Consider the following 72089-nt stretch of genomic DNA (forward strand, 5'->3'; position numbering starts at 1 on the left):
ACATAATTGATCAATTTATGATAAAAACGATGGATTAATGTTAATCAATGAGTAATTGATGTGTTTGTCATAATAGGATGTGCAATTCTTGTATTTTGAATGTCATAATGAGGGTTTGGATGAGGTATGAGAGATATGATATGAAGAAGACGAAGTACGTGTGAGAAAACTGAATTTTTTTCATTATGGGCTTGTGTCATTCGATTGACACCATAATGCAATCGATTACATGCTTGTTATTTTAGAAAAATCTACATATTTTAACTATGACAATTGATTAATACAAGGAAATAATCGAATGCATGCAAGCAAAAAGTGGAAAATTGAAAAAACAATAGTGGAATTCGATTGGTTACTTCTGCTTAGGGGTGGTAGGAACTGCTAAAAGCCAATGTGGTACCCTGTAAACGAAATAATTCCCGCCAAAATCTGCTCATAAAAACCTTGTTTGTGTCACTCACAATAGTCTTTGACATACCATGAAGTTTGTATACTTCAGCTAAAAACACAACAGCAATCATATATACGGAGAATGCTCTAGGTAGCGCTATGAAGTGAGCGTACTTGGATAAACAATCAACCACGACCCACAATATGGTCTTTCCTTGAACCGATGGTAAATGAGTTGTAAAATCAATGCTAATGTCTTTCCAAATCTGATCAGAATGGGTAACAGATTCAACATTTCGCCTTGTTTATGTGAATATGTCGTGTACTATTGACATGTGTAGCGGTAAATTCATGACCATTAAGCTATGGATAAACTTAACGTCAATAAAACTAGAGTCGCCACCGCGCTTTTATTGTTTCCAAAGGAAAAGAAAAAAGTACGAACAAAATCCAAAGATAAGAAGTTTTCAAATCAAAACTAATAAAATGTCAGAGATTTCAGGTAAGAGGTTGGTTACACAGAGGGAAGGTGTTAGCACCCAAAGTGTCCTAGGTACTCATAGGGAGCCCTTTTTTATGTATGTCTGTATGTATTTTGGTATAAAAGATATTTGAAACAAATAGAGTGTGAGGATGAGAAAAGAATTCATTAATTATATTTTTGTGTTTGACAAGACCTTCGGACTTGTGCCTACGTACCAACATAAAAATGAGGGATCAAAATCTCGTAGTTCGTGGTATCAATTTCAAAATGAGTGGATTATTTTTAGTCAAAATTTAAGTTTAAAAGAGGCACAAAGGACCTAAAAGTTTGAATGGGTGTTAGTTATTTTTGTCTTTTGAAATTTTAAGTCAATGTGATTAGATTTATTTACAAGTTTGATTTAAGAAAAGAGTTTAAAAATTCATTGGCGTAAGGCCAAAGTTTCTATTTTGAAATAAAGTCAAAGTTTTGAAATCACAAGAAAAAAATATTTTAAAAAGGGGGGAATGATTTTGAAATTTAAGAAATGGGAGGAGATGAAGAGACTAATCCTAAGCATAAAATTAAAAGTTAAGAGTTAAAAAGATCTGACCAATGGGATATAATCCAACAAACAAGAATGTCATATAGGAAACCCACTTTCCCTTTGGAATTTGAATCAAGCAATTAGCAATATCAGACATCATGAAGATCAAGGCATCAAATAAAGATGGCCACATCCAAGCAAGCAAATTCCATATCTAGAAGTCTTCTTTGTCTTCTCATGTATCAGATGACATACTCCTTGATTAACAGTCCACACTTTTTAGGGTTTTTGCTGTTTATTAAGTATTTTAAGGTCCTAAGACCACAAACACAAACAAAAATACACAAACAAATATATACAATCACAATATATGGCTCAAATGAGCAAAGTGAAAATGACTAAACATAAACAAATTAAATGCTATGTAAATGACAAATGAATGGTAAATGACTTGAAATTAAATTGCATAAAGTAAATGACTTGAAAGTAAAGCAATATTAATACAAGTTAGTCAAATGTTAGTGGATTAGATGTTAGTGATGTTTTGCTTTTCGATTGATTAAATCATTCTTTGGAGAACACTCAACCATCTATTCACAAGCATGGATCCTTGAACCAAGACATCTTCCAAAGGAAGGAAAAAGGGTCAAGTTTCCACACAATACCATGAAAGATGGGAGACTTACAATCCCACTTACTAAAATGCTATGCCTTTTAGGGTCAAATTTAGCTCTATGTTAAGCAATCGTGATTGGACTTATATAGAAGTCACAACTATCTGAGGTCGGACAATAAAAATTTAGGTGTTAATGCATGTTAGAGATTTGGTATAATGAACCAAACTCATAAAACATACCACACACTAAAAAGAAAATATCAAAGGATGGACCTATCTCATCCATACTTGTATTGGTTCATCTAACACAAAGTTATTGATGAACCAATTAGCCTTAGGATCTTGAGATTTCATTGGTCAATCAAAAGGGATGGGAAAGAATTGGATTGAAGATGAAGAGGGAGGGGAGATGAGAGAAACACAAATTGGTCATGGGAGGAATTTTATCAGATTAAAATCATTCATTCATTTTGGGAGATGAAATGTACATTTCATCAATCCCCTAAATCCAATGATTTTAACTTAACAAAAGTCAAGTCAACCTTGACCAAGGCCCAAACACATAGTCAATAAAAATGGCTCAAAATAATTTCTATACTATTAATCAATTAAAAATCAAATTAAAAATGCATTTAAATTTAGTTTGGTCAAAACCTAAAACCTCTTCAAAACACCAAATAAATAGCCAAGAGATTTATCCTAGGTCAAACAAGGTCAAATAACCTTATACAACAAATTTCATGATTTTTGAAAAGTCATAAGTATTTTTAAATAATTAAAAATATGCACAAAAACAATTAATTCATGAAAAATATCAAAATTAATCCCAAAAATAATTTTAATTCGGAAAATGAAAGAGGAAAATATTTAAAGATTTTTTGTGAAAGTCCCATACTTTTTGGATTAAAAATTAAATTAATATGAATTAATCAAAATAAAAGGATTAAATGAAAAATCAGAAATTAAAATAAAATTCAAAAAAACAAGGGTCATCAAATCTCCCTCATTAATTGAGGTGGCAGATCTGATGACCACACACGCGCGTTACACCATGCACCAAGTCAAATGCGTTGCAACAATGGTAATCAGAACCAAGGGATAAGATTAAAACATTTTAAATGGATCTGGTGGTTGAGAGGTGTGACAACACACCACCGGAGCTAGGGCTCCGATCTTCTTCTCTGGTGGACCTCACCGGACTGGTCCACCATCAACCATCACCAAAATGAAAAACAAGGACATGGATTTAAAGAAAAAATGCTCAGGAGCTCGAATCTGACCTCAATTTTCTCCAATTCAAAGTATATAAAAAGATATAGGGATTTGAATTTTGAGGATCATGAACTGAGTTGCTTCGATTTGACCTCAAAGCAACTTAATATTCTTGCCTACATTGGTAGGACTTCAGCCAACCAAAAATCACAAAGAATAATGAAGAATTGAGGGAGAATCGAAAAGATGAAAATTCTGGAAAATTACCTTCGAGTGAGCTTCAAACTTGTTTGATCTTGATTCCAATTGTGCTTGGCTTTGTTTCAGAAGCTTGTAAGAAGTGATTAAGATAAGAAAATGGCCTGGACTCTTGGAGTTTCAATCTCAAAATATAATGAGATTTGAAGCTCGATTTTCAAATGAAAACCTTCAAGATCATCCTTTAATGGTGAGGGTTTGGTTTGCAGGTTCAAAGCTTGGGCATGGGGTCCTTAATTTTGAGCAATGAGGGTCATAATTATAGGCCATGAGATTCATTTTCACACACTTCCAAAAATTGCCAATTTTAGCAATTCACATTGCATGCTTGCATGGGCGTGTGATGTAACACCCTTCTACCCAAACGACATATTTAAAGAATTTATCAGAGTACAACATGTAGAAGAGTTTACATTTCATTCAACTTAACACTCATCACTTTACAACATAAAAATATTTCATTTATTTTAATAAAACTTCGCAGCGGACAACAACACAATTAACGATTTATAAAAATGTTTCAACAAAACATATCAATAATTTAGTCTTCATACACAACTTAAATAATAATATAATCTCTATTGAATCCCATAACCCCGGTGTCACATGACCAGAGCATTGACTCGACTCTGTAGAATAACTCTACACTTATTCTTCACCTCAACAAAAGCTACTCCTCATTATCTGCACATTGCTCATCATAGATGAACATAAACACATGCAGAAGGGGTGAGAATTACATTATTAAACAATAATATAACGACAGAATATAATATGAATAATTTGCACATATGTCAACACGGATCATCACAATCATCATTATAATCAACAAACTCATGAATATCAACAAAACAACACATCAATTGCAATGCACACACCCATGCATGACTCAACACGACTCGGTATACCCATTTTGTGACCACTACAGGATCACTACTCCCAGATTCACCACCATAGAATCCGAGTTCCCCATAAGGAACCAAGCCTCTCAACAAGCCCGGAGTCAACAACATCATTGGAACTCAGTCCGTTCATCACTAGGCATCGGCCTTTCATGAATGCATGCACATCAAACATGCATCATAATCAACATAGCAACAACAACATCATATAGTCATGTTATCATCATCATTAATAGCATGACATACAACTCAACAAAACAACAACAACATTACAACGATATCACATCTGGGAGTTTAAAACGCGAAATCTGTCCGTCAAACTGATATGGCGAACGCCGTTAGGCTAATGGTGAACGCCATTTAGCGTTAAACGCTCTTATTCTGAAAACTGTCTGTCAAACTGATATGGCGAACGCCGTTAGGCTAATGGTGAACGCCATTTAGCGTTAAACGCTCTTATTCTGAAAACTGTCTGTCAAACTGATATGGCGAACGCCGTTAGGCTAATGGTGAACGCCATTTAGCGTTAAACGCTCTTATTCTGAAAACTGTCTGTCAAACTGATATGGCGAACGCCGTTAGGCTAATGGTGAACGCCATTTAGCGTTAAACGCTCTTATTCTGGAAAAAGGCCCAAATGGCGAGCGCCAAAGGCATAATGGCGAACGTCATTTGGCTGTTATGTGCATAAACAAGATTTTAAGCGCAGAAACAGTGGACGCGCGACTTCTAAGCCTACAACCCAATATCAACATTTAACAATCATACATACACCACATACTTCGATTACAATGTATATAACGCCACCATACTCACAGATCGGACAATTTCCCTCAAAAACCACAACTTTCCCAATCTCCCTAAATTCCCCAAATTTATCAACAACCCAATCCTATATCATGTAATTGCTCGCATATTATCGTTTAATAAGGTTCAGACCCCTTACCTCTTTGGATTGAAGGAAGCTCTGAGCAATCTTTGGTCTTTTCCTCTTCCTTCTCTTTCTCTTCAGCGCTTCTCCCTTTTCTGACTCTGAGGCAAAATACGTGAAAATGAAAACCTTCAGTTATCTCCTTTGGCCTCTTTTACCCAATTCCACTTTTACCCTTCCACTCTTCATATTCCAATTATATTATTTATTTAATTATTATTAAAATAAATAATATCTATAATAATAATAATAATAATAATAATCCAATAATTCAACTTTATTTAATTAAATTAATAAAATACTATTAACTCAATTAAATAATTCTCTTATTTTAATCGGGGTGTTACAACTCTCCCCCACTTTAGGAGTTTTCGTCCTCGAAAACATACCTCAAGCAAATAGAGCCGGATACGACTCCTTCATCTGATCTTCACGCTCCCAAGTCAAGCTCTCACCAGCTGGACCTCCCCAAACAACTTTCACTAGAGCAATTTTCTTACCTCTCAGGGTCTTCTCTTCTCGGTCATCTATCCGAATTGGCAACACCTCAACGGTCAAATTATCCCTCACCTGGATATCATCCAACTGAACAACATGCGACGGATCCGCAATATACTTTCTTAACTGAGATACATGAAACACGTCATGCAGATTAGAAAGCGACGGCGGTAAAGCTATCCGATACGCCACTTCCCCAACCCTCTTCAAAATCTGATACGGACCCACAAACCTCGGAGTAAGCTTTTTAGACTTTAAAGCTCTACCCACACCTGTCGTCGGAGTAACTCTCAAGAACACATGATCTCCCTCTTGGAACTCAAGTGCTTTTCTCCTCTTATCATGATAACTCTTCTGACGACTCTGAGAAATCTTCATCTTCTCCTGAATCATCTTAACCTTTTCAGTCGTCTGCTGCACAATCTCAGGTCCGAGTACAACACTCTCACCTGACTCATACCAACACAATGGAGTTCTACACCTCCTACCATACAATGCTTCATATGGAGCCATACCGATACTAGCATGAAAACTATTATTATAAGTAAACTCCACCAACGGCAAATAACTATCCCAAGAACCACTCTGCTCCAACACACAAGCTCTCAACAAATCCTCCAAGGATTGGATAGTTCTTTCAGTCTGACCGTCAGTCTGAGGATGATAAGCTGAACTCAACCTCAACTTAGTCCCCAACGCTTTCTGCAAACTTTCCCAAAATCTAGAAGTAAATCTGGGATCTCTATCAGACACAATACTGGATGGAATACCATGCAGCCTCACTATCTCCTCAATATACAACTCTGCCAACTTCTCTAAAGAGTGATTAATCTTCATCGGCAAGAAATGCGCCGACTTAGTCAATCGATCCACAATCACCCAAATAGAATCATTACCTTTCACCGTCCTCGGCAGTCCCGTCACAAAATCCATGGAAATGCTATCCCACTTCCATTCAGGAATCTTCAAAGGTTGCATCATACCTGTCGGTTTCTGATGTTCAATCTTTGACTTCTGACAAGTCAAACAGGCATACACAAACTTAGCAACATCTCTTTTCATACCCGCCCACCAAAACAACTTCTTCAAATCTTGATACATTTTAGTTGCACCTGGATGGATACTCAATCCACTCCTATGGCCCTCTTCAAGAATACTCTTTTTCAATTCAGACACCTCAGGAACACAAACTCTACCTTTAAATCGCAGGATGCCATTCCCATCAATCTCAAAATTACCACCATTACCCTGGTTAACCATAGTAATATGATCAACTAGAGCGACATCAACTTGCTGACCATTCCGAATATCTTCCAGAATTCCACTAGTCGACTTCAGCATACCCAACTTTACACTATCAGCGGAAACTTCACAACCCAAACTCATATCACGGAACTGTTCAATTAACTCAAGCTCCCGAACCATCATCATAGACATATGTAGAGACTTTCTACTCAGCGCATCTGCAACTACATTAGCCTTACCGGGATGATAACTCAATTCGAAGTCAAAATCCTTCAGTAATTCTAACCACCTTCTCTGCCTCATATTTAACTCTTTCTGATCAAACAGATACTTCAGACTCTTGTGATCACTGAACACTTCGAATCTGGAACCATACAGATAATGCCTCCACATTTTCAACACAAATACAACAGCTGCAAGCTCTAGATCATGCGTAGGATAATTCCTCTCATGAACTCTCAACTGTCTAGAAGCATAAGCTACAACTTTACCATTCTGCATCAAAACACCACCAAGACCCATCAAAGAAGCATCACAATAAACAACGAAGGACTCACCAGGATTAGGCAAGATCAACACTGGAGCACTGGTCAACCGCCTCTTCAACTCAACAAAACTCGCTTCACAAGCTGCATCCCACACATACACTTGACCCTTCTTAGTCAACTGCGTCAACGGCAATGCCAACTTAGAGAAGCCCTCAATAAATCTGCGATAATAACCAGCTAACCCCAGAAAACTGCGTATCTCAGTAGCAGACTTCGGAGTCTCCCACTGTAATACAGCATCAACTTTAGCAGGATCAACAGAAATCCCACCACTCGAAATCACATGGCCAAGGAAACTCACTTCCTTCAACCAGAACTCACATTTAGATAACTTTGCATATAATTTCTTTTCTCTTAACACCTGCAAAACAATTCTCAGATGTCCTGCATGCTCTTCTTCCGTCTTAGAATATATCAATATATCATCTATGAACACCACAACAAAATCATCAAGGTACGGATGGAATATACGATTCATATATTCCATAAACACACCTGGAGCATTAGACACACCGAACGGCATCACAGTGTATTCATAATGACCATACCTCGTACGGAAAGCAGTCTTCGCAATATCATCTGACTTCACTCGGATCTGATGATAACCCGATCGCAAATCAATCTTACTGAAAACATGAGCTCCAACCAACTGGTCCATCAAATCATCAATCCTCGGCAATGGATACCGATTCTTGATAGTCACCTTATTCAACTGCCGATAATCGACACACAACCTCATCGTACCTTCTTTCTTCTTCACTAACAATACTGGTGCACCCCAAGGAGAAACACTTGGACGCACAAACTTCTTCTCAAGCAATTCTTCAAGTTGCTTCTTCAGTTCAACTAATTCAGTTGCCGACATTCTATAAGGAGACATCGACACTGGACTCGTACCTGGTACTAAGTCAATGGCAAATTCGACTTCACGTTCTGGAGGTAAATCACTTACATCCTCCGGAAACACATCCTGAAATTCACAGACAACAGGCAAATCTACACTCACTACTTTCTTATCCGCTTGCAGAGACGCAAATAAAGCGAATATCTGAGCTTCATCTTTCACAAAATCCCCTATCTGCCTAGCAGATAGAAATCTTGCCTCATCATTCTCACCAACTTCAGAGAACCGCACCGTCTTCCTATAGCAGTCGATGAACACGCCATAGAATTCTAGCCAATTCATTCCCAGAATAATATCAATTTGGTGCAAGGGTAAGCACACCAAATCAACCACGAACTCTCTCTCGAAGATCGTCAGATGACAACCTCGACAAACAACAGAAGTCTTCACAGAACCATTAGCAGGAGTATCTATCACCATACTTCCGCCTAGGGACGACATAATCACACCAATCCTGGTCGCACACTCATACGAAATAAACGAATGAGTAGCACCAGTGTCATTTACACTAATCGACCAACAGGGAAAACATCACATTATGACTCGACTGGACTGACCATGCTCTGATACCACTAATGTAACACCCTTCTACCCAAACGACATATTTAAAGAATTTATCAGAGTACAACATGTAGAAGAGTTTACATTTCATTCAACTTAACACTCATCACTTTACAACATAAAAATATTTCATTTATTTTAATAAAACTTCGCAGCGGACAACAACACAATTAACGATTTATAAAAATGTTTCAACAAAACATATCAATAATTTAGTCTTCATACACAACTTAAATAATAATATAATCTCTATTGAATCCCATAACCCCGGTGTCACATGACCAGAGCATTGACTCGACTCTGTAGAATAACTCTACACTTATTCTTCACCTCAACAAAAGCTACTCCTCATTATCTGCACATTGCTCATCATAGATGAACATAAACACATGCAGAAGGGGTGAGAATTACATTATTAAACAATAATATAACGACAGAATATAATATGAATAATTTGCACATATGTCAACACGGATCATCACAATCATCATTATAATCAACAAACTCATGAATATCAACAAAACAACACATCAATTGCAATGCACACACCCATGCATGACTCAACACGACTCGGTATACCCATTTTGTGACCACTACAGGATCACTACTCCCAGATTCACCACCATAGAATCCGAGTTCCCCATAAGGAACCAAGCCTCTCAACAAGCCCGGAGTCAACAACATCATTGGAACTCAGTCCGTTCATCACTAGGCATCGGCCTTTCATGAATGCATGCACATCAAACATGCATCATAATCAACATAGCAACAACAACATCATATAGTCATGTTATCATCATCATTAATAGCATGACATACAACTCAACAAAACAACAACAACATTACAACGATATCACATCTGGGAGTTTAAAACGCGAAATCTGTCCGTCAAACTGATATGGCGAACGCCGTTAGGCTAATGGTGAACGCCATTTAGCGTTAAACGCTCTTATTCTGAAAACTGTCTGTCAAACTGATATGGCGAACGCCGTTAGGCTAATGGTGAACGCCATTTAGCGTTAAACGCTCTTATTCTGAAAACTGTCTGTCAAACTGATATGGCGAACGCCGTTAGGCTAATGGTGAACGCCATTTAGCGTTAAACGCTCTTATTCTGAAAACTGTCTGTCAAACTGATATGGCGAACGCCGTTAGGCTAATGGTGAACGCCATTTAGCGTTAAACGCTCTTATTCTGGAAAAAGGCCCAAATGGCGAGCGCCAAAGGCATAATGGCGAACGTCATTTGGCTGTTATGTGCATAAACAAGATTTTAAGCGCAGAAACAGTGGACGCGCGACTTCTAAGCCTACAACCCAATATCAACATTTAACAATCATACATACACCACATACTTCGATTACAATGTATATAACGCCACCATACTCACAGATCGGACAATTTCCCTCAAAAACCACAACTTTCCCAATCTCCCTAAATTCCCCAAATTTATCAACAACCCAATCCTATATCATGTAATTGCTCGCATATTATCGTTTAATAAGGTTCAGACCCCTTACCTCTTTGGATTGAAGGAAGCTCTGAGCAATCTTTGGTCTTTTCCTCTTCCTTCTCTTTCTCTTCAGCGCTTCTCCCTTTTCTGACTCTGAGGCAAAATACGTGAAAATGAAAACCTTCAGTTATCTCCTTTGGCCTCTTTTACCCAATTCCACTTTTACCCTTCCACTCTTCATATTCCAATTATATTATTTATTTAATTATTATTAAAATAAATAATATCTATAATAATAATAATAATAATAATAATCCAATAATTCAACTTTATTTAATTAAATTAATAAAATACTATTAACTCAATTAAATAATTCTCTTATTTTAATCGGGGTGTTACATGTGATATGCCCATCAAGTGATGTATTCAGGTCCAAAAATGAGTGAGAATCATGCTGAAATCATGTCATGCGGCCATGCATTTGTGTTTGAAATGTGGAAGTGAAAATTATCCAAATGATGTCTCATATTGCACCCATGCGCAAGTCCTTCATTCTTTAGACAAATGAGATGATCTTAGATTTTTTGGAAAGGTAAGATCAAGGGGAACAACTTTCATGTTGAGCATATTTTCATTTGAAGCTTGGATCATGGTGAAGTTTGAGGTGGAAGTTTGGGAAATCAAACATATTTGAAAATTTTCTAAGTACCAAGTCAAATGTTCATTTCTTCCACCTTGAATAACTTTTTCTATGGGCTTCAAATGAAAAAAGTTCCTTCATCAAAGTTGTAGATTTTTCAAACTTATTCAATTTGGTCATAAATGCAACCTCATTTGGATTTGGCATGAATGTGTTATGTATTTTAGAAGTTGAGGAAAATCACTTATTCAATGATAATGGCCCAAAATAACCTATAATGTTTCCTCTTGGCACATGAGCTTGCAGGTTGAATTTGAACTTCCTCCAAACATAAAAGTTGAATTAGAAATCTTGAGTTTGATCATGGAATTTGAATGACATTTATCTCATAAAAAGTGAGCAAGTTATGGTCTTGGGAAGCTGTCCTCCAATATAGGGTTTAGACAAAATGACCTATAATCTTTCACCATAAAAAATGACTTTCCAAGCAAAACTAGATCTTGAGCTCAAAATGAAAGTTGTTTGGAATGTCAGTTTGAGTAACTTTGCTCTCAGAATAGTTTTCATATGACAAAAATTGTAGGAGATAGGGTTTAGGGAACCCCAGTTTTGACCAGTTGACTTTCTCCGGTCAACCACCATGAACCATCTTGCTAGCTTGATATTCTATTGACTTTTGGGACTCATGGAGGATCATACATGCATAAGATGATGTAATATGAAGTATCCCTTGAAATATTTGACCAATTGATGAAGAAACTTGTTGAAGAAGTCACACAAGATACCCAGATGAATTAGGATTTCCAAGGAAAACAAGCTTCAAACTCATGATATGTGAAGATCATGGGGATCCATATATGATGCATAGAACCAATATGGATCATTTCTTGATTGAACTCCTTACATTGAGGGTCTCAAACCCTAGATGTGAGCTTGATATAGCATGGGTGAGCACACACACTACCTACAAAAGTAACAAACTATACATTGACATATTTTTGGTATTTTGGTTAGTAAATAATGAAAAACAAAGTATGACACAATAAAAAATGTGCTTGGTGATCTCTCTCAATGCAAACCAAATGAATGAGAGGTAAAGAGGATGCCAAGGTGTGATCCCAAAGCTAATGCATATGATGAGATAACATGAGGGATTTTAGGGTCAAAATTGGGGTCTTACAACATGTTGCATAGTTCTGGACATAACCATTGACATCTTTAATCATATGAGGCCAACCATAAATGGCTTCCAAACACGCCATACTCGTTTTGACCCCGGAATGACCCCCTACAGCAAAATCATGGGCCTTGTGTAGCAATTGAGAGCGTAAATTTTTTTTTGAACGAAATGAATAAATGACCCTTGAAATAAAGAAGACCATGTTGACTTGTAAACAGATTTGGTGTGCTACTGGGGCTACTCAACTTAGACATTAATTAAATCCCAATTAAAGTATTTGCAGCAAAAAAACCAATTGTGTCAATATCAATGGTTGACTTGTTGTTAGGATCATGAACACTGACACTGTAGGTTCTTGAATTCGGGACAACGCATCTGCCATTACATTACTGCGCCCCGGAGTATAAAGGATTTCATAATCAAAACCCCAAAACTTGGTGATCCATTTATGTTGCATCGACTTTTGAATTATTTGTAAGCACATGATCCTTAAACTCCATTGAATCTGTTAATCAATTGCATGCAGGCAAAAAGTGAAAATTTAAAAAGACAATGTGTATAAGGATTTGATGTCAATCCATTGATGACAATGTGTAAAAGGGTCTCCTAGGGAAAAATCATTGCCCCCCAATCAATGGTGGACAATTGAATCCATATTTCAAAGGAGGAGGTGAGTCAGTTATTGACTATGACTTCTCTATGTCCCACAAACGTCTTATCTCACGTTTCCCACAAATGGGCGATATGGAAGTTTGTCGGGGGCGAGGTGGTACCCTATTAAGGGCGACATATGATCGCCATCTCACTTGGGCAACCTATAATCATCGCCTTAAACAGATCCTTCACAAATATAACACTACAAATTTTCACGTTGGGTGACTTATCCTAGAGGAGGACGAGTTATCTAATGAAGGTTGATACATTTGATAAAGGGCGCGATCAACATGATAAACATGTGACTAAAGGTCTCCATGTCGCCTCTTAAGATCTCCTCACAAATATACTGATGCAAAACACATGGTTTTGGCCTAAGAAGAAGTAAGATGAAGTCTATGGAATATAAATTCAATAAAATGAAAAATATCGTAATAAAATATTTATTTATTATTTTATACAAAATAATTTTTTTTATTTAAAGATTTCTTAATTTTTTCTTCAAATTTGCTTCTCTAAAAATTCAATTTTCTTTTCTTCTTTTTTTAAACTATCTATCCATTAAAATAAACTACCATCAAATTTTATAATATATATATATTTTTTATAAATAAATTGTACTAGCAAAAGAGCATATTTGTAATTAACAAATGCTAAAAAAATTAAAACTACCTCATTTTACCACCTCATTCATTTTCCATTTTTTACTTTTAACTTTCTCACTCTTTTTTTCTTCTTCAAATTTCAAAATTTTCCCATATTTATTTTTCTCACACTTTCTCACTTTCATTTGAATTTTTTTCTCTCTATTTTCTTTTTTCTATTTTCTTTTTTAAATATAAATAACAAAATTTGAACCTCTTTTTAATTTTATGAAGAAGAACAAAGAAAAATATTGAACTTTTAAAATAGAAAATTTATCTAAAATAAAAATATAATTATTTTATAATTATTATATATATATATATATATATATATATATATATATATATATATATATATATATATATATATATATATATATATATATATATATATATATATATATATATATATATATATATATTATATATATATATATATATATATATATATATATATATATATATATATATATATATATATAAAATAATAATTATTATTCGTTTTATAATTAAGCAACTCATTTGAAATTGACATTTGTATTTAAATGCATTTTATACTATATCAAATTGGACAACACTCAATAACAATGTACAATAAATTTTTCATTTCATTGATCACTTTAAGGATAATATCTAATTTTATTTTAGATGCAAATATTTTATTTTCAAATGTGAATTTTTTTGTCCATCTCACATATCTCTTTTTTTTATATGATTATTTAATACAATTGGATTTATATGATGATGATTCATTTTGCAATTAAGTAATATATTATAAATTAACATATATATTTTAAAATATTTTATATTATATAAAATTAAATATCATTCAATAATGATGCACCCCATTAATTTTTTATTTTACAGGTCACTATCAAGATAATATTTATTTTATTTTAACAATAGTTACCTTTAATTGAGAGGTGAAATCTTTATGTTTAAATGTAAAAATTTTCTTTTTTCTCTAGGCTAGTATATTTAAATATATTTTATATCTTATTAAATAAATTTAAATAATAACTTTGTATGTTGTTTAAAAATGCTATTCAATGTCGGTAAGTTGTTTATGTCAATGGCGGTATCAAAACAGCACATGGTTTAGTGCAATATTTAAGTGTAAATGATTAGAATATAGTGGGAAAATTTTGAACTGGTTAGAGATACTCAAATACATGTGCATGCATCTCTGTAGACAAAGAATAATAATAATAATAAAAAAGAATAAAAGTGAAAGAAGACAATAATGAAAGAGACACTTTGTATGACTTTGTAACTAAAAAACCTAAGCCAAATATTTTCACTTTGAAACGTTGAAATTTCCAATGGGAATTCCTTCAGAACTAAGAGACATGTGGGTGGCCAATAAAAACAGAAGTTTGTTGATTGCTTCTCCTGCAGAAGAACAGAAGAGGTTAAGGACTAATCAATGTACATCTGGTAAATTATACTATTATTTCTCTGCAATGGATCTAATCTAACAAGAATGTTCATGAATGGAACTTTACTTTTATGAGTATATTCTGTGATATGCTGCAGAAGGTGTGCGCGCTGGATTCAAGGCAGCTGGTATAGGATGTGTGGCCAGTACTGTGCCTACAGTAAGTAGTAGTAAATTTCTTAGATCCTTCAGAATTTTGAAACTTATCTGTAATATTTTTCTGATGTTACAAAATTCACAGATGGTCGCAGTTCGTTTGATTCCATGGGCAAAGGCAAATCTAAACTATACTGCTCAGGCACTTATCATATCTGCTGGTATATATATTATGTGATCTCCGCTTTAAACTTGTGTTATCATTTTGATTACCAGTTTGATAAGATGATGGTTTTTTTGTTGCAGTATCATGTGCATCATTCTTTATTGTTGCTGACAAAACTATATTGGCGTGCGCAAGAAAACAGTCCCTTCTGCTAGAAAAGTCTCTCAAACAAGAAAGATGATGCTTCCGCACCTGTTTTTATATTGATAATCAATTTATAGTGTTGTTTTCTTTATATTTGGTTTCTCAAAAACTTTTCATTATTCTCTTCTCAGTGGGAGGTTTTATAGTTCCAATCTAATCAAACGCCTTATCAAAATCAACTTTGAACATTATAGTTTCAATTTTCTTTCTTTTTGCTTCCATTAACTTCTATGCATCTTATTTCATTTACCCTCCTTCCCTTATCCACTTCAACATGGATTTTTGATACAAAATGCTAAGATAAAATCTTTAAGAAATGAAAAATGAATGAACTCTTTAAACGAACATACCTGAAGTTTTATCAGCCAAACCATAATCCGAAACAGAAAAACCAGTGAGCTTGAGATTTGAAGCAACATGAAAAAATAAAGCATTTACTGGTGAATTCTTCAATCGAACAATCTTGAATGCTGCCTGTAGATGCATATTGGTTGGTGTGGCAAGAAACTGACTCAACCTACAAACCAAATCAGAAAGCAAGTTGTCACGTTCAAAATGCAAATTATATATGGGATCCATAGACGTAGAGACCAGTTTTGATGCCAACAGATTGGTATCTTGTGATAGATCCACGCAGTACTTTCGTTGGCATAAAGAAATGCCCTTGGAAGAACGATCTATCTCCAAACCGAGAAAAAACTTAAGATTTCCCATGTCTTTCATTTTGAACTTGTTGTCCAAAATGAGTTTCACACGTTGTATATCAGCTAATAAGTACCTGCGACAATTAAATCATCAACGTACACCAGAATAGCAGTGAAAGATTTATTAAAAATGAGAACTTTTCTCAATTTCGTCCTATCACTTTTATGATTTCGGTTTAAAAATTATTTTCTGACGTTTACACCTACCCTTCAATATAAGACGGATGCCTAAAAACACCTCGAGTTAAAAATTTATATTTTTAAAATAAAAAGGATGAACAAATATTAAGTATACCAAATATTAGTCCATATTCCTACACAATTGAATAAATATTACTATATTTAATTGTTTAAATAATTTATTATTATCATAAGTCAAAGGATACGAGACAAAATAAAACACAATTGAATAAATATTACTATACTTAATTGTTTAAATAATTTATTATCATCATAAGGCAAAGGATAGGAGACAAAATCAATTTTATTGCAATATGTAGTCTATAATGTATCATATTTCTCAAACTTATATTAATGCATTGCAAAACCGCACACTAAAATCAATTTTAGTTATTTATTTTCTCCCATTAATCTATCATCATGTTCGTGACTCTTAATAAAATATTCATAATAAAAATTTATTTAATCCCTAAATTTCTTGAGATATAAATTATAACCCTTAAGAAGACTATTAGTATATATTCTTTAATTCTCTATCGTAAATACAACACAATAATTTTTTATTTTTAAATATAATCTTAGTTTTTAAAAAAAGTAGCGGGTATTTATTTGAAAGAAATTCTAGTTGAAAACAAGACAAAATTATAATTTCTTGGGCAAATTTACCGAGATAACCCACTTTTTCGAAGAAATTCCCAAAATAATCCAGTTTTCAAAAAATTTCCCAATCTACCCCACTTTTAAGAGGAGGCGCCAATTGGATTGGCGACCCCTCTTAAAAATTACAAGGAGGCGCCAATTGGATTGGCTAGGGCACCTGCCCTAGCCAATCCAATTGGCGCCTATGCGTATTTTTTAAGAGGGGTCGCCAATCCAATTGGTGCCTCCCTTAAAAAAGCCTCAAATGAAAAAACTTCCAACATGAAAGTTATAGATCTTTTCAAGACAATGAATTTGGATATAAATTTTGCATCATTTGGATTTTTTATGAGAAAGTTATGGGCAGTTTAAGTTGGACTTCTGAGTTTTTCAACTGTAATCTGACCTATAATGTCTTGCATTATTTCATGTGTTTCTTTTAGAGTTATGAAATTTTGTCCAACATAACATTTGAAGTAGACATATTAAATTTTCCAATGCACTTGGTCCCACCTCAAAATAATTAAAAATGAGTGAGTTAGGTTCCTGCGAAGTTGACCTAAAATTAGGGTTTCAACTGTAATCTGACCTATAATGTCTTGCATTATTTCATGTGTTTCTTTTAGAGTTATGAAATTTTGTCCAACATAACATTTGAAGTAGACATCTTAAATTTTCCAATGCACTTGGTCCCACCTCAAAATAATTAAAAATGAGTGAGTTAGGTCGCTGCGAAGTTGACCTAAAATTAGGGTTTCTGTCAAAATGATCTATAATGTTTTGAAATGAATGATGAGCTTCCAAGTTTCAAATGGATTTTTGATGAACATGAAAGTTGTTCATATGGCGACTGTTGTTAAAACTTGAATGGAGGCGCCAATTGGATTGGCTAGGGCACCTACCCTTGCCTAGGGCACCTGCCCTAGCCAATCCAATTGGCGCCTATGTGTATGTTTTAAAAGGAGGCGCCAACTCAATTGGCGAGTCCCTCATAAAATGCCTTTTTTGTCTTATAAATAGATGCATTGTGTGACCTATTGTTTCACAACTCATATAATCATTTGGCTATCATGTTTGGTGTTCGTCGCCGATACGGTAAGGTGATTTATGCGAGAGACAAACCTCAATTGCTGATGCTGTTTTGGAACATCACCACGTTAGATCAACTGAAGAGGGAGCTGGTTCGATGGTTAGACGGGAAAATACCAGAAGGGGAAAAAATCAGAAGTATTGAGAGACTTGACAGTATCTTTGGTTGGGTGCGAATGAAGACTGATAAGGATGCTAGGGAAATGATGTTTGGTCGAGACGACATTAATTTGATTGTTGTAATCAGTTAGAATTATTTATGTTTTCAGATGTTTTGTACTGATGTTGGTTATGAAACTCGTTGTAACAAGAACTTAATGATATATATTGATTGATTGTTACAAAAATACAATGTTACAAAAAGCATAAGATCAAGATAAAATGTTACAAAAAGCTTAAGGTCTAGATAAAATGTTACAAAAATCTTAAGATCTAGATGATGCTCCTTGATTGGGACAGTTGTTTTTGTTGTGTCCTGGTTGACGACAGATACTACATAATCTTATCATTTTATCTGTGGAATCCATCTCTGTTCTGATACGTGTGCTGTTTGACCTTCCTTTCTTCTTTCTACGCATCTCTTCATTGTGCCAAACAATATCTCCTTCATATGGAGGCCAGTAATCCTCCATTGGTAGTACTGAAAAGCTTTGACTATATACATTCATGATGGTGTTTGCCTTGTACACATCAGATAAATGGGTGTAAGCGTCTTGACGAGTATAAGCGCATGCTGCAATGACATGGGAGCAAGGTATGCGGAAGGCCTGAAATTTTCCACAATCGCACCAACTTCTGTGTAGTTTAACCGCGTAGGCTAAATTTGGTCTCCCCTCGCTGTTGCCCATTGTTTCGTGGACGCTGAAATTTTGTCTTTGACGGTCAAACACTGTTACAGCGTGTGTCGTAGCTTTGATGCTCTCCTCTTTCATGACCTTCATGCAACACTCACTGAATACTTGTCCAGACATTAACACTGCACTCCATCTTTCACCTCTGGTTGCGAACATAGAAGCCAACCTATAATAGGTTGATCTTACCAAGGCGGTTATCGGCAGGTTTCGAATTCCTTTGAAAACCTCGTTCATGCATTCCACAATGTTTGTTGTCATGTGGCCCCATCGACGACCACCGTCAAATGCTCTTGTCCACTGCTCTACTGGGATGTTATTTATCCATCTCCCCGCGTCTTCATTAGACAGACGAATCTCATCACGATAATATTGAAAAGACGGTTGAGTTAAAGCATACCCAACATTCACCACCTTCTTGCGAAGATTCTTATCTTTTATAGCACGCATGAAGTTTTGTGCAATGTGTCTGATATAGTAGACATGTGTAGAAGGAGGATCATGCCATCCGTTGTCATGGTTGTTGTAGGCACTTTCGATGACAGCATGTCTATCAGAAATCAAACATAGATTGGCTTGTGGAGCGACATGCGTTCTGAGATGTCGAAGAAAGAAACCCCATCCACCAGCCGTTTCACCTTCAACAAGAGCAAAGGCAATGGGAAATACATTGTTGTTACCGTCTTGTGCAACTGCCATGAGCAACGTACCCTTGTATTTTCCGTATAACCAAGTGCCATCAATTTGCAGGAGAGGTTTGCAGAAAGCGAAACCTTTGATGCACGGGTCAAATGCCCAAAAGAGACGGTGAAATATTCTATTACCTGTAGCACAGGTTCCGTCTGGCATCATTGCTGGCACTGTCTCCAGAATTGCCACAGTTCCTGGGACATAAGTTTTTAGTGCCCATAAAAACCGTGGTAATTCCTTGAATGAGTCCTCCCAGTTTCCGAAAACCTGCTCAACAGCCTTTGTCCTCGCAATCCATGCTTTCTTGTAAGATGGAGTATAATTATATGTTGTTCGGATATGGGATATAATTATACTCACCTTCACTGATGGGTCTTTATTTACCAATGGCAGAATGTCTCGACATATCAAAGCTGTGCTCAGTTTACGGTGATCTTGTTCAACGGTTGTTGCGACGCAACTGTGTGGTGGGTCTATTGAAGCGATCTCCCAAGAGTCATTTTTCTTCTTGTAAGATGCAGCCAAACGAAATTTACAAAGCATGTTACGACATTCGATAACATACCTTCTAGAATCAGTGCGTTTCACCGTAAAGTCAGCAAAGTTGTTCATGTGGTATTTTTTGATTGCCAAGACACATTCCTCTTTGGTACGAAACATGTCTCCCACCTTTAATTCGCCTACTGGTCTCGGATACGGATTATAGAAGACACTGTCGGACATTTCATCGTCGTTAAGAGCCATATTTGTCATATGTTGAGGAGGAATATAGGCATGAGTAGGAGGTATTGGTGGTGGTTGAGCCTCATCTTCATCGTCGTTATTCAGGATGTGATCAACCTGTATCTCAGTCTCCTCTTCTTCTTCATCAATAACGTCGACCTCTACTTCTGCTTCTGGGTTGAGTTCATCTGACCATTGTGCATCATCTGCAGCATCTCCACCAGCTGGATCCTGATCTGTTAGTTGAGACTGTTGAGACGGTATACATGGCTGTAGAGTAATGTACAACTCGATACAATCCATGCCTGAATGTTCATGACTAAGAAACATGCTTTCAACATCTTCATCGTCTCGTATCTTTAGGGGGAAAAACTTGCATTGACCATTCTCAAAAAATATAGGATTCTGATATGTCATATTTGACACATTACCTGATGCTATGAAGGATTGTATTCTTTTTTTGAAATGCAAAAAGGTTGCATTTCTCTTCATCGTGACTCTAATGGTATCAGTGTTTTTAAAACAAAAACCATGAATCTCAGACTCAAAAGTTTCACCGTTGCAGTGAACGTTGATACTGTATAATGATGAAGATGACATTTTGGAGATGAAAACTATTTTGCAAGTGCAGATGAATGTGAGTGAAGATGCTAAGTATTTTGCAGATGATAAGTATTAATGTGAGTGAAGATGAATGTGAGTGAAGATGAAAAGTATTTTGGAGATGAAAAGTATTTTGCAAGTGCAGATGAATGTGATAGTAAGACACTTAAATAGATGGTATCAGTGTCTCACATTGAAGCTAGTCTGAGATACCGTGTCAAGCATGCAAGTAATTTCAGAGATGAGGTGTCTGTCATGCAAGACAGTGTGACCTGATGTGTCAAGCATGCTAGCTAGTCAAGAGTTGATGTGTCTGTCATGCAAGACAGTGTGAGTTGATGTGTCAAGCATGTTAGCTAGTCAAGACTTGATGTGTCTGTCATGCAAGACAGAAGTGAGTATTCAGCATGCAGGATACTAGAGAGCCACGTGTCTGAGATGATGTGTCAATCCTGCAAGACAGTGTGAGTTGATGTGTCAGCCAGGCAAGCTATCAAGAAGGTAGTCATCAGCATACAGGAGACAAGACAGACACGTGTCGAACACCTAAGATGGTCAGAGATGATGTGTCAATCATGCAAGCCATCCATAAGTGTTTTGTTCAGCTTGCAGGAGACAACAATGCCATGTGTCAGACATGCAGAAGGTGGCGCCAATTGGTTTGGCGCCTACCTTTAAGGCTTGTACATGGTCGCCAATTTGAATGGCGCCCCCATGGAGTCAGTCCTCGAAACCAAGCATTCAGAACTAGCCTTGCATGCATGTACCCTATGGTGTCGCCAATTTGAATGGCGCCCCCTCCTTAATATTGTACATGGTCGCCAAATGAGGTGGAGACACCATTCAAACACAATTTTTCATGCACTCCTCCATTTGACTATAAATTGATCCACTCCTTCAACAATTCTTCCACACCAACATTCTCACTACTTCATCTACATTTCTCACTACTTCATCTACATTACTTCTTTTACAATTTCATCTTCAACAAAATCTTCCATTTTCATCTACACCAACTCCCCAACAATATGTCTTTACTCACAATGGGCGAAGCACACAGAGGAACAGTTGCAAACATCGCGACATACGTAAGTTTTTTCTTATACTTCTTTTTTATGTTTCATCTCCACCAACCCCATTTTATTTTGAAATACCGACTTAGTCAAGTGTTACATTATTTCTATTATAGGATGTCTCAAGGTTTCGCACTCGAGTCCACGAATTTGTCCCAATGGACCCGATGATTCAACCTTATGTTGAACTCGCCGGTTTTGGTCACCTTAGCAAAATTATGTCTTGGTCTATAGATAACAAGTTCATTCTAGCCTTATGCGAAAGATGGAGGCCAGAGACACACACATTTTGGTTTCCAACCGGTGAGTGTACCGTGACGTTAGAAGACGTCTACATGCTTTTAGGACTACGAATTGAAGGCAAAGCTATTAATGGTAAGACCAACTTTCCAAATTCAATTTGCATGGAGCTTTTAAACACTGATTTGTTAGATGATAATGCTAGGGGACAAGGTATACTACTTTCACGCCTAAAGTCATATTATAATAGTTTTTATTTAGATGAGCATTCTACCGAAGATGCTCGAATCATCAAAACTAGGTGTTACATTATGTTGTTACTAGGATCCTTTTTATTTCCCGAAGGTAGTGGTTCTAGCATGCATATTATGTACTTACCTTTACTTAGACATATAGATAGAATAGGTAGTTATAGTTGGGGATCCGCATGTCTAGCCTATCTCTATAGTTCTTTGTGCAAAAACTCCCACAAAGATACTTCTACATTTTCTGGATGTTCTGTTTTGCTACAAGCATGGGGATGGTAAAGACTACCGTCTCTAGCACCGGTCAATAACAACCCCTTCACTTTTCCATATGCAAAAAAGTAAGTTGTTTAAATTGCTATATCTTTACTTCCTTCCTTACAGTTTATTACCCATAACTAATTTATTTTAACTTTTTGGTGTAGATGGTCGGCACGCGGTATGAATTACAGCAGATGTCCGAGACACTGTATTACTCAATATCGCAACCTGTTGGATCACCTTCGACCGGCAGACGTAAGCAAAATAATTACATTATTTCTTCATATTATGTTGACTTTTTCTACATTCATTTAAATCCTATTGTCTTTAACATTTCAGTTCATTTGGCGTCCATACCTTAATATGGATCATGAGCATCAGATCAACCCTGAAGACGTAGCTGTATGGACAACATGCACATCGATAATACGGTTCACAACAGTGGAGCTGCACAACGCCGATCGTGTGAAGCTGCAGTTTGGTATGGTCCAGAATATCCCAGATCCCCCAGCTAGCCTAGGAGAATGGCATATGCGTAAAGTGAACGACCAATGGAACTACAACCCTTGGCAAACCTTCGCAAGATCAGAGTGTCGCAAGTGGAAGCACCGTCATGACCATGTCTTAACTGACGCAGTCATGCCAAATGAGGCAAAACCAAGTCGTACTTATATGGCTTGGTATAGATCAGTTGGATTTCAATTCATCGCCGATGATATGTACCTCTACGACCCACGCCAGACAAGTTACACACAAGAAGGCTCAACATCTAACCCCCAACAACATTATCAGCCCGGTTACTCACAACCACCTATCCGACAAACTTTCCGTTCCACAAACACACAAACATACAACCAAAACATGCCATTCACTCAACCCCAAAACCAAGAACATCCCCCATACCACCACCAACAAATGGACCATCAACCTTCGACCGAACATCGCTTCGCACCCACACCATCACCCTACCAAAGTCGCCTTACCCAAAACACTAACCGCTCCATCACCTACCGTAGCCAAGAACCCCAAACATCACAATACCAAAACATCCCACAACCATATCTCTTCCAAACACCCCAACAACCTTTCCAACCTTTCCTAGACCTATCATTGTCACCCATGTCCCCCTTCAACCGTCCTGGTCGCCCATCCATGAGTCAACCACACCCCAACTTCTCTGGCATGGGTCATGAGCTCAGCTACGCCGGTACACCATCATTGAATACTGAAGACTATGCTGAGTTGGCTGAATACCTCAACGGATCTTCTCCTGTAGGAGGTAATGACGCTCCTGGACCATCAGATGAACAAACACCGGTGCAGAATCGTCAACGTGGGTTAGGGCCAAGGGTTAGGGTAGCTAGGGGATGTGGGACCGGAGGTCGGTTAGGTGATCCCGGTCATCACCATTAGGATTCATTGTGTAAAATCCAAATTTTATTAATATCAATTCGTATTATGTCAAATTTATCTTTGTGTAAACTCCAAACATTAGGTTTCTTTCATAATTCTAAAATAAACACATATCATAATACAAAAATTTATAGGTTAGAAACCCTAATTCAAGGACTTGTTATTGTTATGTTGAAGGGCTTGAATTTGGTCCCTTTTGGCAAAATTCACATACACATATTTTGACAGAAACCCTAATTTTGGGTCAAGTTCGCAAGGACCTACCTCACTCATTTTTAATTATTTTGAGGTGGGACCAAGTGCATTGGAAAATTTAAGATGTCTACTTCACTTGTTATGTTGGACAAAAATTCATAACTCTAACACAAACACATGCAATAATACAAAACATTATAGGTCAGATAACAGATAAAATGTCAAAGAGTCCAAGTTCAAGTGCCCATACCTTTCTCATAAAATTTGCAAATGATGCAAAACTTTAGTCCAAATTCATTATCTTGAAAAGATCTACAACTTTTATGTTGAAGGTTTTGTCATTTTAGGCTTTTATCATTCAAACTAAAGGGCTTGAAGTTGGTCCCTTTTCGCAAAATTCACATACACTTGTTTTGACAGAAACCCTAATTTTGGGTCAAGTTCGCAGGGACATAACTCACTCATTTTTAATTATTTTGAGGTGGGACCAAGTGAATTGGAAAATTTAAGATGTCTACTTCAAATGTTATGTTGGACAAAAATTCATATTCCTAAAAGAAACACATGCAATAATACAAAACATTATGACTCAGATAACAGTTAAAAAACTCAGAAGTCCAACTTCAACTGCCCATAACTTTCTCATAAAAAATCCAAATGATGCAAAATTTATATCCAAATTCATTGTCTTGAAAAGATCTACAACTTTCATGTTGGAAGTGTTTTTATTTGAGGCTTTTTTAAGGGAGGCACCAATTGGATTGACGCCCCCTCTTAAAAATTACACATAGGCGCCAATTGGATTGGCTATGGCAGGTGCCCTAACCAATCCAATTGGCGCCTCCTTGCAATTTTTAAGAGGGGGCGCCAATCCAATTGGCGCCTCCCTTAAAAAGTGGGGTATATTGGGAAATTTTTTGAAAACTGGGTTATTTTGGGAATTTATTCGAAAAAGTGGGGTATATTGGTAAAAAATCCTTCTTTTTGTTGTTTTTTCAATTAAAAACATTTGGGGTCAAAATAATGCATTTGAAGCGAGAAAAACATTAAAAAAATGAAAAAAAGGAATACAGACGTGATTGGTTGGAGTGATACAACACAACGTTTAACACTCCCTCCGTTTAACAAAAATCGGTTTCAGATTCACATTAATTATTCTTTCCAAACGCTCCTTTGACTTCCCCAAACCCCAATTCCCAATCCAAATCCATTTACGTCTTTACAATATAATTCAGATGCCAACGATTTGAAATTAGGGTTTGCTTTATTTGAATCCAACTCGAAATGGCGGTCTCCGGTAGTCCTGTTGGTGGTTCCACACCTCCACCGCCGCCGCCGCCACCACAAGAACAAGCTAACAAGCTTGGATTCACAAAACCTATCTCTCTTGCTGGTCCCACGACTGCTGATCTTCATCGTAACGCCGAATTGGAGAAGGTGGATTTGATTCATTGTTCATTTTCAAGCTTTCGCATTGGTTCTCTTGAAATGATAACAATTCATTTTGTTTTTTTTTCTTCTTTTATTTCAGTTTTTGGTTGATTCGGGTCTTTACGAGAGCAATGAAGAATCTGCTAGCAGACAAGAGGTTCTTCGCCGTTTAGATCAGGTTATTTATTTCTTCGATCTCATTTTTGTATATCAGCTTATGGTTGTTTTCAACAGTTAGTTTTACTTGTTTTGTTCGCATTTATGATAATGATGGGTGAAATTATTAATATTAGCTTTGGTTTATTCATACATGATACATATTATGGGACAGTAGAGAATTGAACAACAATCTAGGTTGTTAAGTTGAGATAGCATTGTGTAGCACCTACCCCCAGTTTATAGAGCAAACAGAAATACTCAAAAAATAGATAAATATACAAAATAAAAGAGACCATATGCTTAATAGTTACGGAACTTAAATTATAGAGTAATAAAACTTGACCCAGGAAAGAAGAACATTACATAACTGAAGTAAAAGCAGGAAGAATGAAAGTAGGAAGAAGAACTTGATTATTGTTTGAGCACAAACATAGCATATTGAAGAACAAAACATTATGCTTAAAAGGGTTTGAATTGATACTTAAACCCTTGAAAAAGAGAACAATGTGAAAAAAGGATTTGAGAAAATTTTCCCTGAAACCTTAATAGAGGGCGCCTTACCGAACTGCTACTGCTGCTATAAGCCAATAGCGTGCTTAACCCTTCTACAACTATGATATTCTGCTATAGCAGCGCAATAGTGCGTTAGTCAACATGGAGAACAATGTTTGGAGCTTTGCTAGATTGGTGCTTGTTCAGGGTTCTTTCTTCTTCAACCCCAATGGTACTACAATGGCTTGGGGATTGTACCTTATCTTGTTGTCTAGTGGACTGAGGTGTTTCACTCTATGTTATTAAATTCGGACGTTCCGGCCATTATCTCGGCACAGAACAACGAAATCAAGAAAACTGCGTTAGGCTGTGCCGTTCCGTCACATATGGGTGACTCGGCTGAAACGACCGCAATAATGGGATTGGATTCAAAACAATGCCGTATCAGGGCGGCTGCTCCGGCCGCGTCAGCTGTAAATGATATTACCCTAAAATTTAAGGATAGCAAGGTTATTTTATTGGCATTTGCAAACATGTTTTCTCAAGACTTCTGACTTTTATTTCTAAATATGAATACTTCATGAATTTTGATTAATTAAATTTAGTTTTTAACAATTATGTGTTCATTAATATTAACTAAGTTAGTATCCGCGTTACTAAAATATCGGCCGTTCGCTTGCGCTTCCGTTCCGTTCCCTTTTTGAAGATTGTCGCGTCGTGCCGCGGTACAAGATTGATAACATAGGTTTCACTTCGTTCTTCAAGTTAAAATTTTGTAATGATTAGGTTTACCTGTAATGCAGATTGTTAAAAGCTGGGTGAAGCTGTTGACCCGCCAACGAGGCTACACAGATCAGATGGTTGAGGATGCAAATGCGGTCATTTTCACTTTTGGCTCTTACCGATTAGGGGTGAGTCTGTTGGTGTTACCTTTATCTTTATATGTTCTAGGGCTTGCATATTGTGAAAAACTTTTATGCATGGAACAGTTGCTATTTTCTCTTAATAAATATGATAGTATTCCTCGCAAGAGAAACCTTTTGTATTTTTGGTGTATGCTTGTGAGTATGTCTCAACAGTGTGTAATTCCCAAGTCTGCAGAGTTTTGCAGTCTAGTTATAACAGTAGTTTATAACAATAATCATGTTTTAGACGCTATCAACAAATGACTGGTAGGCGGTGACTTTCATGGAATATTATATCTAAATTTATAACAAAATGTCTTAGTCTTCCGTACAACAACATCCCTTCCCCGTCCCTTTTGGTTAGTACATTCTTGTAGAAAATTGTTATTTTTTCTTTTATGATAAAAAGTGCTGTTCTGTTCTAAACCAATAGAAGTTGACAGCTAATGAGTTGTAATATTCCTGTTTTATGAAATACCGTTTTGTCTGTTTTGCTAGTGGTTTTTCTATAAGTGTTTGGATATAATTGCAACAATTTAAGCATTTGTAGGTTCATGGACCTGGAGTGGACATAGACACTTTGTGCATTGGTCCTTCTTATGTAAATCGAGAGGTGACATATTGCATCTAGTTTCTTTTGCTTAATTTAATTAAGTCCTTCGCATCAGTTATATTTTAGCCAGTGCATCTCTCTTTTGTATCAGGACTTCTTCATCATTTTGCATAACATCCTGGCTGAAATGGAAGAAGTTACTGAACTTCAACCGGTTCCTGATGCACATGTCCCAGTTATGAAATTCAAGTTCCAGGGAATTTCTATAGATTTGCTGTATGCAAGTATATCTATTTTGGTTGTGCCAGAAGTAAGTTTGGTCTTTTATTTCATCAGGAGCTTCATTTTTTCTGATAAGTTTTATTGATACATTAGTCTCTTGGGTTAATAATATGAGGAGGGCTTGGTAGCACAAGTAATTCTTCCTTTATAAAGTAAAGTTTTGTTGTGTGTATGAAATTGAATGCAACCATCATAAAAAAGAATGCAACCATGTCTTATCATTCTGTATACCAAGTCTATAATATTTATCTCTTTCCTTTTTTTGGCCTGCTTTGTTTGAACTGTAGAATCTTTTTCCTCTTGCCACCCATATAACATGTCTTCAGGAATTATGAAGAATGTGAAGGTTTAGTTGTTTTACTATTCTAGGTAATCCTATATTGGATTAGTGTGCCAGTGTTCATTTAGTACACATAAGTACAGTAAATGCATGTTTTAATTGTTTATCTTAATTTATTTATGCAGTTTGTTGAGTTTGATGCATTATATTAGAAAAAGTTGTTTAACAGGACTATTTGTTACTGCTATCCCTTTTTATGCTTCCTTTTGTGTTTTAGTTTTTTTTTTCTAAGAGCAAATCACATTTCTATGGTTTTTTCTTATTTGTTCATTCTAATCCCTTAGGCTTTGTTTAGGAATTTGGAGGGGAGGACTTCAAAAATGATTTTTAAAAAAAATCTAGAGAAATTTTTGACATTTTTTTGAAAATAAGATTTTTAGAATGATAAAATAATGCTTATCATTAATATCTTTTTAATTTTTGAAATACTATAACAAAAATTATATCTGAATAGTTTGTCTAAGCCCTCCAAAACCCTCATTCAAATGCAAATTTCGAGTTCCTCCAAATTAGTTTTTTTTTTTGATGTTATGAATAAAAACAAATCCTCCAAAACCCTCCCAATCAAAATCCTTCTATTCTTTTTATTCAATCCTTCCTATTTTTCAAAGCCCTCCCCTCCCTTCCTTTAAGCCTTAGAATCTAGTTTTTCTTGAAACTTGTTTTCACTTTATTATCGTTTTGAAACACTTATACACAGGAGCTGGATATCTCAGACGGTTCCATTTTGCATGATGTTGATGAACAAACTGTTCGAAGTCTTAATGGCTGCCGTGTGGCGGATCAAATTCTTAAACTTGTTCCAAATGTCGAGGTTAATACATTGTTCATTATTTGGTTTCATTGATATATATTAGATAGATTCAGTTCAATGGTTTTATCTTATTAATTTGATATTCTATTAACTCTTGACAATGATAGCACTTCCGAACTACCCTGCGTTGCTTAAAGTTTTGGGCTAAAAGACGCGGTGTTTATTCAAATGTAAGAACTACACACAACCTTAATATTTTTTTCATATCGAATGGCATGAGCATTTATGTTTCTTTTTTTATTAACTTATCTCGGTGTGTTTAGGTTACTGGATTCCTTGGAGGTGTAAATTGGGCTATTTTAGTTGCTAGAGTTTGCCAGTTTTACCCTAATGCAATCCCTAGTATGTTGGTTTCTAGATTCTTCAGGGTCTATTCACAGTGGCGGTGGCCAAACCCTGTAATGTTGTGCTCTATAGAAGAGAATGAACCATATCTCCCTATATGGGATCCTCGCAGAAACCCTAGGGACCGGTTTCACCTTATGCCAATAATTACTCCTGCATACCCTTGCATGAATTCCAGCTACAATGTCTCGACAAGCACTCTACGTGTTATGATGGAACAGTTCCAACATGGCAACAAGATTTGTGACGTAAGCGGTCTATTATTCCTTAAGTTCCTTTTCTCTTTTAATTTAAATTCATGACGTCTTTATTTAATTGATACTTCTACTGTTAGGAAATTGAGCTTAACAAATCACAGTGGAGTGCACTTTTTAAGCCATATGTCTTTTTTGAGGCATACAAAAACTATTTACAAGTAGACATAGTTGCGTTAGATGCTGATGATTTACTTTTATGGAGGGGTTGGGTAGAATCCCGACTGAGACAGCTAACCTTGAAGGTATATTCTTGTCAATCTTTTATGAGACTCTTCCTTGTCTGGATTTAATCTATGTCTCATGTCTGCATTTATTTGTTGAAGATGTTTGATCTGAACATCTTAACAAATTGTTTTATTTATGTCTGTATATGAAATACATGCTTTCAATTGTCTATGAGCAGATAGAGCGAGACACACATGGGATGCTGCAGTGTCATCCTTATCCACACGAGTATGCAGATGCGTCCAAGCCTTGTCCGCATTCTGCATTTTTCATGGGCTTGCAAAGAAAAGAGGGAGTAAGAGGTCAAGAAGGTCAGCAATTTGACATACGTGGAACGGTTGACGAATTCAGACAAGAAATTAGTATGTACGTATACTGGAAGCCGGGGATGGAAATTTATGTTTCTCATGTTCGTCGAAAGCAGCTCCCTGCATTTGTTTTTCCAGATGGCTACAAACGTACTCGAATGCCGAGGCATATGAGCCATGCAGCCGAGAAAACGAGGGAATGTACCACAAAGTGCTACTCTGGATCTAGCTCTTCTGAAAGGTGCATCAAGAGGAAGAATAGCCATGAAATGGTGGATGTGAAGCCAGATAAACCAGAGAAGCGGACATCTGTTAGCCCACAGAGGCTAGAATGTGTTTCACCTGAAAGTTGTACTAGTAAATTGGACGGTACACCTCAAATAAGTATTGAGTGTATTGAAGGGGTTAGGCCAGATGGCTCAACAACGAAGGACGCCGACAGAAATTGTGAAATCAAGTCATCTCATAGACTCTTAGGAAGTGATACAATTATTGAAGTAGGTGACATGCAGATAAATGAAACATGTTTTGTTGACTCCACACATGATAGGCTGAAATCAAGGGATTTAGAAGTTCAGAATGAGGTAAGCCTGCTGAATCAGTGGAAGAACCTTCCCTTGGGAAGTTGATTGGTTCATGTGAAATTCCTTAATTAGAAGTTGGTGATCCATTTCAGAATGGAGTCAACGGGGACAAAGCTCTGGACCTGTCTTTTGTTTGCTTGGAAAGGGCAGAAACTACATCTTCAAAATGCTTGACAAACTGGGAAGAGAGTGCTGTTAAAATGGATCAACAACTAGACAAAGCTTGTAATTTCACAAGGGCTGAATGTTCAGATTATGCACCAAGTGCCAGCACCCAGAACCTCAATTGCGAGGTGAGTTTCTTTATTTGAGGACTTTTAGATTAGGAACTGTTGTGGATGGCAATGAAAAATACTGGGAAGTCTGAGAGATAGTGAGAATCAGCCCATACTTTGCAGGGTGATGTTTGTGTGGCTGATCCTGATCAGTTCTGAATAGAGTATTTCAAAATATGCTGGCTGAAGAAGTTTAAGGTTTTGAATTTTCTAATCTCTTTCTGTTTTCTCCGTGTGGTAAAACTGATCTATATTATAACAATACTATTCTCACAAAATTGTTTTATCAACACTCACAAGAATACTATATTTCAAGGGTTTTCAGAATACAAAACTGATTTGATTATTTCCCCCCTTTGTTATAGCTTGTTATCACTTGGCATATAGATTATATTAAATCAGAATATGGTCTGTCCCTTTTCTCTTCCTATCTTGTTGGGTCTTACTATGTTCAGCTGTTCTTACTTGGTATATTTCCCCCTTTTGCTTCAAGATAATTTGGCTATCAATTTCGTGGCAATTGAATTTCATAATCAATCTTCTGACCGGTGAATATGTGGTCGCAGGTCTTGCACCACTATACGTGCTATGTTTCCAGTAACTGTGCTTAACAACCTGACTTGTTTTGTGTATAGAGAGGCTCAGAGACCAGACCTTCCTTTTGTTTCATTTTAAAATTTATTTGATTGCTTTGTTGGATTCCTAACATTGTTCTTTCTATTTTCCATCTTGTGTATAGACTGATGTCAGACTCAGGAGTGTATAAATTAAAGATGGAGCTAGGTCAGATTTTTTGCACAAGCTTGTGAAAGGGATATTTTTCGACTTTTTTGAAGTGTAAATACTGTTTCTCTTTGGTTTTGGCTTTGTAGGAGGGTAGGAGGATAAGTTTGGGATGCATCACATGGAGGTGATTAATAGAAATTGCTGCAAAACTTTATGCTATATCAAGGGCTGTTGCTGTACTGAGATCGTAAGAACATATGGAGAGACTTTGGCTGGACATTGAGAATGGAAGCTAATCGGATTAAGGTTTTGGCGAGTGTTGCATGTACATGGATGAACAGCATGACGGAGATGCTTGGAGATGCGGCCACATCCTGTTGTGTATAAAACATGAGCTCATTTCATCGTTAGAGCTGTGAATCATCTCATAAAACTTGACATATTTGCATGCCTGAGGAATGGGAACTTTGTTGTTTGCTTGTGATGTGGATGAGATCCATACATCTTGTAATGTAAATGTAATCAAACAGTCTTTATGGCTAAGTGGTTTAGAAGAGAAAATGTTAAAAGAGATATTTCTGTTGGCATTCAATTTGGAAGTTTAGATGGTAGGAAAAATCAATTTGCCCATGGATTTTGCTGTTCTTTAAAATTTTCATATTTTGGTGGACAGAATGACAATGATCGTTGAAAATTCAAACCTACAATGTGAGTTCAGGTTTGAATCCAGAACATGGTGTCAACCTTTTTAATGCAAGAGATTTTATGGACAAACGGGTTGCCTAAATAAAGCTGTAATGTGAACGATAGGTTATATGCTAGATTTATGGTTTTTTATTGGAAGACAATCTTAAACTATGACAATAATATAATTTCATTTGAAGTCTGAAAAAGTTGCATTACATAATATTTCATAATACTGTGAGGAATACTATCGTTACACACTGTATAAGCAGCTTTCTTCATTTTCAATCACAGTCCTACCATCCTTGTAACTAGAAATGTAAGTTGTGTTGCCGAGAAGCGGAGTGATCTCAAATTCAGTTGCCACTCTTCTATGTGCAGAACTTGAAGAACAACACTGCTGAAGAACTTGCAAAATCTCCTTTGTTGAAGGCCTAGTGGATGGTGATGTACTTGTGCACATGAGACCTAATTTGAAGACGTTAGTCATCTCTGCTGCATAGTGTGTTTCTCTGATATCCTCATCAAAGGCATCAGGGATACATTTTCCTTCATCACAATGCCGCCATGCCCAATCAACCAGGCTGCATGCATTCTCACCTCCATAATTAGGCTCCCTTCCCGTCACAAGCTCTAGTAGTACAACTCCAAAGCTATACACATCGACTTTCTCATCAATCCTGGTAGAATATGCATATTCTGCAATACAAGCGAAGCCTTTGATCAGTTAAGTTCAATATGGACATAAAAAAGTTTTGCAGTTAAAATCAATAACCTGGTGGAATGTAGCCGAAAGACCCTGCTAGAACAGACATGGTGTATGGTTCCCCATTCTTTGCCAACATCTTGGCAAGCCCAAAATCTGCTATACTTGCCTTGAACTTAGAGTCAAGCAATATATTGCTCGATTTGACATCTCTGTGAATGATTGGCACTGAACATTCATGATGCATGTAACACAGGCCTTGTGCAGCACCGATGGCAATGTTCGACCTTTTAGGCCAACTCAACACCATTTGATTTTCAGTGTGTGAGCTCAACCCAGAGACTAATGTTTTCTTCTTTTTATGAAGCCATTTGTCCAAGCTATGATTTTCCATGTATTCATAAACAAGAAGTTTAGAGTTTTCACTTGAATAACAACACAAAAGCTTCACTATATTGGAATGCCTAATATTGCCTAGAATTTCAACCTCAGCCATGAATTCTTTATCCAGTTTGTCATCCACATCCTTGACATTCCAAATCTTCTTCACTGCAATGTACTCACCGGGACGAGTTGAAGCTACTCGGTAAACTTTTCCAAACCCTCCACTTCCTATGAGGTTATTATCTGTCAAGCTTGAGAAGATATTTATTTCTGTGAGATCAAACCTCTGGAATGATGTAAGCCTCCATGTTGAAAGCTTACGCCCACAGTGCTTTTTACCACAATGCTTTTTCAATGCGCAGAAGGCCAAAGAAGCCGTGGCCAGCAACACAGCAACGGTAACAACAAGAATCAGAGCAATGAGTTTTGATTTCAAAGACGAATGATTTCTGAAGTGTTGTGGTGTGGTTTTTGTCAAGCAGCTTGAAAGGTTGAAATTTTCATTATGAGCACATAGTTGAGGATTGTTCAAGAAACTGTTTTCATATGCAAGATTCTCAAACTGATCAGGGATGTTCCCCGTAAGCTTGTTGGAAGACAAGTTAAGAAAAATAAGCTTCAAATTCACAAGCTGAGGCGGGATTTCACCGGTTATGTTATTTTCAGATAAATCCAAGTAGTCAAGGCTAGGAAGAGAAGACAAAGCTACAGGTATTCGACCCGTAATTTTGTTTCTCGAGATATTTAGAGTATTAAGTGATCGCCATGATATTATTTCAGACGGAAGTGTTCCAGAGAGTTGATTACCATCAAGCACGAGAGTAATGAGCTGCGATAAACCCGTTAATTCCCTTGGAACCTCACCAGAAAACAAGTTGTTTCCTGCATCAAAAACTACCAAATTTAAAGCAGAAGAAACTCCAAGAGATATCTGACCTGAAAAGTTATTGTTTCTAATCTCAAGTCTAGACATGTTCCATGATAATTTACTTGGAAGTTCACCGGAAAACAAGTTATCACTTAACATCAACGTCGACAATTTCGTCAAACTCCACAAACCCAAAGGAACTTCCCCTGAAAATCTGTTACTGTAAAGCTTAACAGTGGTAAGAGAAACACAATTCTCAAACCAATTTGGCAAGTTTCCACTGAGATTATTCAAAAAAGCAGTTACCCCCAACAAAACACCACCTTCACACAAATGTTCTGGTAACCCACCAATGAGTTGATTTTCACCAACTTCAAAAATCACAAGCTTTGAATACCTTCCAAATTCTGAAGGTACTGTTCCATTCAACTTATTTTCAAAAACCTTAAATTTCCTCAAACTTGGAATTAGCCCTAAACTGCTAGGTATCTCACCAGATAACTGATTTGAAAACAATTGCAGAACAGTCAAATTCTGCAACTTACCAAATGCTTTCGGTATTGAACCAGTTAAATTGTTCATCGACAAATCGATTTCTGTTAAATTCAAAGCCTGAACCGAATCAGGTATCACACCAATAAACCTGTTGAGGTAAAGGTACAAATAGGTCAATTTCTTTAGCGAGAATAAACTTCTAGGTATGTTTCCTGTTAAATTGTTGGTTGATAAATCCAAGTGTTCGAGATTCGTGAGATTCATGAAGCTTTCTGGAATGGTTCCGATCAAGTTACACTTTGATATCCACATGAATTTTAAGTTCTTCATTTTTCCGAACTCGAACGGAATTGCCATTGGTTTGAGTAGAAAGTTATCAGCTAAACCGAGAGTTTCGAGATTGGATAAGTCTCCGATTTCCCTTGGAATGGTTCCGTTGAAGTTGTTTTGAAAGAGGTAAAGTGTTTGAAGGTTCGAGAGTTTTCCGATACCCGCCGGGATATCACCGGTGAAGCTGTTGCCAGCGAGGTTGAGGTACGTGAGTGTTTTGAGGTTACCGATGTCGTCAGAGATTTTTCCGGCGAAGTAGTTCTGGGAGAGGTCGAGGTACCGGAGGTTGGAGCAGTTGTACATCCACGTCGGAAACTCCCCAGCGATGGAGTTGTTGGAGAGGTCAAGTTTAGTGAGGTTCTTGAGGTTGCAGATTGTTGAAGGGAGTTCCTGTATGGTGATGTCTTTGTTCGGGAGGAGAAGCTCCGTGACGGATCCACCGGTGCAATTGATCTCCGGCCATCCGCACGGCGAAGACGGTGACGGTTTCCATGATTGGAGCGACGGCGGATCACCAAGTTGACGTTTAAGAGTGAGAAGTATGGTTTCTTCGGAACTTGTAGGTTGTGAAATTACTTTAAAGGGTATTATGAAGGTTAGCAAGAGAAACAAATAACAGGGAAATTTCAACATAAAGAAGGGTAGCTCAGACATTTTGAAGATACTGTTTGAATATTTGCCGGGAAATTATGGTATTAGTTATTTCAATGTAACACGTTTGTGAATTTAGTTTATATATTGATATAAGTATGGGAAAAATAGCATTGGAAAAAGACATTAACTATAGACTTCAACGAAATGAGTGTGACACTGGAAATTAAGTTGATTAAAGTAAAGAGTTTTGTTCAAACACGATGGTTTTATGGTATGATTATTTTGTGATGGCCAATTTGTCATTGGTAGAAGTTTCCACTAGATAACTTGGGTTGGTTAAAATTACACACTATAGGTAAATACTATTAAATTTTTTATCGACTAGAGAGTAGACTTTCATTTGATTTTTTAAATAAAAATAAGTATGTTTTTCAAAATAAATTTAACCATATTTAAAAAAATAATCAAACTATCTTTCAAATAAAAAAATCATTGGTAAATGATTTAGATAATAACAAATACATATAACTTTTGTACATTCATGACGTATATATGTATGTCATGTCATTGCATGTGGTGCATATGCATGCATCCTCTAAGAATATATATATATTACATACCTGCATTTCAGACGACAGTGATTACTATGTATAAAAGTTGATATAACAAAACGATACAGTAGTCATAGACAATAATTATTGTGTACAAAAATTATAGATAATCGTTCCTGATAATGACTAATACAAAAGTTATATGCATGCTTACACCTCTTAGCGATTTTTTTTATTTAAAATATTGATATTTTTTTAAAGATATAATTATTTTAGAATTTATTTTAAAAAACATGATTATTTTTAAAAAAATTTCTAGACTTTAACTAATTTGGACTTTGTTTTTGAGACAAACTAACTTGGACATAGAAAGGGGAAAAAACACTATAGTGTACAGTGTACTAGTCAACATAAGTAAATAACATAATGATGAAGCATGCTATTTTCAAGTATAAAAATAATTATTTAACTAAACATAATGGGGGTAGATGGATTGATGTGCGGTTTTTCTTGTGGGTGTGGTTATATATTCTAGGCTAAATTATGATTTCTTAATTTATTATTTTTATTTTGATACTTTAATTTTAATTTAATTATTTATATTAATCATTTTGTTAATTTATAAGCCAAAACATTAACTTTTGTCAATTTACTTTAAATTCATGACAATATCATAATTCATTCTAATTGGATTTAAAAGTATGATGCTGTTATATAATCCTACAGTAAGTTAATACGAGTTGTTGGTGGTGGTGAATTCAAAAACTTATTTTAAAGAGTTAAAAAAAATTCATATATTTTTATTTAAAAAAATTACACACAATTATGAAATAGATAATAAAATAAACATAAAACATTAAAAGCTTATATAAATTGCAGTTATTTAATTTAACTTTTCATATTCTAAAAATATTTAATATTTTTTTCACCGTCAACACAATTAAAATTAAAGATGTTACTATTTATATATACAATTAAACAATCATTCACATATTTATTTATGATAATAATGCACATTTCATTTTTTCACGATAAAGTAATAAGTGTAAAAAATAAATATTTATTAATTTAAATCATAGATAATTACTTAAAAAACTCTTAACTTATTATAAAAAGAAAGTTAAAACAGTGTGAACATTTTAATTGTAATATTCATGAATACATGTGAAAATAGGTAAGAAAATCACAAATCATAAGAGTTGAGTAGCAGAGACCTCGTTGGACGAAGCAGGCTAAAAATAGGACAAATCAGAGTACCATTTCAACAATTGTCTCGCTAAGGGATGCTAAGTACTCACTAAGCGATGTTAAAAGCTTGCTAAGTGATTTTAAAAGCTCATCTTCTAGAATCTTTCTAACAGGCGATTTTAAAAGCTTATTGGGCGATGTTAAAGCTCACTAAACGAAAAAGGCCCGCTAAAAAAAGGCTTGCTTAGCGAGAATAAAGGCGGTTGAGATGACCTATGAACTAAGTAACTTCATGGTGAATGTATGGCTTGCTTGCCAAGTGAAAATAAGAGCTCACTAAGCAAAAATATGGTGGTAAAATCCACTTGGATGAGTTGGCACGACTTAGTGTAGAAGAAAGTAAGCATGCTAAGTGAGCTACATGCTTAACTTAGCGAGAAGGCCATAGAAGAATCCTATATATATATGGGTTCCAGTTAGTTCAACAAGATAACTTGATGAGAATTTGATAGTATTCTTGGTAGAGATTGACAAGAATCCTTTGCATATCAAAAACATAACATGAAAGGAAAAGAGAGGAAGGTTGAGGACGAAAACATTGTTTGAGGAATCAATAACATATGTTTTTCCACTACCTCTAACCTCCAACATGCATCCAATAAGTAGACTCATAACACGTTTTTATGTCATATTTTTCATTCCTCATTATCTCTTCATACATGCATCCATCTCCACACCTCTTCATTTCCTCTTGGATCTTGAAACATTTCAATTCTCATTAACTCCTATACTATACCTCTTAGATTCATTCACCATAAGTCATCCAACATTCCACTCTCTAACATATCATTAAACCTTCTCATTTAATAATCATATTTCCTCTTCTCTAAAACCCTTATTATCCTCATATTTCAAATCACACCCAAGTCCTTTAAACTCCGAATTTGAATTCATTTTTAGTTTTCATTGTCATCTTTGTGCGTTTAAGTATCTCTATCTCTGGTTTGGGTTTGTGGGTACTCATATATCCCTCAAATATCTTCACTCCTCTTTCACACATTCTGTCAAATACTTGGTGTGCAAACTCTTTTTGAAATTTTTTCCATGGCATCAAAGATTGCGAGAAACAATAGTGATCTCAAGGGTAAGGTAAAGGTTACCATATCCTCTACTGTTTCAGAAACTTCTTTTTTGTTGGTTTCTTCTACGTGTGTTGAGTAATTTGAAAAGAAACACAAAAACCACCTTGTTATGAAGCATCATGTTTAGAAACCTATTGTTGCTGACGGCTTGGACATTCTAGAGGTTGTTCGTCTTGTCGAGCATCATCAAATCAACTACTTTTTTAAGCTTTCACAAGATTACAATGAAAATCTCATTCGTGTGTTCTACTCCGGGATGCACGATAGACATGACTCTTTCTTCAAGTTCACAATTGGTAATAAAGGTTTATGATTTTACTGATGATCTTTGAAAGTCGCTGTTTGAAATTATTATTGTTAGTGTTGATGCTGAATCGTTGGTGACAGATACCAACCTTCATCAAGATTTTAAATAGAACATTCATCTGAATGAGTTGTTGAAGGATCCCCAGTATGATGATTGCTATGATACCATAACAACCGGTCAGTTGAAAATGGTTCCTCGCATTTTCATATGGCTTGTTTCTCATGTGTTGTGCCCAAAGAATGGTGGCTACTCAAGGATTAACAATGCTGAAATCCACCTTGTCTAAATTCTTATGAACAAAATTAGAATAAATTGGGCAAACTACTTCGTGTTCCGGATGTTTGCCATCAAAGAATGTAAGAAAGGAACTTAATTTTGTTATGTTTCTATGATTTCCAAAATCTTAAACTACTTCAAAATTAGGATGCCAAATTTTTCAGTATAGATCACCTAGTATGGCTCAAGAGTTCTCTAAGCCCACTTTTACTAACATGGGATACTTTTGGGATGAAAACCATCAGGTGCATTATTTCTATGTTAGCAAGAATGGTAAGAAAATCTATAACTTTGATGACCCTTTTGAGTTTGTTGATGCTGCTGCTGAGCCACATGTGGTTGATGATCAACGTATTGGTGCTCCTCATGGTGTTCCTTAAGATGATGCGTTTATGCAAGGTGCTGATCATGAGGATGATCAAGGTAGCATAATTGGTGTTGAATATGGAAATCAATCTTCCATTATCACTATGCTTCAAAACATGCAGGTTAAGCAAGATGAGCGCATGAGGAGAATTTTCAGAGGCGAGATGCTTTTGAAGCAACTCAAGTGGAATGATTTCGTCTCATTCAAGACCATATGACAACACAAGACACCAACTTTGAAGCTTTTGCCTCTTTCGTGGCTGAAATGCTTGTCTATACGCAATGAGATGAATTCTAATCATGCTGCCACACTTGCTAGGATAAATCACATGATTTATGTTCAAAATTAGAATCACTACCACTATGCATAATTCTACCGAGAGATGTGAGACTTCTTGGATCATCACTTTGGAAATGATGAACAAGGTTGGGATCATGGTGTGAGGCCAATGCCTAGAGGCCGTGGAGGACATTGAAGTGATGAACTTTTGTGTCTTTGGGTCAAACATATTTTGGATCATTTCTATCATGCATTTCATATTTTGAGTCATCATTCATTTTTATGTTTTTCTTTTGGTTTGTTTCGTCTTTAAGCTTATGTCTTGACAATTTTATCACTTGTTTCAAGCGTGACAATGGTTATGTTATGTGTATTGGCTTTCGGATGACACTATTATAATGTTGTTTAAATTTCATTTCTATTTACGTTCAAGTAATTCTATTTGTGTAACTTCACGTATGTAGTGTATGTGAGTGCACACTCTTTCTTTGCAAACACCTATGTGTGGTATATGGTATATGTGATGCATTGTATCTATGTGATACTTCTAATGACTTGCTTTGTCTTTTTTTGATATTGTGAAAGGGGGAGAAGCATATGAAATCTATGAAGCTATGATGCACACATTCATGGGAAGCCTTCATGAAGACATCAAATGCATCACCTCAAATTTTGCCATCATAAAAAATGGGGAGTATGTGAGTGCATCTTCCTATTAGAATTGTTTTATATGATGTCAAAACTAGGACAATTTAGCATTTATGTATATTGGACGATATTCTCTGAGTCTAAATGCACATCTTAGTATTAGGAAAAATAGGAATGGGTTAGAAAAGGTTTCATGAATTAAAAACAAGTATATTGTCGACATATACAAGCTATGAGTAGACACATGTGAATCATTTTTAAAGGCTGTAGTTTCTGGAATGCATGAGTCGACACATGAAACATTTCATGTCGACACATAGAATAAAAATTTGTCTGTGAGTTGACACATACGAGTTATGAGTCGACATATGTAGGTCATTTTTAAATCATGTAGCTTCTGTTTGATGTGCCACCTGTATGGGGTGACACATGCATCGAACGTGTCGATACATGACTTACATAGGTCGATACACACACATAATATATATATATATATATATATATATATATATATATATATATATATTCATTTCATGAAGTGGTTTTGAGAAAACCGTATACGAAACCATAATATCAAAGAGTTCTCTTCATCTTCAACCTACATTATATGCGTACACACAAACAAACTACACACAATCATTTTTTTGGGTGCCATCTAGAATCAGTGTTGATAACGTCCAATTTAAGTTGTTGAATTATAAATTGGGTTTAGGATCTTTGGGGGTTTCAAATATGAAATCCAAGTTGGGGTTTTCCTTCAAGATCAATTGGGGATTTGAAGGTTTTGGACAAGATTACATAAGTTGGATTCGATCGAGTGAAAGCTATGAAGAACAAAGGTTTCTTGCAAAGGAATAATGTGAGACGATGGATCAAATTGGTATTGTTGGGTGACTTGATCAAGCTCAGATCAAGGGAATATAAAGTGTTAGAATCAATATCAAACATAGGGTTTGTGGGATTGTATTTCTACATTTCTCTTGTAAAGCTAATTTTCTAAAGTAATATTGATTGTCTCAATTTGAGTTTGAATTGAGGGCAGACGTATCCAGAATGAGTTTGATCTGGGAATTGTCTAAACAAATCCTTGTGTACTCTCTCTCTCTCTCTCTCTCTCTCTCTCTCTCTCTTCTCTCTCTCTCCCCCTCTCTCTCCCTCTCTCTTACATTTCATTTACAAATTGTTGAATTCGTCGATTGTGCGATCAATATGTTTGGTTAAACTTTTTGATAATCTTTTGAAAAAGGTTTTTTGAGTTGATCACAATCTATTAGATTGTGGTTGGATTTGCAAATTAACAAAACCATACAAAGTTCTAAACAAATTTGATTGCACACAAGGTGTTCAATAATTTGTGTCAATTACATATTTGTGTATTTTGTCGTTGGAAATAGACTTTACTATCAGTGTAGCATTCAAGTGATTGTGGTTAAAATTATTTTGATTAATTTGTTCTCATTATCATAAGTTGATTCTATATGCGCATATTAGATCTTTTTGATAGCTGTTCGGTTAGACGATTGAATTCGGGTCACTTTCGCTGGCCGTTAAAAATTTCAAAACAATTTTTGTAAATATCATTAACTTGGGATCTATTCACCCCCTACATCGTAGCCTATTGTCTAACAAGTGGTATTAGAGCTCCGGTTTATTCCATTCTTCAATTGTCGCTTATTAGAAAATGGCTACTGAACCTAAATTGGTGTATAATAGAGCGCCAATCTTCACCGGGGAAAACTATGGCTATTAGAAAGCTTGCATGTGTATCCATATCAACTCGGTTGATAAGGGTGTATGGGGAATCAACATCAATGGTCCTAATCAAATTATAATGACCAATGGTGAGGGTGTCGTCGTACCAAAATCAGAAGCATAATGGAAAGATAATGATAGGAGATTGTGGTCACATGATTGGAAGGAACAAAATATTCTTATATTCGCACTTGGTGTTGATGAATATTATTTTGTTTCCCATTGTGAAACAACCAAATCTATGTGGGACGCATTAGAAGTTGCCCATTAGCGAACTAATGAAGTCAAACAAGCTAGGATCAATACCTTAAATTAAGAGTTTGAACTATTTCGCATGAGGCATGGTGAAACCATTGTCAACATGCAAAAGAGGTTCATGATAAGGGCCAAATTATGGTGAATATTTGCATGAAATAATGGCACTTATTAACTTGATTCATTAGATTCATAAGTCAAAACCTCAACTTTTGTGTAAATACTAACTTTAGTAGATTATATTGTAAATATTGTGTAGTTTAATCAATCACAACTTATTTTATAGGTATGCTTGTATAGGAGGAACATTGATCATCAAAAGACAAAGGAATGACTTCAACATGCATTTTTGGAACATAGCAGACCTGCAAGATGGGGCTGAGCACGGTTGAAGCGCCATCAGAAGCAGAAATCCAGAGGAGTCCATGCTGAGCACCAGATACCTGTGCTGAGCGCCATTTAGTGTGGTTTAAGTTGTTTGTTAGGTAGTCGCGCTCAGCACAACAGAAAGGGCCCTGGGCACAAGTGACTTTTGATGACATGTATAAATACTTTTCCACTTCATATTTTTAGGGTTACAACTATTTTGGAGAGATAAAAACACCACCAAAGAGAGAAAAACTCATAATGAAAGAAATCAAAGCTCTATACGCAACCATTGTCGACTACTCAACTTTGATGCATATTCATCTCTTTTCTTTTCTTGTGAATCAAGCTACCATGATGATGTGTAGCTAAATCTCTTGTGTCAAGATTTGATGTATTTAATCGTACTAGTATGTATTTCTTTTGATCAATGTTATGTGAACTAGTTATGAATCAATATTGATGTTATCTTTGTTTTCATGTTAATTTTATGGGTTCGAATCATTATTGAGAAATATCTTTCAAGTCTTGACCTAAGATCATTATTGAGAAATATTTGTGAGTTGATTATATGAAGACAAGTGCTCAATTATGCAATCCCCCTTTGCAACATGATATCTAATGAAATGGTGCATAACCTTAATGTGTTTAGTTAGAGAGGGAAGTACCATATTTTTTTGTGAGGTTTATGGCACTAATATTGTTGAATTTTATCGGGATAACACCAAGATTAACTCTGTAATCACTCATCTAGTGTTTCATCCAAATAATTTGTGCGTAACAACTATCCATAACAAGGGATGGAAAAATGGGCCCGACCCGCCTAACATGCTCGTTTTGCCTACATTTTTTTCCTGAAGCGGGCAAAGGTTTTAGGCCCATGCCTTCTGTTAGATGCCCAAAAGTGCTTATTAGAGCTATCATATGTGGGCATCTTTCACTCTTTTTCCTTGCTAAAATTGTCAAAACCACATTTGTTTCACATGGAATGCATTACATTGATCAACAAACTTGGTGCCTTTGATTTGTGTGTTATTGTGCAGGAAAGACATGAACTAATTGAAAATGAAGACACAAAGAAATTGGCAAAGGAACCAAAGAATACAAGCATTTCATCTGCCTGCTCGCTAGGCGAGGCTGTGGCGAAGCTTTGGTTCGCTAGGCGAGTTCCAGGCGAAAAGCTCCAGTAAATTAGCAAATTAATTCGCTAGGCAAGCTCAAGGCGAAGGTGGTAGCGAATTCATTCTGTTTTGGTGAAAAAACGCAGCCAGCACTCACTCGCTAGGCGAAGCTCTAGCGAGTCCCCAGCGAGCATTACAGTAGCAAAACCTCTCAACCTCGCTGGGGCGAAGGTTGAAGCGTGTCCTTCGCTAGGCGAAGGTACGTTCGCTAGGCGAACATCACAGTTCACCAAGACCCTGATTTCTCTGGGCGCAGGGGCCTTATGTGCCCATTTTAGACCCTCGCTAGGCGAGCCATTCTGCTCGCCTAGCGAACATGACAGCCCAGCAGTGGTCTATAAGTAGCAGGTGCCACTTTTGAGCACCAGACCTCATTTTTTACCAACTTTTCCATTTCTGTACTTTTTCTAGATATTTTTTGCAGCATTGTTTTGGGAGCTTTTATGCCCTAATTTCCATTTCTCTTCATCTAGCAACCATCTTCCACAAAAAGAAGGTGGATTCCCATCCAACTTCGATTATCCGACTTGGATGTTGATCAACCTTCTTTCCTTACTTGCCGACCAAGCTACCATGAAAATGAGTAGCTAAGTCATCCATTTGTCAAGGTTAGATGTAGGTGATTTCTAGCTTTGTGTGTAAATGTAAGGATCCTCATATGTAAACTCTTTAACGGTAAATATATGATGAAAACTTTGTTGCTATTTAAAACTCTTTGTGTTGGTTTATGATCGAGAGATGTTTACCGACTCTTGACCTAGGTTTTCATCCAAACTTGTTCGTTAGCTAGAGATAGTAACGAATGATTTTGTTCACCATAAGGTTGAACCAAAAAGTTGTCATTTTGATAGATTGTGTTCGAGAGAAACAATGGATCAAAATGGCAAAACTCACAATATGTGTTCGAGAGAAACATTTTGAGAGGACTTTGTGAAATGATTTATCATCTAAAGGAGTTTATAAGATTGTTGACCGAGCAAATACATGCAAAGTGATCATTGAAACCTAACTTTGACAATATTTCTCATATTAATCAAAACATCACTTTTACCGCAATTAATTACTTTGTATGCAAGATAACTTGATTAGAACCAAAACCCTATTGTCACATTAAGTTAAGATTAAAACAACCACCGAACGGCAGTGATATCTTACAATCTCTGTGGATACGATAACAAAAACCCGACACGAAATATACACATTTCAACAAAATGGCGCCGTTGCCGGGGATTGTAAATTGATATTGCGAGTATCGCAATGGTTGTTTAAGTTTTAGCTTGTGAATTTTTGACTTGTGCTTGTAATTTGTTTGGTTTAGTGTGCAGCTTACGTTTTATGCGAGGGCAAATCCCTGTGGACGAACTTCTTTTTGATCCTGAGATCGAGAGAACTGCAAGGAGGCTCAATAGCAAAACGAGACGTAGGAGGCAATAGGCTAGACAACGCCAAGAGCAAGGAGAAAGTTCTTCAACCACAAATCCACACCCATTCATACCAAACATGGAGCCACAACCACCACCACCTATTTCTACTCCATGTATCAATAGTCCAAGGAACACCGCTCAGTTTGCCAACCAAACAGGAAGGCAAGCTGAGATGAAGACGGGAACTCTGAATTTATTATATGGGAGTCCATTCACCGGAATGGACCATGAAGACCCATTTGCTTTTCTCACAAAATTTTATGAGATAGCATTGGCTGCCGGAGTGGATCAGGCTCAGGAGCTTTCGTTGTTCAGACGTTTATTTCCCCACGCTTTGCTCGGTAAAGCAAAGGATTGGTATCTCGATCAAACACCAGCCGTAATGACAGACTGGAACGTGTTAGAAGAGAAATTCATTGAAAGATTTTTCTCCCATAACCGATTCATGGAATCAAAGACGGCCATCTCGGTGTTCTCTCAAGGAACCAGTGAATCTTTGAATGAAGCGTGGGAGAGATTCAAGTCCATGCTTAGGAAATGTAAAGGGCATGGATTTGATGAATTAACTCAAATCCATATCTTCAGAAATGGACTTCAACCAAACTGCAAAACGTTGTTGGATGCCACCTCGGGTGGCTCGTTGATGTCAAAAAGTGCCGAAGAAGCCACCAACATTATCAATCGAATGGCTTTGAATGATCTTCAGAGTCAAAGTCGTGGAAATTCTTTGAAGAAGGCGGGAGTGCTTGAGTTAGGGACGAATGATGCCATCCTAGCCCCAAACAAGCTCATCTCACAACAAGTGGAACTCTTAACGCAACAAATCAAAGAGTTAAGAGAACCGTCAAAAGCTAAACAAATAGCTTGTTGTGAACTTTGTAAAGGTGAACATGACACCGGATTTTGTCCACCTCCCGGTTTTGACGAAGTAAACTACATGGCCAATCAACGGGACTATCAACCGAGACAACAACAACCTTATCAACCGCACCCTCAACAACAACAACAACAACAATTCCAAGGGAACCAAGGGTTCCAACCTAGAAGCAACTATTATCATAACCAAGGTTATGGAGGTGGTTCTTCTAGCCGTTAAAACCCTCCCCAAAATCCGTATCAACCTCAACAACCGCCGGTCGTCAATTCTAAATTGGAAGAGACATTGACGCAATTCATGCAAATGTCAATGGCCAATCAAAAGAGTAATGACGCGGCCATAAAAAATCTTGAAACTCAAGTTGGGCAACTTGCCAAGCAACTCGCTGAACAACAAACCGGTCCTTCTTTTTCGGCTAATACGCAAACAAATCCTAAGGAGCATTGTAAGGCGATTATGACGAGAAGTGGGAGGGAGTTGGGTAGTGAGAATGAAAAAAGAGTTGAGAGTGAACAAAGAGAGAAAGAGAAGGAGATTGAGGAGGAAATAGTGGAGGAAAATGTTGATGGTGAAATAGGAGTGTGGAGTGATGAGGAAGTAGTTGAAAAGAATAAAAATAATGGTGAAGTTGAAAAAGAAAAAGGTGTGGAGATTGAGGAAAATAAAAATGATGAGGTAATAAGGGAGGTAGTGAAGAAGCCTAGATGGAAAAGTGCTAGAATTGCAAAGGGAAAGGAGGTAGTGAGCGCTACTCCTATCCAAAACCTTCCTTATCCTCATGCTCCTTCCAAAAGGGAGAATGAACGGCATTACGCCCGGTTCATGGATATTTTTAAACAGTTACAAATCAACATCCCGTTTGCTGAAGCCTTGGAATAAATGCCAAAGTATGCCAAATTCATGAAGGACATACTAACCAAAAAGCGGAGGTATACGGAACCGGAGACCATCGTCCTTGATGCGAGCTGTAGTGCCATAATTTAAAGGACGCTTCCTAAGAAAGAGGTTGATCCGGGAAGAGTTACATTGCCGGTTAAAATTGGTGACGTGTATGTCGGGAAGGGACTTATTGACTTGGGGTCGAGCATTAATCTTATACCTTTGTCAATTATCAAGAGGCTTGGCAACATCGAGATTAAGTCCATCCGAATGACATTGCAATTGGCGGATAAGTCGACGACCCATCCTCATGGCGTAGCCCAAGATGTGTTGGTGAAGGTCGACAAATTCTTTTTCCCGGTGGATTTTATTGTAATTGATATGGAGGAAGATGATGATGCTCCGCTCATATTGGGCCGACCATTCATGAAGACCGCAAGAATGATGATAGATGTTGATGACGGTTTAATGAAGGTGCGAGTTCAAAATGAGGAAGTCACCTTTGATCTATTCGAGGCGATGAAGCATTCCAAGGATAGAAATGATAGCTTTCGCATCGATGTGATCGAAGACGCTATTATAGAGGTTTCAAAGCATATTCATGAGATATCTCCTATGGAGTTAGCTCTTGACGACTCATTGGAGGTTTTCACTGTTGAAGAGGAGCTAGCTCTTGAGGAATGCTTAAAGGAACTTGATAGTTTGGAAGACCTACAACCGTGGGAAGTAGAGGAAGAAAACTTGAAGAAGGAGGTCATTGACGAGAAAGCGCCAATTGAATTAAAAGAGTTACCTTCGACTTTGAAATATGTGTTTCTAGATGAGACCGAGGCAAAGCCGGTCATCATAAGCAACCTCTTGACAAAAGAAGAAGAAGCCCGTCTAATCATTGTGCTAAAAACCAATCAAGAAGCTATGGGTTGGACTCTTTCCGATCTAAAAGGAATTAGTCCATCCTATTGTATGCACAAGATTTTGATGGAGGAAGATTTTAAGCCGGTGGCTCAACCATAACGCCGCTTAAATCCTACGATGAAGGAGGTTGTAAGGAAGGAAGTGGTGAAGCTATTGGATGCGGGAATGATTTACCCGATCTCGGATAGTCCGTGGGTTAGTCCCGTGCACGTGGTTCCGAAGAAGGGTGGAATGACCGTAATCCGAAATGACAAAGACGAATTGATCCCGGCTAAAGTTGCCACGGGGTGGAGAATGTGTATAGATTATAGACGGTTGAATACCGCGACTCGTAAGGACCATTTCCCACTCCCATTTATGGATCAAATGCTTGAAAGACTATCGGGCCAACAATACTATTGTTTTTTGGACGGCTACTCCGGGTACAACCAAATTGCGGTTGACCCGGTTGATCATGAGAAGACGGCTTTCACGTGTCCGTTTGGAGTGTTCGCATACAGAAAAATGCCCTTTGGGCTGTGCAATGCACCGACGACCTTCCAACGATGTGTCCAAGCCATTTTTGCCGATCTGATAGAGAAAACAATGGAAGTCTTCATGGATGACTTCTCGGTATTTGGTGGGACGTTTAGTCTATGCTTGGCAAATTTGAAGACGGTGTTGGAAAGGTGTGTGAAGACCAATTTGGTGCTAAATTGGGAAAAGTGTCACTTCATGGTGACCGAGGGGATCGTGCTAGGCCACAAAGTCTCTAAAAGGGGGCTTGAAGTGGATAGAGCTAAGGTTGAAGTAATTGAAAAATTACCCCCTCCGGTGAATGTGAAAGGCATCCGTAGCTTTTTGGGGCACGCGGGGTTCTACCGACGCTTCATCAAGGACTTCTCAAAGGTGGCTAAACCTTTGAGCAATTTGCTCGCCAAAGACCAGGTATTTCTCTTCACCGAAGATTGTTTGCAAGCTTTTGAGGTTTTAAAAGAAAAATTGGTTACCGCTCCAATAATAGTCGCTCCCGATTGGAATGAAAATTTTGAACTAATGTGTGACGCGAGTGACTATGCTGTTGGAGCGGTACTTGGCCAAAGAAAAGACAAAACTTTTCATGCGATACATTATGCGAGTAAGGTTCTTAACGAGGCTCAAATAAATTATGCCACAACGGAAAAAGAACTACTCGCAATAGTGTATGCGCTAGAAAAGTTTAGGTCCTATCTTATAGGGTCTAAAGTCGTTGTGTATACCGACCACGCGGCGATTAAATATCTGCTAACCAAGCCGGATTCGAAGCAAAGGCTCATCCGTTGGATCCTCTTGTTACAAGAATTCGATGTCGAAATCAAAGACAAGAAGGGGTCGGAAAACTTGGTAGCGGATCATTTATCCCGCTTAGTGAATGTCGAGGTTACCGCATCTGAAAAGGAAATCCGGGAAGAATTTCCTGATGAAAAATTGTTTAAGGTTCAAGTTAGGCCGTGGTTTGCAGACTTTGCAAACCACAAGGCTAGTGGTTTTGTGCCTGCCGACCTAACTTCGAACCAAAAAAGGAAGTTCCTTTCGGATGCGAAGTATTATGTTTGGGATGACCCATACTTATTTAAGTTGGGTAGCGATAACCTGTTAAGGAGATGCGTAACTGGTGATGAAGCCCAGAGCATCCTTTGGCATTGTCACAACTCGCCTTATGGCGGACATTATAATGGGGTTAGAACGGCCACTAAAATTCTTCAATCGGGATTTTATTGGCCAACTATTTTCAAAGACGCACATATCCATGCGCAAAGTTGTGACAGCTGCCAAAGAAGCGGTGGGATAGGTAAGAGAGATGAGATGCCTCTCCAAAATATCCAAGAAGTGGAAGTGTTCGATTGTTGGGGCATAGATTTTGTAGGACCTTTCCCACCCTCTTATGGGAATGAGTACATGCTTGTTGCTGTTGATTATGTCTCTAAGTGGGTTGAGGCGATTGCCTCACCTCGGGCGGATGCCAAAACGGTGATAAATTTTTTAAAGAAAAACATATTTTCCCGTTTTGGAACCCCCCGAGTGTTGATAAGTGACGGAGGGTCACACTTTTGCAATGCACCTTTGGAAACTATTTTAAAACATTATGGTGTGTCGCATAGGGTGACAACTCCGTACCACCCTTAGGCTAACGGGCAAGCGGAGGTCTCTAATCGTGAGATTAAGAGAATCCTAGAAAAAACCGTGTCTAATTCTAAAAAAGAGTGGTCCCAAAAATTGGACGAAGCATTATGGGCCTACCGTACGGCCTTTAAAGCTCCAATTGGCCTAACTCCGTTTCAATTGGTATTTGGTAAAACTTGCCATTTGCCGGTTGAATTGGAGCACAAGGCCTTGTGGGCCCTAAAGTTTTTAAATTTTGAACATGAGTTGGCCGGTAACAAAAGGAAAGTACAACTACTTGAGTTGGAGGAGATGCACAATGCCGCATACCACTCAAGTTGGTTGTACAAGGAAAAAGCAAAGAAGTATCACGACAAGAAGATCCGTAACAAAGAATTTGTGCCCGGACAATTGGTCCTATTGTTCAACTCCCGGTTGAAGTTGTTTCCCGGGAAGTTGAAATCAAAATGGTCCGGACCATTTCGGGTGAAAGAAGTAAAAGAGTACGGGGCCATTGTCATTGAAGACATGGATAAGAAAGATAGTTGGACCGTGAATGGCCAACGATTGAAAGTGTATCTCGGCGGTCATGTGGATCGCGAGAGTTGTGCTCAGCCGCTCGATGCTCCTCTGTGAGCATCGCACCGTCGAGCTTAGCCGACGTTAAACAAGCGCTAGTTGGGAGGCACCCCAACATTGTAAGTATTTACTGTTTTATGTTTTATGTTGTATTGAGTACACTGTGCTAAACCCATGTTGGATGACTTGCAAGTGCTGCATTTGCCATTGCACTTGCTGTCATGCTCGCTTGCAGCTCGCTAGGCGAGGCAGTAGCGAGCAAGCTCGCTACCTGCTCGCTAGGCGAGGCAGCAGCGAGCGCTGCAGTACTGTTTACTATTTAAATCTCAGCAGGGCCATTTTGCCCAAACCTTCAAAAAAAATTTCTGAACGACTCTGCTGAGGATTTTGTGCTAGGCTTCTCAAACTCTCTCATTTGCATCTTTATCACCAACACTCGCTCGTTTCGGTCGATTGCGAACTCATCTCACTTCACATTTCCAAATCCGTGTAACTAAGGTTTGCCCTACTACATTTGTCTTTTTGTTAGAACTCTTAATTTCCAAATGTGTATGACAAATAGGATGAGTGTGGTATGGGAACATTGAGGTTGCATGTGGTATTTTGGAGTTTGCAATTTTAGAGAGATTTAGGTTTTCAAATTGGGGATTTAGTGTTACTTTAGGTTTTGCATGCAATTAGGCAATCCCCAATCGCATAGAACGATTAATTTTCATGAGAAATCATTAGGTTCTGATGTGGGAACCAATAGAGTATGGGTATTGGGGGAAAATTCTTTGAAAATGCAGAAAACCCCAAAACCCGTAAGGTTCGCTAGCACTCGCTAGGCGAACCTGGGGCGAGCGTTCGCTGCCACTTCGCTAGGCGAAGCAGCAGCGAGCAAGGCAGTATTTTAAACTTTGCTTTATTGGCTAATCTGTTGTTTGGTGTGTGTTGTTTCTTTGTATATTTTGCAGATGGAGTCTAGATCTGGAGCTGGTAAGAAAAGAAAGGGAGCATCTACTTCCAGGACCGTGCCGATTCAATTCGATACCGACAAGTTTGTCGGTCCAAAACAGGCTGCACGGTACATAGCTCTGGAGAAGCGAAAAATACTTCCAGAGAAGCGCTTTTTGATCAACCCACAGGGCACTTACAAAACTTTCGCCGGGTTGATAGACGCCAAGAAGTGGGATAGGTTGATAAGTCCCTTAGAGCATTACGACATTGCGACAGTGCGGGAGTTTTATGCTAACGCACTGCCCGACGACGACGAGCCCTTTACTTGGGTCTCTAGAGTTGCCGGGCGTGCAATTCCATTTGACCAGGATGCTATCAACCGAGTCCTAGGGGAACCGCTCCAGCTGGGAGCTGACCAGAGAGACCAATACCACACCGACCTCAGGCTTCACAGAGATGTCCCTGCCATTACCGCCGACCTCCTTTTACCTGGGAAATCGGTTGAGCCGAACCCATCTGGGGTTCCAGTGCGGTATCACCGGGAGGACATGACTCCCATGGCTCAGCTGATACTGCTCTTGGTTTTAACCAACATCCAGCCCAAATCACACACCTCTACTGTGCCGATCCCAGTGGCACATTTGGTCCATTCCATCCTCACAAATGTTGAGATTGATGTGGCGAGGATAATCGCCAATGAGCTGAAGACTGTGGTTGAGAGCGGGCTTAAGTCAGGGGCTCGTGTTAATTGTCCCTTGACTTTCCTGTGTTTGATTATGAGCTTATGTGTTCAGGCTAGGGTGAGACTTCCGTCTCGTGGGCAGGTTAGGATCCCGGCACCTATCGATGATAGGTATGTGGCTAAATATTGTAGGCCAAAGACTACCGGTGGCAGTGCAGCCTCAGGAAGTACTAGGGCTACTGATGGTCCTAGTGCTTCTACTCCCGGGCTTGATCCCTACCTACGAGCGGTGTGTGACTACAGTTTTGAGTGGATGGCAGCATCCCAGCGAGCTATGATTGATATGCACAACAGTATGCAAAGGTTGGAACTGCAAGGTAATGACCCCTCCGGTGCTCGAGCATTGTTAGCGCGTGAGCAGTTTATGCTTAACGCTAATTGGCCTGTGGACAGGCCAGTCTATGGTGAGGGGGTGGACGCTGATGCTGATGATGATGATGTTGATGATGAGGCTATCGGTTCTGAGGCCGGTAGCGAAGAGGAGTCCTGAGCCCTTTGTGGGTTAAGTTTTTGTGTGTTTTCAGTTTTTATGTTATTTCTATTTGTATCTTCGGATTTTGTATTTTGACCATGGTGTTGTACTATTGGGGTGTTTTGTCCCCCACGAACAAATTTGTATTTTCAGTTAATGTTATTTATTTTTGTTTTTAATTTTGTGTGTTTAATAAATTTTTGGTTGATTGAGTGGCAAACCCTTCTAGATTGGTTGCTCCTCAAGAAGTACCCAATGAAGGTGCATCCGAGCTTGGATGGCAATGATAAGAATAAACAAGTGAATGAAGCTAAGGTACATGGTTACCGTCGGCTAGAATTTTAGAATGCATTAGGAACTTTACTCTTTTTGGTAAATTGAATATTGTCTTTTTGCAACATAATTGAATGAATGTTTCATTTAGAACTTAAAACCACAAATTGTGAGGAAACCTCCATTGTTCACTTAAATGCTGGATTCTAATAAGTTTTGTTGATTCATGTGATTCATGCTTTGTCTTTTATTATTGTGAAATTGTGGAAGCAATTAGAAATGATCAAGGCACTTGTTTTCTTTTGAGCACAACTACATCCAAAAACAACTTACTTGTGAGCAGAGAGAGTATTTGTTAACCCCTTTGAGCCTAAACAGTTGAATCTCGGCTTGAAATAAAGCGAGATCTCAAAAATCTTTTTTTTACAACCCGGAAAATCTTGATTATTGTTCTTTTGCTGTAAAAAGTTAAGAGCATTCACTTAGGGTGTGGAAGAAATAAGTTGGGGAGAACGAAAAAGAATTGGTAAGTACCACAACTCTTGAAAAAGAAAAGAAAAACCGAGCGAGCATAGAAAAATATATGTATAGAAAATATAGAAAAGAAACATCTGTTTTGTATATTTGATGTGAAAGAAAAGAACAAAAATAGAAAGAATGAAAACGAATGTTTGTTCGGAAGAAAAATAGTGAAAAATAAAAATTGAGTTGTGGAATATGTGTTGTGAAGGTTTCAAATAAGAAACAAATGAAACAAAGTCGAGTAGTGTGAATAATACTGTGAATGTCTCTTTTGCATCGGCACTTTCGTTTCAATGGCCTTAGAAATGACCCTTGTTTGTTAACCTAACCAAGCTTCAACCGAAAAGCCCTTAGTGATCTTTATGCTTCCACAGTACCATTTTTAATTGTTAGACATTGTATGAATCTATTTGATATCTTCATTATTTGTTAGTGAGTGAGATTAGTCCCGCGGTTGCAAACGCGCAAAATCTTCATTCCTTATTCGAAGAGGAGAGATAGGATGATTCATTCAGAATAGTATTGTTGTAGATAGATAAATATTTTGCATTGCTATTTAAGTTTTAGTTCCTAGGTATTATTTTATTCGAACCGTTGGGAACTTGTATTTGCTGATTTCGCTTGTGTTTGAGCCGTTTATCCAACTTCGGAGAAACCGTTTCTTAAAGCAAATCCTCTTGTCCTTCAAGAGGCATACTTTGCTTGAGGACAAGCAAGAATCTAGTTGGGGAGAGTTGTTAGATGCCCAAAAGTGCTTATTAGAGCTATCATATATGGGCATCTTTCACTCTTTTTCCTTGCTAAAATTGTCAAAACCACATTTGTTTCACATGGAATGCATTACATTGATCAACAAGCTTGGTGCCTTTGATTTGTGTGTTATTGTGCAGGAAAGACATGAACTAATTGAAAATGAAGACACAAAGAAATTGGCAAAGGAACCAAAGAATACAAGCATTTCATCTGCCTGCTCGCTAGGCAAGGCTGTGGCGAAGCTTTGGTTCGCTAGGCGAGTTCCAGGCGAAAAGCTCCAGTAAATTAGCAAATTAATTCGCTAGGCGAGCTCAAGGCGAAGGTGGTAGCGAATTCATTCTGTTTTGGTGAAAAAACGCAGCCAGCACTCACTCGCTAGGCGAAGCTCTAGCGAGTCCCCAGCGAGCATTACAGTAGCAAAACCTCTCAACCTCGCTGGGGCGAAGGTTGAAGCGTGTCCTTCGCTAGGCGAAGGTACGTTCGCTAGGCGAACATCACAGTTCACCAAGACCCTGATTTCTCTGGGCGCAGGGGCCTTATGTGCCCATTTTAGACCCTCGCTAGGCGAGCCATTCTGCTCGCCTAGCGAACATGACAGCCCAGCAGTGGTCTATAAGTAGCAGGTGCCACTTTTGAGCACCAGACCTCATTTTTTACCAACTTTTCCATTTCTGTACTTTTTCTAGATATTTTTTGCAGCATTGTTTTGGGAGCTTTTATGCCCTAATTTCCATTTCTCTTCATCTAGCAACCATCTTCCACAAAAAGAAGGTGGATTCCCATCCAACTTCGATTATCCGACTTGGATGTTGATCAACCTTCTTTCCTTACTTGCCGACCAAGCTACCATGAAAATGAGTAGCTAAGTCATCCATTTGTCAAGGTTAGATGTAGGTGATTTCTAGCTTTGTGTGTAAATGTAAGGATCCTCATATGTAAACTCTTTAACGGTAAATATATGATGAAAACTTTGTTGCTATTTAAAACTCTTTGTGTTGGTTTATGATCGAGAGATGTTTACCGACTCTTGACCTAGGTTTTCATCCAAACTTATTCGTTGGCTAGAGATAGTAACGAATGATTTTGTTCACCATAAGGTTGAACCAAAAAGTTGTCATTTTGATAGATTGTGTTCGAGAGAAACAATGGATCAAAATGGCAAAACTCACAATATGTGTTCGAGAGAAACATTTTGAGAGGACTTTGTGAAATGATTTATCATCTAAAGGAGTTTATAAGATTGTTGACCGAGCAAATACATGCAAAGTGATCATTGAAACCTAACTTTGACAATATTTCTCATATTAATCAAAACATCACTTTTACCGCAATTAATTACTTTGTATGCAAGATAACTTGATTAGAACCAAAACCCTATTGTCACATTAAGTTAAGATTAAAACAACCATCGAACGGCAGTGATATCTTACAATCTCTGTGGATACGATAACAAAAACCCGACACGAAATATACACATTTCAACACCTTCTAATGTTCTTTCCCCATTTTTTACAAGCTTTTACGGGTGCGTGCATTAACATAGTTTTTATATTTTTTAGGCATAAAAGTACAGTTCCCACAAATGTGCCCTCATTTTTTTGTGAAGCGGGCCATGGTTTTATATTCGTACCCTCAAGTATGTCTAACCCGTTTTTCGTGCGGGCTTTTACAGGGGGTGGGCTAAATAAGATGGGCATGCTCGTTTGCCACCCCTACCCACAACAACATATTTTACCCAAGATGTGGATAACACTACACTTGCTTGTTTCTTGGTATGGCACGAGACAAGTGAGTTACCAAGTAAGTCGCACGTTCAGTGGTACTTATTCGATCTAATTTGCACAAAGCAAAATTAGAGTCAATGTATCCAAGTAAGACATAATTCGTTTCTTTGGGGTACCATAATCTCATTTATGATGTGCCAATGAAATATCTCATAATACATTTTACTGTAGATAGGTCAGATTCTTTTGGGGATGCTTGAAAACAGGCATGAACACTCACAACAAACATAATATCATGACGAAATACAGTCAGATAAAGGAGAGAATCGATCATACCTCAATGTTTTCTTTCTTAAATTGGATTTCCTCCTTCAGCCTTATCCAAGTTGCATGATGTAGTCATTGAAGAATCAATTGCTTTTAACTTCTCCATATTGAACCTCTTTATAAGTTTCTTGCATTACCTAACTTAATTTATAAATGCCCATTCTTTGGTTTGATGGATTTTTAGTTTTAGGAAGTAACGAAGCTCCCCCATCATTGACATCTTTAACTCATTCTACATCATCTTAAAAAAATCCTTACACAAGACTTTGTTAGTAACACCAAATATAATAACGTTTACATAAACTTGAACGAGTAAAAGACATTTGGAATAATCATTTTAAAAACCAACATTATTTTCTAAACACAAAAAAATCAGCATTATTAAATTTTGGGAGTCCTATAAAAAAATGAAAGGCGGGAGAAAATATTTAATTTACTATTCAAACCAAAATTTAAAATATACATTGTTCCTGACTTTCTTAAATCCCCAAAGAACCATTTACAATGAGTACTGATTATTTGAATTCAATTTTCTGAAATATTTGAAATTATGTTACTAATTTGTAGAGTTTACAATTTGATCATTTGTATCTTGTTCAAAATTTTAAATCCACTTTTACCTTACACCTTTTCTCGAGTTGCCCCGGTAGTCAACTATCACGTAGCACTCATGAACCAACATGAGATTAATTAATGGCATGTAAATGTCAAATATTAGTGGATAGGAAAGTTTCCATTTTATCCATAATATTCTACAAGTTTGGGGTGTTTTCATGTTCTATTATTTCATTACTTAAAATGTACATAGTCTTCATCATTTTAACTACGACTATCTCTCTTTCTGGAAAATGTTGGAAGGAAAAAACCGCAAAAAATAGGAACATAGTTATTTGTCTTGCTACTTCTTGGTGTCTTTGGCTAAAGTAGAGTAACATTCTCTTCATATGTTTATATGAGTGATAGTAGAGATCGACAAAGTGTTTTACGAATATAAAATCAAAAAATTTTGTTAAGAAAAAATTGATAATTTAAGTGTTGTAATTGATTATTATGGGGGTGTAATCTATTATAGTTATGTGGAAAAGTATCAGGAAAAATTGAAAAAAAAAGTTCTCGAAACTGTAACCGGTTATTAAGTAACTAGTTATCACTCTCATGCAAATATATTTTGTTTCAGCCGTAATCGGTTGTAGGTTTTGTGTAACTGATTATAAGTAGTTATTTTCGATTTTTAATTTATATTCACTACTACAAAATATATCTTCCGTAACACAAAATTACAACGGTTTGACAGTTAACCATGATAATACTTCATTTTTTGGACGCATTTTGTTTTTTTTATATATACAAATAGACATTACATTACGGTCAAAACAATTAACTATGATTATACATTCATGGAGTGACAAGATTCAAATCACAACTTCAATAATTTTCTACTATTTCATTACAATGAGTGTTATCCTTATATATATATATATATATATATATATATATATATATATATATATATATATATATATATATATATATATATATATATATATATATATATATATATATATATAACATCACGGTTTGTAATTTTAACCATTGTGAAAGATATTACATTTCATCACGGTTTTTTAATAAGACCATGGTGACATTGTTTACCTATATTTAAGCGAATAAGCGAATCAACTCTCGCTTCTTATTAGTATCGCCGTATCTCTCAATGCAAAGCCCTAATACACATTTTCTCTATTCTTCCTCGTTATTAACTTTCCTATTGTACAGTATAACCGTCAATCTTTTTCTTCAAACATAAAGATATTCTTTTTCTTCCTTATTCTCTCGTTTTCGTGTATGTTGTTGTTATGTTTCGTATGATTTTCATATGATTTTCTTCTTGTTCGGGAGTTTATGTTTTCTTTTTTGTTGTTGTTATTGATAAATGTGGATAAATGTTTGTTGACACGATTTTCTTATTATTTACTTTGGTTTCACATATTTCGTTGTTGATTGTTGTTGTTGATAAACCTTTTTCCATATTCTCTCTTATTCGTGTATGTTGTTATTATATTGATGTTATTATAATGCATGTTGAGAAATTTTTGTTGGATTACAATGTCATGCTAGTTTATGTTAACATGCTGTTTTTTCCATACTATTTGTAGGATTACAATTGATTTGTTTTGTTATGAAGAGAAAATACAAGAGAGGATGAAGCTAAAGTGAAAGATGCAAACCTGTGTAATAGACATAGAATGACATCCATTCAAATTTAACACAAGTTTGCATTTTTCTCCTCAATTTCACCATCCTTTCATTTTACAAGTTTGTATACTATGAGTGTGGTTCACATGATGGTTTGTCTTAATTTTCCACAAAAAATTTCAATTAAAGGGATGCACTTTAATTTGGTTGCAGCTGAGTATCGTACCCAATGACCCTATATTTATGACAATGATTGTTTAAGTCAAAAGTTGTGATAGGTGGCACGCTACATAGTTTATCACAACAGTCGCACGCCCGTGGTTGGAAAACAATGAACTTACAACCACATCATACTTCACCATTGTTGGTCAGACGTGATGGTATCCCTTTTCCAACCTTGGTGAAAAGGTTTTTTAATAGTAGTGATTACTTGTATCCCAATCCAACTATTTTTGTGTATAAATGTCAATGGGCATCCTCATCTATGGTTAATAAAAATTCAAACTCTCCCTCTCAATTACTCTCTCTCTCTCTAATTATAATTATCTTCTCTCTCTCTCTCTCTCTCTCTCTCTCTCTATATATATATATATATATATATATATATATATATATATATATATATATATATATATATATATATATATATCCCTCTCTCTCCCTATCCACATTCAATTTCTACATTATTCACTAATCTTATGGTTTCAAGTTCTAACATTTGGCATCAAAAGAGTCTAGTTCTGATTCACAAACACTTAGTGTGCAATATGAATTCTGTCTCCAATGAAAGAATCCCTGCAAACCTATCCATCATTGATGCAAAAGATTATGACAAATGGTGCAAGCAAATGAAGGTGTTCTTTAGATAGCATGACATTCTTGAAGTGATCAAGAACAGGGTGAACCCTTTTGCCAAAGGTGCAACAAATGCACAATGAGAAACTCATAAGGAAGAGAATACGAAAGATTTCAAGGCGCTATTTTTGATCCATCAACGTGTGGATGGTGACAACTTTGAGAAAGTTGGTGATTGTGAATCTTCAAAGCAAGCATAAGAAATCTTAGAGAAGGCATACACAAGGGCTGACAATGCGAAGGTGGTGAGATTACAAACTCACAAAAATCAACTTGAATGAATTCAAATGGAGGAAAAGGAGCCAATCAATGATTTCACAATGAGAATCATTCGATTAGTTAATCAAGTGAAGGCATGTGGAGAAACAGTCACAAAGTAGTATGTTGTCGCGAAAACCTTGCATTCTTTAACACCAAGATTTGACAACGTGGTCATAGCGATTGAGGAATCGAAGGATCTTGCGATGATGAGGAAATAGGAGATACAATGCTCTTTTGAGGCTCGTGAGCAAAGATGAAAGAGAGAAATAATGATAAGGAAAATACGAAGATCACTTTGCAAGCTCGTTTCAACGAGAAGGACAAGAGATTGTAAGGAAAATGGCCCATGAAGAGTAAAGGGAATTTTCAAAATTTTGGTGGAAGAGAGTCCAAAAGTTCCAATAATTCAACTTGTCAAAGGGGTGAGAGCAGCTGTAATAAAAGTGGTGGTCAATGCAACTTTAAAGGTGAAAGAAAGAGGATTGACAAAAGCAAGGTATAGTGCTTTAATTGTCAAAGGTTCAATCATTTTGCAAAAGAGTGCGATGCAAACAAGAATGAGCCTTAAGGAGATTGTAGCACCTCAAATTTGCACCTATCATTGTACATACATTCTCATATTAGGTCATAGCGTAACATGGTCCATTGCATAGCATTGCATTGTCCCAATTGCCTCAAGTACAAGCAAGTCAAGGAAGTAGGTCAAACTGATCAGGAGATCAGTCAACCGAGCAAGCAAGCACAATTTCCAAGGAGCCAAGGCCCTAGGGTTGGTCCAACATGTTCACATGACTTGGGGACCCATTTGAAATGTTTAAGTCAAGGGTTGGATGTTCAGAAGGCATCAGTTCATGCACAATCAGTCAAAAACCCTAGAAAGTCAAAGTTGGTCAACTGTGGTTGATTTTATGGTTTTGGTGAATGGATTTGGTTTGAGAGAGCTTATTCATGTTCCAAATGGCATTATATATCATGGCAAACAATATCATTGAAGAATTTGAAGCCAATCAGAAAATTTCCAAAAATAGAAACTGGACCTGTAATTTTAATTGCCAAAAATGGAAACTTCTTGATCCCAAACTTACATCATAATACAAGCTTCAAATGAATTTTTTCCCAACATGAAAGTTGAAGATCTTGTTCTCCCATTTCCAAAAAGTCCAAGAACTCTCAATTCCCATGTATGGTTGTCAAGATATGATCAAATCATTTTCAAAAATTCTTGAACTTCAAAAGGCCATATCTCTCAAACCATTTGGCCAAATTTGGTGAGGTTTTTTCCAACAAGTCACATTTAACCTCCTCTTTCCAAAAATGTAACCCTCATGCACCAAAACCTCATGGATCAAAATGACATTTTTGCACTTACATGAATTAATTTCAAGTGTAGTAAAAAATGGACTTTTGAAATAACCATTTCCAGCATTTTGTACCATTGGCAAATGTTTAGAATTGGTATTTGGGATTGGTTTGAGCCCAAATTCGTGCATGTGCATGCACCCCCCATGCAAATGGTTTGATTTTAGCAAATTAACCATAAAACACTTCATTTTAAGGGAACTTCATTTTACCACTTCCTTAATCATGTTTATGCAGCATTAATCAAGATATATATGTGACATTTGGACTGCAAGAAAACCCTAGCACACTACACAAAAACAGAAAAAATGGCATTCTCTCAAAATCTCTCATTTGGCTCCATTTGAATTTTTTCTAAGAATCCTCATGAAACTTGCCTTGATCTCTTTTATTCCAACATACATGAACCTTCTGGAGGAGAATTGAAGCTAGAAAATCACCATTTTCGTGCTGTGTTTTTTTGAACTGTTACATTGAGCATTTTCATGACAATTGGGATTTTGAGAAGAACCAAGCATTATTAAGCTTCATTCCTTTGTCCATTCGTCTACTGGGGTACTGAAGAACTTCTGTTTTTATCTTTTAAGGCCAAAAGACTCCAAACCCATCACTGCCATGGATGAAGCTTCAGAAAAAGGTCAGAATTCGCGTGGCATATTTCTTGTTTATAAGCATATAATCATGAAGTTCCTTTCACCCTGATTCTGTTGATATAAATTTTGTGGAAAATGGTGCAATATTAAGGAAGTTATACGAATTTAAAGGTTGAATGTTCATGGAATTTTCTTATTGATTTGCCTTAATCTTTAGGAATTAGAGAAAAATAATAGTATATTTGTGATCCTGAGATCAAGACGGAACTATTGGTATAATTGATTTTAAGTTCTGCATTTTTCGTGAAAATTTACTGTTTATCGCCGCCGTCTCCATGAGGGAGACGGTTGTTTCCTCCACCGGAAACAGGGTCCGCGGCCGCCTGCAGATAACCAGGCCAGGGCTGATGTGTGTAGCCACATAAGCGCGTGAGTGGCGGAATGATTGGCCAAGGGGCGCTTGACCGTCCACGCGTACAGGGTCCCGTTGACCAGGCGCTGGAACGCAGCGTTTTGGCTGGCTCCTGGAACCCACTTCGAATCCGGCTGAGGGTTTCTTTTCCAATTTTAATCTTTTCTTTCCATTATTCTTCATTGTTTCAACCTTTATTTCATTTGCCATGCCTAGCTTACAAAATCCATAAGTCCTTCATTTGTGATCCAAATTTAATGAGAATTTTTGCATCGTCTTCATCATGATCCCTAGTTTTTTATCATTATTTTTGCTGATTTTTTTGATGAGTAAATTTTAAATGGCATTAGGGTTTGTAACATGTGACCAAATATTGTACCTTTTGCCAAAACCATTGTGAAATTGTGATGATACATCCATTTGATCTGAAATTTTTTATGCTTAATCTACACTCATCCATGTTTATTTTGATGTAAAGATCATGATTTTAGCTTATGTGGTTTGAGAGCTGTGAATTTTTGAAGTAGGGTGTGACAACTTGTGTCACACCAATGATATGCAATTTCATGATTTTTGTTGACATGCTTCCTGGCCTCCAATTAATGTGAAATTTTTGCATGAACCTTCTCTCATATGTCTAGTTTATGTGTGAATTTTCTTGGATTTAATTATGCCATTTCCTATTTGTTTGAGATTTTTCTTCCCTGCCTAGTCAAATGTTGACTTTGTGTGACACATCTTGCCATTCCATTTGGGAAATTCTCATATCTTATTGGATGATCATGAAATTTCACATGTGCATTCTAGACATCTTAAGCTTTGCATTGGTGTTAATCCCATTCATTTCTCATCTGTTTTCATTTAGTTATGATTTTTTGAAGTTGATACATGTTTGTTTGACTTCTTTGTGCTTGCTTGAATTGGTTTTGACTTTCTGATTTTAATTGACCATCTTTCCATGATCCAATTGAGCTGAAATTTTATGTGCATGTCATGTTATGGATTTTGTTTGAGCATGAATTATTTGGTGATTTTTGGAATTGATTATGTTTGGTTTTGAGCTAAGACTTGCTGTTGACTTCATTGAGCATGTTCAAATTTGCTTTGACTTCATGATTTTCATTGACTGCTTTCTATTTATCCAAATGTGATGAAATTTTACATGCTTACCATGCTAGGTGTTAGGATTGTTCATGATTTATTTGGTGATTTTTGGAAATGTTTGAGTTGACTTTTGATGCAAGTCTTGCTGTTGACTTCTATGAGCTCTCATTTGCCATGCTTTGACTTCTTTTGCTTATGAAATGATGATGATGCATGATATGAACATGAAACCAATTGGGTTTGCTTCCTAAATGTTTGAATTTGATTTTGATTGGACATTTCTTGCTGTTTTGACTTTCTCATTCATTTTTGACCCTAGGCTTGTCCTAATGGTCCTGTGGCTTATGTTTGAGTTCTTGTTTTCAGGTTAAGCTACAAATGCTTCAAAGAGATCATTACAAATTGATTGAGTTCATTTGATTATCATGAGCTAACTTGTGTGTTTTGTAGGTGGTTTGGCTCTTATGCCTTGAGCTTTGTGCTTGGCTCATTTGTCTGTTTGCTTTGACTGTTGATTCCTATATCCTATTGCTTTAACTGTTGAATTGTGTACTGATCTGTTTGACTATTTCAGGTACCATTAGTTGCTTAGTTCTTTGAACTTGCTTTGCTTTGCTATTTAGCAACTTGCTTGAGGTATAATTCCTTTTTCTTCATGTAGTCTGGAAGACCTGGCCTGTTACTTGGCCAGGCAACTGTCTGAAGTCCTCCTTAAGAGGCAATGTTTGTGTATGTTTAATTTGTCCTTGTACATAATCAAAGACCTCCTAAGTGAAGAGGCAATTGGCAGAACCAAGGGATAAGCAACCTATCCCCTGCTATTCTGTGTGTCTTCTGCTTTGCTCACACCACTGTGTTGATGCATTGCAGATACAAACCCAAGATCTTGTACAATTGTACAGTTGAGTCAGTATCAAATGTGTAGAAGGGTTCCCACTTTCTGAACCCACACATTCTTGTCAAATGCTCTCCCTGGTCAGGGATAAGAGCAATGAGGCACACCCCTCATCTCCTTTCATCTGCTTCACCTTAGCCCCTCAATGGCAAGGTTAAGAGCAACATTCACCCCATTCCAGAGGTTTGTTTGTTGAGGTTGATATGACCCCTCGACTAAAACCTAACCCATGTTTGAGCCCCTTGTTGGTGTGTTTATTTTATGCTGTATGTGCTTGTGTGTGCTTATGTGGTGTGATTGTATCCCATAGGTTTGTTAGACTCCGCGTAGTCTCGTTTGCATGTCAATTAAGGTAGCACGGTTCCTTCGTATAGGACTTCCTTTCTTGCTTGAGCTTTCTTAGAACACAAACAAACATCATCCCCTCTTAAGGATACGTTAACTCCTTCTACTACAGGTGAGTAAGTCTCCAAAGGTCGAGCATCCGGTAGATTGCGTAGTGACGTCGTCCACTTAAAAAACACAAACCAACAGTAATAGTTTAGCCGAACTACGGCAACTCTGATTCTCATGTCCAGATGAGATACGTAGGCACGAGATGCGATGTCTTGTCGAGTTTGACTAACAACTAACACTAATTCTTTTCTCTCATCCCTGTTGTGATTGAGATATCCCCTTTCTCTTGCCCTAGCTGCAATTGAGACCTTTCTTTTGCCTGTTAGCTAGAAACCTTAACTTAGGGCTGATTTTTGCATGACAACATCTAGGCTCGAGTCGTAGTCTCCCTAGTATTGTGTCTCCCTCTGTTATCTGGTTAGGCTAGGTCCTTTGTCCCTGCGTAGGGGAACTACATCGCCCTGATCTTCATACCAGATGAAGTATGTAGGCAGGAGATTGAGTTGATCTCTCCGGGCGCCTTTTCTTTTCTTTTGTGTGTGCTTGACAGTTATAGGCTTGAGTCCCCGACTCCCTATTAACCTGTTGTGTTGTTGTGTGCTTGGAAGCCGATGTAAGTCCATCGAGTGGCATTTGGGTTCCAGTGTGGGTGTGTTTTGGTTCGGATGCTGACATAAGTCCAGTGATTGGCAGTCGGGCTCCATGTTTGCCTGTGTGTTTTGTTTGTTTGTGTGCGTGTCAGCCGAGCTACGAATGCTCTGATTCTTCTCTCGTCCGAGAAGATACGTATGCATAGGATGCGATATCCTGGCGAGCATGTGTTGTTTTCCCCGGTCCGAACTACTTCGACTCTGATGTCTATGCTTGATAGACTAAGTAGGCCCAGGATGCGCCATCCTGCCGAGTCAGTTTCAGTCAGTCTCTTTTGTCTCTTTCAGCCAGTGTGTGTATGTCTGAGCAGTGTTTAGCAACCAATATTCCTTCCTTTTGTGCGTGGATCCCGTAGAGTACTACGGATGCGTAGGGGTGCTAATACCTTCCCTTCGCATAACCGACTCCCGAACCCATTCTCTTTGGTCGCGAGACCATGTTCTTTCCTAGGTTTACTTCGAGCGTTTCCTTTCCCTCTTTTGGGATAAATAACGCACGGTGGCGGCTCTGTTGTTTCTTTCTTTTCCCGCCGGTTTTTCGCGTAATGCGACAGCTGGCGACTCTGCTGGGGATATAAGGAAGTTGATCTATGCTGGTCCATCTTCCCTGAGCGAGTCTCTCCTAGCGCTCTCTAGGTTAGGGTTTTGGTTGCTACCTGTTGTATTCTATTGCATTCATTGTATATATGTACATTTACTGTCTGCATTTATTGTGTACACTTATGTTTGCATTCATTCACATTCATCTGCTGTGCTGTCTGTGTTTCTCTGTTTGGGGGTGGGAGTTACTCGAGGTAAAAGGCCCAATACCCAGGCTATGAGTGAAATCTAGGACACTTAGGAATAGAGTGATTCATGGGAAGCGGGTGGTATTGCGCCACTTAGCGGAACATTGACGTCACGAGCAGTTCAGACCCTGGTAGGATATCGTCGTTACATACTTCAGGTGTGTATATGATGGTATTCTGCGAAAGGTTATTTATGCTGCGTTTCTTTCTCGACTTTACCCTGACCTAGATGACACCCGTGAGTGGGGAGGGTTTGATCATTACAGGTACAGTTGCTGATTGTTGGTGACTTGTTGGTGACTCTTGGTACTGGTGGTGACTGTGAGTTATGGACATTTATTTCTGGGACGCCGGAATTCTGTCCGTGACATCTATCAGCGGGTTCCGTTTATTTCGGATCCCTGGGTTGAATTGAGAGCACTTGTTCAGAGGATCCGTTTGTCATCCGTTCAGTGGATGTTCCTGTGAAGTTATTGATGTAATCTCCGGTTCCGTTTATTTCGGAGCTCCCCAAGTTGGATTTATGGTGACTTGGTCCCGCAAATTGACGGGTTCAGAAGTAGAGGGTCTACAGTTGACTTGGCGGCACAGTGGCCTGCATTCATGCATTTGCATCATATCATCTCACATTCATCTGCATTCAACTCATGTTTGTCCGTACTCAGGGTCCATTATTTTTAAATTAAAACCCCGGTTGAGAGACATCCAGATGTCAAAATATTGTTGATAAAATTTTATCAGTCTCAATGAAACCAAAAAAAAGAGAGGACTGAATATTCCTAGTACGGACAGACATTGCATGTGTGAGTCATACTAACCCATTTGCTGTTTTGTAGGTTTCGGTACTCAACCGGTGCGCATAGCTCGTCTATTCAGATAACCTGCTGGGGTCAACAAGTCCAAACTGATGGATCTTCCCAACGCCGACATCCTGGAACTAAAAGAGATGGTGGGGGAATTGTTCAGTGTTGTGCAAGGGCTTGCCTTGGGGCAAAAAGCCATGTCTGAAAGATTGGAAAAGATTGAGAAGTGGCTGATAGTGGAGAAAGTTCAGGAGAAGGCTCCGTCCTCCGAAGTGAACAAACCTTCTGGTACCGTAGCAAAGAAACCCTCCGACAGTGGTCCATTCAAGAAGAAGGTTAAGCCGGTTGGTGTGCCCGCAAAGAAAGAGCATAGCAAAGATCGTTATCACCCTTATGCGGCCACTGTAACCACATCTGTCAACAATCCACCTGCTCAACAGCAACAACTGCCACCTCAACAGAAGACACCAGGAGCTGAGAGCCAGGTGAAGAAAAAGAATGAGGATCGTCAGTTTGAGGAACCACCCGTAACTTATACCCTTCTGTTCAGGAAGTTGAGGGATCTGGGATTAGTTCGGCCGAGGATTTTGGTTCTTATAGAACAGCAGCGGAGGCCTGCAAACTATGATGAGAGTGCCAAGTGCGAGTTTCACTCTGGGGCACCCGGACACAGCATTGAGGGTTGCAGAGCTTTTAAGCATATTGTCCAAGACCTGGTGGATTCCAAGACTATTAACTTGGGACAGATAATGGATGAGGATGTCAACCCCGTACTCAGGCATGGTCCAGTAAAGGTAAAGATGTTGAAAAGGAGCAAGAAAGGAATAGAGGTGATTGAAGAGGGTCAGCTGAAAGGTCCAATGACTATGGTTCCAAAACTTCTGCTACGGGATAGAGTCTCCCCTGCTGTTGATAGTACTTGTGCGACCGTCACCACAGAAGAGTGTGTACTGATGGAAGACACGACCCAGAAGACGAAGAAAGTAGAAATGGACGGTGTAAGATGTAAAGCACCTAGTCTGGCAGTTGAAACCGTCCAGGTGGAGAATGTCCGTGTCACTGAGAAAGAGAAGAAGCTGTCCTTTTCTTCTTATAAACAAGCTCTGGAAGTGGTGAGGAACAAGGAGGCCCAAGGCTGGGGAAGGATCATTAACATCGTGGTAAAAGCAGACATGTTTGGGGTCGGTTATCAGCCGGATCAAGAGTCGTCTAGACCAGATAGAGGATGCCGCCCATCATACCCCTTCGTCAGTGCAGGAATGTTGGATCCTGGGCATGCCCGTTCAGTGGGTGAAGGTATTGACAGCAACCGCGGGCTCGAGTTGTGGATAAAGTCATGCGCACCAGGCAACCAGAAGGCCCCCAAAAGCATCAACGTCACTCATCCAGAAGTGTAGTATTTCTGTGTTTTAATTTCGTTTGCATGAAAGCCATACGTTTTGCCCGAAACGTAATGGTCTATTGTAAGGGCCATCTCATGTGTTTCATTATGCAACCTTTTGCATCAGTAATAAATGGATGTTTTTATAATTAATAACGGTGTTCCCTGTTATTCACTTTTTATGGTTTTAAAAATAAAATGGCAATGTTTTTTCATTTTCTTTCCTTTTGATTTTGTCTCGTTCCAACCTCAAAAGTGATTACCCTCCTGATCTCATCGATAACAATTCGGTTACATCTCTGTATGACTTCGGCAATCCGATTTACCATGCCAAAGAAGAAGGCAAAGAAGATCGTGATCTACTGGAATTAGCCAGGCTATTGAAACCAGAGGAGAAGGTGGTTCAACCGCACGAGGAGTGATTCAAGATTGTTATTCCAAACACCGTCGAGGTCAGAAAGTAAAAATTAAGGCCGCTTCAGAGGCAAGTCGAGAACAGAATGGTGCCCCTTTTAAGGGAGCAGGTTGATATCTGTGCATGGTTGTACCAAGATACACCAAGATGGAATACCATTGGTATGGGGCACGAGCTCCCATTAACAGAGGACTGTTCTTCAGACTGTACAGAAGCTGGAGCCGGCAAAGGATGAGGAAGAGAGGATGGGTGTGGACTATTAAAATGTGAACAGAGCTAATCTGAAGGATGAATTCCCGGTACTTCACAATGAGGTACTGGTTGGTTATATGGCTCAGGTCTCAGTGTTTATCTTCATGGATGGCTTTTTGGCCAAGGCCAGATCGAATTGTCGCCAGATGATATGAGGTAAACCAGGTCCACCGCACAAGGGGCACCTTCTTGTTATAGGGTGATGTCGTTCAGTCTCTATAAGGCCGGTGCCACGTATCAAAAGTCTACGGTGACTTTGTTTCATGATATGATTCATCATGAAAGCAAATTCCATGTTGATGACATGATAACAAAGTCCCAAAGAGGACAGGGGCATCCGGTAGACTGGGGCAAAGTTGATTGACCGGTTAAAATAACTCATACTATTGAGTTCGAATCAGTGCACTTGCGGAGTGCTGTTCATCAAGTTACCGAGGCTTGTTATGAGAGGATAAGAGGAATCAAGGTCGATCCTAAAAAAAAAAAAAAAAGAGAATTACCTGAAAAAGGAGAAGAAAAAATCAAACGGTCAGGTAGGAAAAATGATTGCCAAGGGGCACTTGAAAAAAAAGATAAATTGCAGGAGCCTCTGATTCCGATACTTCAGTGAAAGAAATGGTTGTTAATCTGGTACTTGACAGCCCTCGAGGGGTCTATGAGGTGCGTATTGGGTCAACATGGCCAGTCTTGTCGAAAAGAGTATGCAATTTACCTAAGCAAAAAGTTTATCGACTGTGAAACAATGCACTCACTGTTCGAAAAAACTTGATGTACTTTGGCATAGGCTGCTCGCCGACTGAGACAGTGCATGTTGATTCATACGACTTTGCGGATGTCCAAAATGGATCTGATTAGATATGTGTTTGAGAAGCTAGTAGCAACCCATGGAAAGGTTATCAACCAAGGAAGTTTGAGGTCCCTGATGATGACATCTCGAGGTACTCAAATCGAAAGATTGAGAGTGACCGATCCCGGAGGAGGGGTCTGACCCCGAATCCGAACGGATTCCGATGTCTGAGGGGGAATGAGATGAGGTGAATAAGGTAGTGCTTCCCGGATCACAGTTGGTTGCACCAACAATGGTGGCTGAACATAAAGTCTGTATCCTGGATATTGAACCTAGAGATGGGCATCTACCTGGGGCAGTGTCTTCCTCACAGAAATTTGAGAAATCAGAAAAGACTGAATGGATAAGGACTCGGAATGACACTTTGAGTCCAACTGAGGAAGAGGGCTGACAATTGCTTGTCATGGGACAGTTGTACCTAAGGAATGAAGCGTGTCGTGGACCAAGAAGTGTGACCTCGCGCGTACCACGTGGAAGAGTTGGTTGAAAAAGATCCTTTCTCCTCAAGACGATTGTGGGGCAAATGGATGAGCAGTTATGAATGTCCATTCGTGGTCAAGAAGGTTTTCTCAGACCAGGCCATGTTGTTGATGACCACGGATGACGACGATTTTCCGTCCCCTGTGAATGCGGACGCAGTTAGAAAATACTTCGTGAAAGAGACCCGCTGGACAAAAAGAATAAAAGAGTCCAGGCAAAAATGGGCATCCCGGCGAACCAAGAAAAAAGAGAAAAGGTTCGGGCAAAAGTTAGGGATAATAAAAGAAAAGAATTGTACACCCGGCAAGTTGAAAACCCGCAAGGGCGACTTGGGCAAAAAAGGGTATCCCGGTGGACTGAAACCCGAAAGGGCGGTCCAGGCAAAAGGGGGAATGAAAACGAACAACTGCGTCTAGCATGATCGTTTGCGCCCATGACAACTTGGACAATCTCCGATAGAGACCGATTGGAAGCGCCTTGTTCAGAAGACAGAAAGTGCGGAAAGTCTTGAGGACATATGAGGTGTAACTGAGTTGGAACCCGATGAGATCATGGTTTCACGTTGCCATTAGGGTAGATTTTTTCCTTTTATGTGCAATCACCTCTTTCCAGGGTTTGCTTCTTGTGTGTTGCTCGATTGTGAGCCATCTTTTATTCCAGTCAATAAAACGTGTGTTCGTTCAAACAAATTTTGTTTTCGTGTCATTACCGTTTTGATTATGAAAACATCCGTTTATTTTGATAATAATATTTGCATTTTGAAACATAGAGGTCCCTTCCGATGTGTGCTTGTGAGATTAAAACCTGGAAATCTGACTCGGAAGTCTGATTGACCTAAGTGTTGAAATATCAGAACACCTGGGGCATACCTGGGGCATGCTTTTATCTAACGATCTCTTGTGCAGGTACTGTTAGATATGTTCATTCACTTGCCGGTGACAATATGAACCCTTTTGACAAGAGATATCTGCAGAGCCTGATCAGGGGCAATGGATAGTTGAATGGTGAAAAGACGGTGAAAGTTACAACGACGATCCTGGAGAGTTAATCAAGAAGACTCTTCAAAGTCTGATAACTGGAAAGTATGTATAAACCCAGGAGTTCGGTCTCCGTGAAGTACAGACGAGTTGGGAATACAAGATGATGGAGCAGAAAAGTCCAGAAGAGTCTGGGAGTTCTTAAAAGTGGAAAGTCAACACTGTGGGTGGATGATGGATACCAGTGTTCGACGAGTTGGCCGACATCCCTGTCAAACAAGCTATGTCTCCCAAGAGGATTGAGAGTGTGATCTCCCCGACAGATTCGAGATCGTTTGTTTCCTCAGCAAGCCC

At 37.8% G+C, this 72089-nt stretch overlaps 3 protein-coding genes and 1 long non-coding RNA gene across 12 annotated transcripts; 2 read left to right on the forward strand and 2 right to left on the reverse strand.

Moving 5' to 3' along the window:
• Positions 1-14832: 14832 nt before the first annotated feature.
• Positions 14833-15584, reverse strand: LOC127084048 (uncharacterized). Its single transcript, XR_007788607.1, has 2 exons — positions 15151-15584; positions 14833-15037 (listed from the first exon to the last, which is right to left on the reverse strand). It is a non-coding gene; the product is annotated as an uncharacterized LOC127084048 (long non-coding RNA).
• On the forward strand, positions 14940-15746 carry LOC127084047 (early nodulin-93). 2 transcript variants are annotated; one of them, XM_051024420.1, is made up of 4 exons: positions 14940-15082; positions 15182-15243; positions 15325-15400; positions 15486-15746. In XM_051024420.1, the coding sequence occupies exons 1-4, from the start codon at positions 14968-14970 to the stop codon at positions 15584-15586; spliced, it is 354 nt and encodes a 117-aa protein (XP_050880377.1). In that variant the 5' UTR covers positions 14940-14967; the 3' UTR covers positions 15587-15746. The 2 variants fall into 2 exon arrangements, with proteins under 2 accessions (XP_050880377.1, XP_050880378.1); XM_051024421.1 differs by having other exon boundaries at positions 14941-15082; positions 15185-15243.
• A 9760-nt stretch (positions 15747-25506) lies between these two features.
• On the forward strand, positions 25507-32743 carry LOC127084051 (nuclear poly(A) polymerase 4). Of its 8 annotated transcripts, none has more exons than XR_007788610.1 (13): positions 25507-25892; positions 25987-26064; positions 27341-27448; positions 27993-28055; positions 28147-28305; positions 29318-29431; positions 29539-29601; positions 29695-30024; positions 30111-30275; positions 30437-31150; positions 31243-31623; positions 32165-32208; positions 32298-32743. XR_007788610.1 is itself a non-coding variant. In XM_051024426.1 (13 exons), the coding sequence occupies exons 1-12, from the start codon at positions 25740-25742 to the stop codon at positions 31582-31584; spliced, it is 2184 nt and encodes a 727-aa protein (XP_050880383.1). In that variant the 5' UTR covers positions 25507-25739; the 3' UTR covers positions 31585-31623; positions 31992-32743. The 8 variants fall into 8 exon arrangements, 5 of the variants coding, with proteins under 5 accessions (XP_050880383.1, XP_050880385.1, XP_050880386.1 ...); XR_007788609.1 differs by having other exon boundaries at positions 31243-31443; positions 31549-32208; XR_007788608.1 differs by having other exon boundaries at positions 31243-31443; positions 31992-32208.
• A 258-nt stretch (positions 32744-33001) lies between these two features.
• LOC127084049 (receptor-like protein kinase 5) lies at positions 33002-36428 on the reverse strand. The gene is made up of 2 exons (XM_051024423.1): positions 33611-36428; positions 33002-33534 (listed from the first exon to the last, which is right to left on the reverse strand). The coding sequence occupies exons 1-2, from the start codon at positions 36270-36272 to the stop codon at positions 33089-33091; spliced, it is 3108 nt and encodes a 1035-aa protein (XP_050880380.1). The 5' UTR covers positions 36273-36428; the 3' UTR covers positions 33002-33088.
• Between the last annotated feature and the right edge of the window lie 35661 nt (positions 36429-72089).

This window comes from Lathyrus oleraceus, chromosome 5, assembly GCF_024323335.1.
Source record: "Lathyrus oleraceus cultivar Zhongwan6 chromosome 5, CAAS_Psat_ZW6_1.0, whole genome shotgun sequence".
Lineage (NCBI taxonomy): Eukaryota > Viridiplantae > Streptophyta > Magnoliopsida > Fabales > Fabaceae > Lathyrus > Lathyrus oleraceus.

Coding starts and splice junctions, on each gene's coding strand:
- LOC127084047 (XM_051024420.1), top strand. CDS start 14,968: ATGGGAATTCCTTCAGAACTAAGAGACATGTGGGTGGCCAATAAAAAC. Junction 15,083..15,181: donor GACTAATCAATGTACATCTG/GTAAATTATACT, acceptor GATATGCTGCAG/AAGGTGTGCGCGCTGGATTC. Junction 15,401..15,485: donor GGCACTTATCATATCTGCTG/GTATATATATTA, acceptor TTTTTGTTGCAG/TATCATGTGCATCATTCTTT.
- LOC127084051 (XM_051024424.1), top strand. CDS start 25,740: ATGGCGGTCTCCGGTAGTCCTGTTGGTGGTTCCACACCTCCACCGCCG. Junction 26,065..27,340: donor TTCTTCGCCGTTTAGATCAG/GTTATTTATTTC, acceptor CCTGTAATGCAG/ATTGTTAAAAGCTGGGTGAA. Junction 28,056..28,146: donor CTTCTTATGTAAATCGAGAG/GTGACATATTGC, acceptor CTTTTGTATCAG/GACTTCTTCATCATTTTGCA.
- LOC127084049 (XM_051024423.1), bottom strand. CDS start 36,272: ATGTCTGAGCTACCCTTCTTTATGTTGAAATTTCCCTGTTATTTGTTT. Junction 33,535..33,610: donor TTTCGGCTACATTCCACCAG/GTTATTGATTTT, acceptor CTTGTATTGCAG/AATATGCATATTCTACCAGG.